The sequence below is a fragment of the Sorghum bicolor genome, chromosome 3, assembly GCF_000003195.3.
Source record: "Sorghum bicolor cultivar BTx623 chromosome 3, Sorghum_bicolor_NCBIv3, whole genome shotgun sequence".
Lineage (NCBI taxonomy): Eukaryota > Viridiplantae > Streptophyta > Magnoliopsida > Poales > Poaceae > Sorghum > Sorghum bicolor.
In genome coordinates, this window is record NC_012872.2 from 57,781,332 (window position 1) to 57,852,648 (window position 71,317).

General features: G+C 40.6%; 6 protein-coding genes, 1 long non-coding RNA gene and 1 pseudogene across 8 annotated transcripts in view; 4 read left to right on the plus strand and 4 right to left on the minus strand.

Annotated features, from left to right (window-relative positions):
- LOC110434027 overlaps positions 1 to 450 on the minus strand; it is a 2,797-nt gene extending 2,347 nt beyond the window's left edge. For both annotated transcript variants that reach the window (XR_002451473.1, XR_002451474.1), the window contains exon 1: positions 1 to 450. This exon is cut by the window's left edge and continues 6 nt beyond it. This is a non-coding gene — a long non-coding RNA (uncharacterized LOC110434027).
- LOC8058238 lies at positions 2,510 to 5,853 on the minus strand (annotated as a pseudogene).
- On the minus strand, positions 10,252 to 14,943 carry LOC8054956 (transcription factor GTE4). The gene is made up of 2 exons (XM_002458191.2): positions 14,162 to 14,943; positions 10,252 to 10,635 (listed from the first exon to the last, which is right to left on the minus strand). Exons 1-2 carry the CDS (start codon positions 14,834 to 14,836, stop codon positions 10,627 to 10,629), a joined length of 684 nt encoding a protein of 227 aa, XP_002458236.2. The 5' UTR covers positions 14,837 to 14,943; the 3' UTR covers positions 10,252 to 10,626.
- On the plus strand, positions 17,573 to 22,648 carry LOC8054957 (malate dehydrogenase, mitochondrial). The gene is made up of 8 exons (XM_002456006.2): positions 17,573 to 17,860; positions 18,846 to 19,232; positions 19,325 to 19,498; positions 20,086 to 20,254; positions 20,346 to 20,407; positions 20,962 to 21,086; positions 21,199 to 21,316; positions 22,256 to 22,648. The coding sequence occupies exons 1-8, from the start codon at positions 17,588 to 17,590 to the stop codon at positions 22,394 to 22,396; spliced, it is 1,449 nt and encodes a 482-aa protein (XP_002456051.2). The 5' UTR covers positions 17,573 to 17,587; the 3' UTR covers positions 22,397 to 22,648.
- On the plus strand, positions 23,787 to 36,350 carry LOC8058239 (GDSL esterase/lipase At1g28600). Its single transcript, XM_021455117.1, has 9 exons — positions 23,787 to 24,196; positions 24,301 to 24,522; positions 25,772 to 25,920; positions 26,001 to 26,277; positions 34,598 to 34,746; positions 34,840 to 35,116; positions 35,438 to 35,700; positions 35,851 to 35,933; positions 36,041 to 36,350. The coding sequence occupies exons 1-9, from the start codon at positions 23,926 to 23,928 to the stop codon at positions 36,126 to 36,128; spliced, it is 1,779 nt and encodes a 592-aa protein (XP_021310792.1). The 5' UTR covers positions 23,787 to 23,925; the 3' UTR covers positions 36,129 to 36,350.
- LOC8058241 (protein FAR1-RELATED SEQUENCE 5) lies at positions 54,386 to 56,304 on the minus strand. The gene is made up of 4 exons (XM_021456279.1): positions 56,110 to 56,304; positions 55,895 to 55,975; positions 54,503 to 55,794; positions 54,386 to 54,395 (listed from the first exon to the last, which is right to left on the minus strand). The coding sequence occupies exons 1-4, from the start codon at positions 56,302 to 56,304 to the stop codon at positions 54,386 to 54,388; spliced, it is 1,578 nt and encodes a 525-aa protein (XP_021311954.1).
- Positions 60,389 to 61,964, plus strand: LOC8054958 (sinapine esterase). The gene is made up of 3 exons (XM_002456009.2): positions 60,389 to 60,711; positions 60,828 to 61,466; positions 61,638 to 61,964. Exons 1-3 carry the CDS (start codon positions 60,483 to 60,485, stop codon positions 61,847 to 61,849), a joined length of 1,080 nt encoding a protein of 359 aa, XP_002456054.1. The 5' UTR covers positions 60,389 to 60,482; the 3' UTR covers positions 61,850 to 61,964.
- LOC8058242 (GDSL esterase/lipase At1g28600) lies at positions 67,440 to 68,995 on the plus strand. Its single transcript, XM_002456010.2, has 4 exons — positions 67,440 to 67,701; positions 67,809 to 68,021; positions 68,145 to 68,296; positions 68,435 to 68,995. Exons 1-4 carry the CDS (start codon positions 67,452 to 67,454, stop codon positions 68,915 to 68,917), a joined length of 1,098 nt encoding a protein of 365 aa, XP_002456055.1. The 5' UTR covers positions 67,440 to 67,451; the 3' UTR covers positions 68,918 to 68,995.

A 71,317-nucleotide genomic window follows, 5' to 3' on the forward strand; every position in this document is an offset into this window, starting at 1 on the left:
TCAGTCAAGAGGCCAATGACGCTAGAGAAGGATACGACGTTGTGCCACAGGAACCACGGCGAGGGGGAACCACGCTGCCGCCATGAGGAACTGCCCTGCTTTTTCATCCGCGACGAACCACGTCGCCGGCACAGAGGACGGCGACCGGAGGGAGGCACCGGGCACATGAAGGGCAGCGGCCGGAGGGAGTCCCGGTGGGGAAAGGAAGCAGGGCCGGGCGGCGCGTAGGGAGTCGCAGGCTAGCGGGAGCGCAGCGAGCGGTTGCACGGCACAGAGAGCCGGGCAGGGTCAAACGCGTGCCGAGGCAGGGCGACAAGCAGCCGGCGAAGGCGAGGTCGCAGGGGCGGCGGTTCCTTGGAGCGAGATGAACTGGGAGCTGGGCAAAGTGCGTGCGTGATGCCATGGTGGTTCTCCGGAGCGATTAGCGCGCAAGGGGCGGCGATTAGTGTGTGGTTGGTTTTTTTCGTCAGAACGTGCGGTTGTGGGGAGCTTACCGCGAGGGGGGGGGGCGATTAGCCACCGCTGACCATGACTTGTGAGTCTTTTTTAGTTGTAGAGATTGTAGAGATACCAAGGGGTTGTTTAGTTCCTAAAAATTTTTGTAAAATTTTTCAAGATTTTCCGTCACATTAAATCTTGTGTCACATATATGAAGCATTAAATATAGATAAAAAATAACTAATTGCACAGTTTGTCTGTAATTTACGAGATGAATCTTTTAAGACTAGTTAGTCCATGATTAGACAATAGTTATCAAATATAAATAAAAGCGCTATAATAGCTATTTTGCAAAATTTTCTGCAACTAACCATGGCCCAACTTCGTTGAGAGATTTTCTGGATTTTTTTTGGGAGAACCAAGAGGCAAGGATGTCTGGTGGAAAATATTTGTGTTGGCCGGAGTGGGCTAGAGCTTGTGGAAGACCAGGAACAATTGGGTCTTCTGTCTTCTCTAACATCTCCCTTAATATTGATTGATGGCGAGAATTGAGGACTTCCTCAACGCGATCGTTAAGAAACTCTAGGACGGATTGACAAGATGGACATCATGATCTTAATCCAACCGTGTGGGATAATAAGGCCATGTTTGGTTTGGGCTGTTTTTTTAACATATACCATTAAATGTTTGGACACATGTATGGAGTACTAAATATAGATTTTTTACAAAAATTTTTTTATGAAACTATTCAAAAAAAACACACAGCTAGAGAATAATTTACGAGACAATTTTTTAAGTCTAATTAGTTCATAATTAAATATTAATTATTATAATTATAAATATACTATAGTATCAGTTAAACTTTAGCACCTTCAACCAAATGCTCCGTAAAGTTGCAGGTTGACCCGCTATTTTTCAAGGCACTTTGTTTTGCTTTTTCTTTCTTTCCTTTTTTTTAGCTCTTGCATTAGTAATACTAGTGGTGGAGTGGGTAGTTTCTTATTATATGCATGGGTAGTGGTAGTGGGTAGTTTCTTACGGCCTCCATCAAAGATTTGACTCAGATAGAGAGAAAAATTTCTAGGAGTGAATAGGAAATAACATGCATCATATGATTAAATGGAAAGCCTTGAATTAACCAAAAGAGTTTGGAGGCCTGGATTTTAGTGATACCATAGCCATGAATAATGTTGTTTTACTTTGCAAATAGATCTATAGATTGGAAAATGGAGAGGACAGCTTGTGCATAAATATATTGAGGAGGAAATATCTAAGAGGGAAAGTAGGTTTTTGTCAAAGTAATAGCAAGGGTGGATCACAGTTTTGGCAGGGCTTACATTAGTTAGAGAGTGGTATGAAAGGGGTAAAGGCATTGTGGAGAGTGGTAGAGTGACAATATTTTATTTGGGAATTGTGAAGATGTCTGGTTAGAGGAATGTCCTTTAATGATAGCCTTTCAGCCACCAACAGTCATGGGCAGTTGGCTGGGGTCGGTACTAGACTTTACCTCGGTAGTTGTTGGAGCTAAGGGAGGGTACAGTGAGCTGGCCAACGAAACAGGCTTCATCAAGCCCAACCCATTGATGCTAGCATTGTACCTAGACGCCACACATGATCATGACGTATGTTAGAAAGGACCCGATGTTAGAGGAGTTCGCACCCTTGCTCGTCGGTAGTCGGATAGTCGCGTGGATGTCCCTTAAGTGCATGTTGTCACCTTTGGCACCCCCAACTACAAGATGAGGCCCCAGCGGTGGCGGGCCCCTAGCTAGAGGATGAGGATCCAACAGTGATCTCCTGTGAGCTGTGGACACCACCCGTGTGCTCCATTCAGTGGTGGACTCTCCGAAGACACAAACGGAGTATAGCTACCCGCCAGGCTTCGGACCCCCGTTGACCTCACAGGGGGTGCTGGCCCTCCCAGGTCACCACTGGTGGATACCCACCAGCCTATGGATAACGACGACTTCGCCAAACACCGTCTCGATAGCTTCATCAACATAGTGACACGTAAGATGGTAAGAGGGACTCTCTACTGATTCTTGAGTCTCCCAAGCAACCTCCTGCTAATCTAGTGTTGCCATGGCGGAGCAGGCGGTTGGCGGCTCAGAGCCTCTTCCGAGTACCTACTTCCAAACGAGAAGAGATGCTGATCATGCATCGTATGGGCTATACCAAGGGTCTTCTGGGCCAAGACCTGCTTGAACCATTCCACCGACGCCTTGGGTATCCTTGTCAGGTTGTTGTTGTAGTCAACGTAGTAGGTCCAAACCTCACGGCCGTGTACGAGTTCCACTCCCCTCCCAGTTATCGAGCAGTGATCATACGAAGTAGCCATGGACGTTGCAGCCTTCCTTCCTGCAGTGATTCGGGTCGAATAGACGTTGAGGGGCAAGAACAAAGTATTGCTGATGGACAGTGTTGGCTTTGGCTATTCTAGTCAGATGCATGGGCATGGAAGTGGAGCTTCACCTTATTGCATCTAGGAGGTTAGACGTCGTTGTGGTACTGTATCCGTTTATCATCCTGCAGATCATTCTCTAATCTCGAAAACGGATTGTTCGCATCATCCATGCCTGCCATTTAAACACCTCTTATGCTAGTGAATTTTTCGAGGGAGAAACTTTCAACAGCTATTAATACTAGAATCCCTTTTAGCCACTTACCGTTTTCAGTAATGATCACAGGTGGATTTCCATACTTTTCTTTGATTTGCTTCATCAGCTTGAACATGCCCCAGGGTACTGTGTGCAACCATCCTGAGACTGCCTGAAAGTTTATAGACACAGCTGTCAATCTAACATTTGATGACTAGAGGATGGAAACTAGAAGTAGAACAAGTTAGCTGAGGAAATTGTACCGTTTCTCCTATTTCTTTCCATGTCTATAAACTGTAGAGTGGAGACAAAGGAGAGTTCAGTAACTGAAAATAGGGGGAGGGGTGGAATGGGGGTAGACTCACTTGTTTAACAAGACTGACCAGTAGGTATGACTGCAGCATCAGTTTAAGCATCATTCACTACGGGTGTGTTTGGTTGGCAGCCCAGTGTGGCCATGGCTCACTTGGGCCAGTTTTTGGGTATTTGGTTGACTGTACTGGGCCTGTGGCCTAGCTAAACAGAGCCAGCCGTACGCCTGTAGCCTGGCCAGGATTGAACGACCAAATCGGTGGTTCGATCCTAGCCAGGCCAGGGCCAGCTCTTGGCTGAGTTTTCATCACCGCCTGCTATCCCCCCGGTGCTTCTCCTTCTTTCCATCGTCACCGTGCTTCTCCTCCTTTCCAGTAGCGGCAGACGAGCGAGGCGGCGTTGCGGTCCCATGCAGCGGTGAGGAACTCGAGCACGTTCTCCAGCACCTCCTTCTCCGGCGCCCAACCTCCTGCCCCCGCCGCCGTTGTTGGCGCCCCTTAGATCTAGCAAACGGGGACTCGCCGCGCGGCACACGGGGACTGGAGCCGCCCCTCAGATCTGCGTCCTCGTCAACGCTGCCTGGCGCCGGCGAGCGGAGGCCTCTACGGCTGCTGAGCGGAGGCCTCAACGCAGACGAGCAGCTGTGGCTCTGCCTCGCGGTGGCGGCTCTACCTCGCGGAGGCCTCTGTGGTTGCTAAAGGGGATGGGAGGAGGAGGACCGAGGCGGGGACGAGGAAGGGGAGGAGTAGGATAGGGAGCGGAACCGCGCCAAGATCGCTGGCCACTCGCGCGTCGTGAGTGGGGCGGCGCCATGCGGGTCGAGGGTGAGGGCGCGGTCGGCCTCGGCGACGGCGGCGCGGGTGAGCAGGCCGGGGGGCTCGGGCGTCGCGGCACGCGCGCTGGCGTGGAGCCGGGCGGCGCGGGCGAGGAGCCGGGGCGCTTGGGCGCCGCGGCACGCGCGCTGGCGAGGAGCCGGGCGGCGCGGGCGAGGAGCCGGGGCGGTGAAGGAGCCGGAGCGGGTTCTGCCCATAACTTGTTCGAGGCAATGTCTGAGAGAGACAGAGAGGGGTAAACTCACCAACATGAGAAAAAGGTGACAGTATGCAAAGCAAGTGAACCAACCAAACACAAACCCATCCTAGCCTGACTCAAATGCGCAAACAACCAAACAAACATATTTTGGCTTGCTAGAGACAGGCTTATGCTAGCCTGGTTTGGTTGGGCTAGCCAGGCTAATGTAGGAATCGAACCAAACACACCCTACAAGTTTCCTGATCCGCATTCTGTCGTTCCTACTTCCTAACATACAATGTGGTATAGTGGTTTATGCCCACAAAATCTAGTGAGCCTGATAATAACTTCGAAGCCTGACTTGAAAACTGAGGTAGCCTATCCACCCACATGTTTCTGCATGGAAGGAGGATAGTGGCCAAACATTAAGGGATCCAGGAACCTGTATTCACACTTGGAAAATTTCATAATTAATATTATGAGCAGTAGCTATGTATTGCAACTACAGAGGAACTGAACTGACGTAGCTATATCACAATTGTGGTAGATGTATCACCATCCAAGCTCAAAGTCCATTGCTCGTGCTCCTGCCTCCGTGTCCTCATCAACATCTGACAATGGTTCATACCACTTTGAATCAAGTGCAATGCCAATGAGACCTCCTTGTTCTTTCTGCAATGAATACATAAAACCATTTTATGTTTTTTTTTTACTTTTTGATACATCTCGTGGATGAGTTTATAATAAATTACCTTGAAATGCTGCTTATAAGTATGAAAAGCACCAGCATGCGCTAAGAGTATGTTGTGAGCTAGGTTCAGTTGACGATTTTCCCTCCCTACAGAATATATGAGACACCCAGGTGCCTCAATGCCAAGGTCATAGCCATCAATCGCAAAATTATGGGGCTCATTGAAAGTGATCCAGTGTTTCACTCTGTCTCCAAATTCCTTTTGAAGCAAGTACTGGCATAGTATGAAATCATCCCTGCATAATTTAGCTGTCAAACATCAATGAGACCACTTTCCCTCAATCTAGTTTTATGCTATATAGATAGTGTAAACGATGGTTTCCTAAAAAAGGAGGCGATATAATAGTTGCATACACGATTTGGGAGTTTAACCATCCACCATATCTGTCTTCTAATGCTTGCGTAAGGTCCCAGTGAAAGAGTGTTACATATAGTTGTATACCTGGCCCCACAAATATAGAGGAAACCAAATTAAAGAAAGGTAATCAGAAACTGACAGTTGGCAACAATTCAGATTTGAGGCACTGAAATTTAGAAGATGAAATACAACCTTTGTCTAATAGAGTATCTATGAGGCTGTTATAGTAATTCAATCCTTCTTCATTAGGTTCACCAGTTCCATCTAGCAAGAAAAATCATGAACTATGTAGTAAAAATATATATTTTACAAATATTTTTTTATTACATACTTGTAAAGATACGTGAGCATGAGATAGAGAACCGGTATGCATCCATGCCAATGTCCTTAATCAAGTCCACATCTTCCTGCTAGTCAAATGTTAGGCTTGTCGTTTCTGGATAGTTTCAGTGAACCAATATTCTTATTCAGATAAGTACGTCATAGAAGTTAAGCAAATTTGAGAAAATAGTAAAATATTGATGTCTGAAAATCTTATTGTTGACGCAAATGGCGATTCATATTAAGGAAAAGGAAAAAGCCTACGTAACACCCCAAACTATTAAGGGTGGACTACTTCACCCTCCGAACTATAAAACCGGGTATTCTACCCCCTAAACTTTCAAAACCGGTCAAATAACCCCCTAGAGTGGTTTTGGATGGTGGTTTTGTCTTTTTCTTTTTTATTTATTTCCGCTAAATCTTTGAAAATCATAATAAATTATAGAAAAATCATAAAATGAAAATTTCAATTTTTGTGGACTTCTGATGAGTAGATCTACACAGTGAATATATAATATGGTATATTTTAGTATAAAGTTTTTGTTGTAGCTTTAAATCTATATTTTTCTATAATTAAATTGAATAATTGATATATGCAGTTCCTATGATCCAATTATGGTGAAATTTTTATGGTGAGCTCATTATTGTATGCTTGAACTATGGTAAAAGTTTCGTACCTAGTGGATCATGTATAACTTAGTTATCAATTTATTTAGTTTTATTCTTGTTAAATCTATGCTTTATCTATAACTAAGTTATATGTGATCCAATGAGTATGAAATTTTTACCATAGTTCAAGCATATAATAATGAGCCCACCATAAAAATTTTACCACAATTGGACCACAGGAACTGCATATATGAATTATTCAAATTAATTATAGAAAAACATAGATTTAAAGGTACAGCAAAAATTTTGTACTAAAGTATACCATATTATATATTCACTGTGTAGATCCACTCGTCAGGAGTCCAACAAAATTAAAATTTTCATTTTATGATTTTTTTATGATTTATTATGATTTTTCAAAGTTTTAGCAAAAATAAATAAAAAAGAAAAAGACAAAACCACCCTCCAAAACCACTCGAGGGGGTTATTTGACCGGTTTTGAAAGTTCAGGGGGTAGAATATCCGGTTTAATAGTTCGGGGGGTTAAGTAGTCCACCCTAGATAGTTTGGGGGGTTATGTAGACTTTTTTCTTAAGGAAAACCTCTCTTCACTATCCTACTTTTGGAAGCAGCATGCCAGACTAGCAGGTTTTTTTTTGATTGGTTGGTTTGGTAACAAAAATGTCAAAGCACTAGAAAAAGGAGAAAACTACAAGAAGAAGATGAAGGTAGGATAGTTATATCAAATAATAAATAGAATGACTCTTACATACGTGAAAGGAGCAATAAAATGCACACGCCAAAGTTTTATGGCCTGCCATGGAAAATCAGAGCTGCTGGTAGCCTTGCTTCCATGCTCGGCGACAATAACCCATGACAATGTATCGTGTTTGTGCTCAGCCACGTCATGTGGGTTGGTTAGCCCCTCAGGTGCCCTATTTGGTATCTCGTCTGACTAACCTTCTTGTACATAAAATTTTGTCGTTTTGATTGAACGACAGAGCTCTTGCGTTTGCTTCAAAAAATTCAACTTTTTACAGATTAAAAATTGGCAGAGGATGGCCACACGAAAGGTAGGCAACTTTTCAAACAAATGCCAAGAATTCATATATGGAGGGCTTTCATGCTTTCAAAAACAAAAATTTCCAGCTTTAGTAGAACAATGAATGAATTAAATGAAACAGAAGATAACAAAGGCATATACATTGTTTAAAAAAAAAGATAAAGATAACAGAGGCATATATGAATTGTTGACAGTACCTTATACCGACAGTAGTGATCAACAACAACATCTGCATTGCTGAAATCTATCACCCGACCTGCAAAATAAATGCTAATTGAGTCACAATTCTGGACAGATTAGCATCTCATTACTGCACTTTTTGCAACAAAATCCTCATTATCTCACCAGCTCGTCTTGTGACAGTATCCCGTATTGTAGGTCCACGTTGACCCTCGTTGACAGCACCTTAATACTGATAACATATTGACCAGAATCAAACATCAAACTAAGAGCACATCGGTTGAAATCAAAGAGATCACACTGACACCTAGTAAGCTGAAGAAGCGGTGCCAAAGACAAAACCTTGAGGGAAGTCTGCTCTCTTTAGAGCTTCAGCACAAGCAGCGAAGCTGACAAGGACCAATGTCAGAACACCCATGGCGTAATCCTTCAGTTGGTTGCACTGACTAATAGATTTCTTATTCTAAGACTAAGTACAACACATGATATATATATAAATCTTGTTCAGTTGGTGAAGCATGGGAAGCAACTGAAAGGCTGAGCTAGTGAGCTTCACTTGTCTTGGAAGCCCTTTCAATGTACGTCTCTACTAAGTAACTCTTGTGGAGGCCATAGGGTGCAAAATCTCTATCACAGTGGGCAATTAATCAACAAGGGAAGGAAACTACCCCAACTCCGAAACCTATCAAAAAATGGTCCACATCTGAAGTGTAGCAAGCAAGTAGGGCTTTGCTTGGGCTCAACAATTTCAGACAGATTGAGGTTTGCCCAGCACTCCAGCATCCATGCCTTAAATTAAAAGCTACAGTTTGATAGGAAGAGGATTGCTAAGCATTGCTATGGTCATGAGGAACAGATAGCTACGATAATGAAAGTATCGCAATTATCCTGGAAAAAAAGCCACACCTTTCCTTATCCATTTAGTTTGGTAGCGCCACATAAAAATGAAACTTTGTGTCACGAATTCCACAGTGATCTCAACATGATATGTGTGGTGAATAGAAAAGGAGAAAGAGAAAATAAACACAAGATTCTTAACCATAATATAATAAGATACAATTTGTGTCGGTCATTTGCATAGTCACGCGCTAATGGTTTGTTTGCACGGCAGGACCATTCCTGATTCCCTAGATGGTAGTTAGATGACAGTCATAGGAGAGATTTTGGGATAGTGATCCTGACTGCAGCTTGGACTGGCCCAACTGCCCAGTGATGTATTTGAACGTGTTATCACAACTAGAAACACAACCTTTGTCAACAGGCAACAGGGAAGTATAATGGCCAACAGGTAATTGGGGATATGGTGAATGGCCAACGGTTAAGATGTTACCGATAGTTACAAGTTGACCCGTCGGTCTTTATATCAAAAAAAAGCAAACCCGATGGTTGGATGTTGAGCTGTCGGCCATTAGACTTGATGGCTGACTGGGAAAACTAATTCCCGATGGTCCTAGTAAGAGACATGGCAAATGGTTGTAATTCTTAATGGTTTCATGATTCTCGACTGTGTAATAGTGACACAACCGTTGGTTTTTGCATCAACTAGCTAAAGGTACAATCATTTTCCAACGATATAATATAACACATGGTAATTAGTTGGAAATCCAATACAGTGCAACAAATATTATTTGAATTGGTCTAGATATTTCGAGACACATTTTGTATTTTATGAAAAATCGTGGATTACTCAAAATTACTTGTTAATTAAGGTATTTGCGTTTCAAAATTAGACGATTCTCCACGCGTTGCTGCGGAAATGTGTTGCTTTTTAAGGAGGAATTATTTGAGTCATAGTTCTCACTACTTGATTTTGGCTTCTTATGCAACCAAGAACACATGTGAACCTAGTTTCTTATTTGGACCGTAAGATAGACTCATAGACCAAAATTACACATGGTCATAGACCAAGTTCTTAGTTCAGATAGTACATGTATGGTACTCTACGAAGGAAGAAGCAACTCCATCCACACCCACTCTCTGTTCCATGTCTTTGCCTGGATTTGTCTCTCACATGACAGCTGTTATTGTGTGTCGGCGTCTCGATTATGATTATATTCCTGTGGCTTTGGTGTTGTTCTTCCACATTGTGCAGCACCATGCACGATGCCACGCTGCTCGATCTACTCATGATGCCATCTCCCGCTGGCCTGTCATGTGGGCGACGTCTTTCTAGCTAGTCCATGCTGGTGTCCACCGTTCCCCTTCCTCGGCAGACTTGGACTACCTGCAGCGCCGCCGCTGCCATCGCCGAAGCTTTGCAACCCCATGCAATGTTAGCTCACAGGCCGACGGCACGGCGGCGCGTGATAGCTGATGCGAGACAACGCACTGCGCTGTACTTGCTTCTCCTATATATGCCACTAGAGTGGCTTTCAGACCCCCAGTTCCTATTTTTGTCTGCTCATTGGCATAACAATTGCTTTTCCACTCGAGTATAGCACTACTGACGTAGTAAATATGGAAAAGCAATTGTTGAACAAAGACGCTGATAATTCATTGGCACATCCGTGTGGCCTCACTGTATATATTTTTGTCTGCTTATACTTCCAAACCGAATATTATTACCTTTCCGCTCTATTCACCGACCAATCTAGGGAGCATAGACGCATAATTGACAAAGTAAAAACACCTCATAATAAATGAGAAAATTGTTTATCTACATTACAGATGCCATGGAATAGTTAGGGAAACCTTCTCATTCTTCCCTCTGATTCCAGAAGTATTTCAGGGCCAAATTACCCTTGATTTTCAACATATAACAACTAGCAAGGCACCTCCATCAATACCAAAAAAAATTGTTTTAACCAGGAAGGGTTAACCACCGAAATGGCAGATTTTAACCCCAATACAGGTAATATATGATAACTAGTCACTACATCAAGGTACCTTGACAAGGCTTGGAACAGAAAGCTGCTAGTACACAGGAGCCTATCCAGATAAAAACTTGAGTCAACTTTTGATGCAAGGCTCTCCAGTTTGGCATCATTCATGGATCCTGCAGTTAAAGAGGATAAACATTATGTTATAAAAGCTAAAACAAAATCTTTTGACAGTCTTGAAAAAGCATGTGCCCTATACAAATCGATGCATCGGAACATTAGAACATCTTCACCATCTGAAATTAAGACCGTAAAGTTGTTTTCTGGATTCACTTCCCCTTTTAATCAATATCAAGCAAATTCATTTAGACCTTAAAAGCCAAGATACTAATCAGATCTGGTCTCTCAGGTCATTCAGATAGCATGAACCTACAAGTTGGAGCAAGTAAATGGAGAAGATAATAATTTTGCCATATATACTCCAGTGCATTACAAAGATCCAAACATCAGTTGTACAGGGTGACTAAGGATGCAAGTGGGTATGCAATGGTGTTTTGTGATTTCAGCCAACTTAGTTCATTTCTCCCCCTAAATTAATTAGGTGCCATTGTCATTCTAGTTCATTTTATCATGTGAAACCTGCATCCCTAGTGGTGACATACATATTCACATCTGTTCCATCTAATAATAATGCCATTAACTACTATTAATTATCCTTTTTATTATGGTCACATAAATTCATTAGTCTTCAAAGCAAACATAACTAGAGTAATAAAGTAAGGCCATTCAGGGACAAGTTCTGAGCAGAAAATATAAATGATTTAGAGATTACATTCAAGCATAGTATTTTGATAACACAATGCCACAAAATGCTGAACAGAAAATATGAGAATTATACAGTACAGTCAAGCATAATATATTGCTTAGAGAAATTTGTAATACGTTAAGCGCTCCTTATGAATGTAACTATCTTGCCTTCAAAAAACTGCAATGTCCACATTCCAGATTTCTATAGAACATCTATATCGGAACAGTTGCTTAGAGAAATTTGTAATGCGTTAAGCGCTCCTTATGAATGTAACTATCTTGCCTTCAAAAAAGTGAAAAACTGCAATGTCCACATTCCAGATTTCTGTAGAACATCTATATCGGAACAGTTATTCCCAAAATGACATGAAATGTCACATCATTTGCTTAAAACTCCAGAACCACCATGTTGCAGTAGCCAATAACTATTGATTCATTGCATAAAAGCTATTTATTGCCTGCCATCATCCATCTACTATATGTGCACTATTAAAATCAAAAGAAACGAGAAATATGCTCTGCTATTGATACAACAAATTTAAAGTTCATTTAATTTAGTTGATTTAATTTTTAAATCGCAAACTGACAGTGTGTCACTTAAGCATTTTATTACTTACTGAAACTAACTAGTTGATACTTATTTCTATTTCTACCTTTATGTCATGATTCAAACGGTATTCTTGAGAAATGCCTAAGAAAACTGCAAGTTTGAGACATGACACATGAGACTGAATCTGTGCCTTGCTTTGTAACAAGCAGATTGTGTAAGTATAAAGTACCGCACACCCATGGACATAAAGACTCTTGCTTTATGTCTGTTTAACCTAAAACCAATTTATTCCTTCTTAATGCAGTGACAGGAAGTTCTCCTGCCTGTTCAGAATACGAAGTCCAGGAGAAAGGGTGAGGCATCAGATAATATGTCAGATGGATACTGCTAAAAGCCAATACAACTGAATCTGCGTGTTAAGAATATGAAGTCGATCGGAGAAAGGATGAGGCATCAGATAATATATCAGACGGATACTGCTAAAACAATACAACTGGGTCTGCAGACTAGATCAACAGTTGATGCTCCCTTAGGAAGTTATGAGTGAAGTTGGAGAAAGGGCTCAAATTGTGAGAGAACATTCAGCAAACGAGACTGATCCTCTGTATTTATCATTGACTGCTTAACAAAATAAAAGTTGATGATACGGTGTACATCCTTAGGAGGTGAAAAACATCTGGTGTTTAATTTGGCGGACCCTGATTATGGCTTCTTTAAAGATAAAACAGTAAGCAATGTGTTTCTAGGGATCAGTAAACATACTTAACCTCAAAATCTTGTAAAACATTTGGGGTGGGGGGTGGGGGGAGAAGAGAGGAAGGAAGTGGCATCCATTTGGTCAAAGAAAAAGGTTGAGAAAAAAGAAAGAAAATAGACACTTCAATAAGAGTTGTTATATAATGTATGATCCAGCACCCTCAATTTGGTAATTCTTATAAATATTAGTGCACAACTATTACGTGCTACATGCAAAAATAAGAACAGTACATGAACAGGGGTATACATGTATTAGCCAATCAATACAACAACAATTTGATACATGTAATGAACAGGCAAATCAACCAATTAAGATGGCTAATTTTGGCAAACTTACTAGGATAAAATCAGAAATAGGGGGAGAAATGTGAAGTTAGGGGGGGGGGGGTGTTCCTCGAACATGCAAGAGAGCAACGCATCTGTATTAAAGAGAGAAAGGAGGGGGGAAAGAAACCCCATACAAGGCAACCTACTTACCTCAAATAGGAGGTAAAAGAATGCTGCAAGAAAACCATTAATAAAAGAGTTTGACAACCATAAAAGGTTTACAATCACAGATCGAGCATAGAAGTAATATTATTCTATAGTTTATTAATGAGTCAGTATTCTTTTAGCACCTAATTGTGAAGGAATATTACACTAGCTGCACTCTTGCATGGCCATTTAGGCTATAGTTTATGCAACAATAAAAATGGCCATTTAGGCTAGTTCAAGCATCAAATCAGCCAGCCAACATGATGTGTTATGCTTCTTAACTACGGACACTCATTTCTCATACACTTTAGGAGGAAGTTCAAAGTTCATACAGTGTATGCTCACCGAAGCATGACACTGGACACTGATGAAAAAGAATATAGCGCAACTACATCAGAGCTTTTTATATTCACACCAAAAAAAACTACATCAGAGCTTTGGGTGACATTTAAGAATTCAACATGTTCTACAATATATATACCTCTAAAGAATTGTTGACTCCTGCCAAGTCACTTACATGGCTTGTTTAGATCAAGTTTTATCCAACATAACATATTAATGAAAACTGCATAAGGATTTTCCATTCCATATCTCACTCGACAAACAAGCATGGTTGGAGGAACAGAATAAAATAAAAAAAAAATCCATTTTTCCTGAGCGGTGGACAATAATCTACAATCCTAACGCTAGTTGCAGCAAGGGTGCCTGGATCCACAGATGGCAAAATTCTTGATCCCATCTCCAATTAATTTTCAATCTACAGATCGATGATCATGGACCACCAACCAGAATTCAATAGAGGAATTCCAGAAAGTACAACACAACACAATCCAAAAACCAAAACATTCAACTATGAACTATCAGTTCGGAACCATAATTCTTCACACTGGAGAATAGTCCTGTGTGTAGCTACATCATCGAAATGTGGCCAATCATCCATACAACACTATACCCTAGAATTATCACAGACAGCCATCATCGCTGACTCTCATTCAGAAAAGAATGCATTTGGGCAGAAGTTTGCTAAAGATTGCTGAACTATAAACGCAATGTCCAGTGAATGCTAAAGCACGAAATCAAAGAGTGAACTTGACCAGAATAGCCACAAGAATTACCTGCATCGGGGAGTCGGCGCCATGCTCTGGGTCTGGGACCAGCAGGTCAAGCTCATCCAGCGCCGCGGCATCCGCCTTGCCCGCCATCTTGCCCTTTTTCTTCCGCAGGCGCACATCCCGCTTCTCGGGGACCCGGGCCACCGGCAACCGCGGCAGCTTGTCGTCCGGCGGGAGCGGGTGCGGGAGCTCCGCTTCGATGGAAGCCCACCTGGCCTCGAATATCCCGGAGAGTTCGGCGGCGCTCTCGTAAACGGGGTCGCCCTCGTCGTTATATGACATGGCGTTCCGGAACGTGAGGCGGACGTCGTCCGCGAACGCGGTTGGGTAGACGTAGCGGCGGCGCTCAAGGCGGCGGAGCACGGTGCCGAGATCCATGGGGTCGGCGACGACGGTGTAGTAGTCGCGGAGGCCGAGGGCGCGCGCGTCTACAGGGGCGTCGAAAACCCACCCGTCGTCGTGCCGCAGTAGGTCGTCCAGGAGCGCACGGCAGCGTCCGAACGCGCGGCTGAGATCGTAGCAGCTGCCGGCGCCGCCTCCTGCCGCGCCGCCCCCAGGAGACGGAGCCGAAGCGGGAGCGGAAGCTGGAGCCGACGCCGCCGCCGCCGTCCGCGGCCGCGGCCGCGGGTACCTGGGCTCCGAGGCAAAGCCGGGCGGCGGGCGCTTTGGACGCGGCATCGGGAGGGGTTTGGGCGATTTCAAGTTTGGGCGAATACCACAGACGACTCTAACCCTACCGGAGCCCTCCGGGCCCGTTTTCTGTGGGTTGTGGTCGTCAGCCACTAGTCAACAAGAAATCTCCATTTTATGCCAACAAAATTGACCACAACTCTAAAGTCTAAACCCTACGGGAGCTCCTCCGGGCCCACGTTTTCTGTGGGTTGTGGGGGCCAGTCGGCAGCCACTAGTCAACACGAAATCCCCATTTTATTAAACCAAAATTGGCCAAAGGACATTGAAAATGAAAACGAAAACGATCTCTCTTTATTAGTAGACACTGAAAATAGTGATATTTGCTTTGTCCCATTTACTGGTGGACATTGGGAAAAAAAACAGTTCTGTAAGAAGCGATGAATCTTGTCGTGCTTGGAATTGCTAGGGTCTGGGCAATCGTCCGCAATGCTTCAAGTAGATGTTGGGTCTGGCTAATATGGTGACGAAAGATGGTGAAGAAAAAGGGAGACTTGCTATGTTTTGGCGGAGAGGTATTGATATGATGTTACGGTTTTTGTTTTCTAAAATATCACATTGACGTAGATGTCAAGGAGGAAAATGGAAGTGAATGTAGATTCATTGGAGTGTATGGGAAGGCCCACGTTGAGCACAAGGAGAGGACCTAGGAGATGATGCGTCTCTAATATCGTCCTAGCCAAAGCCATGGCTAATGGTAGGGGATTTCAACAAGATTTTGTTTTCACATAAGAAACAAGGTGGAAGTTAGAGAAATCAACAACACATGTCATGGCCAATTTGAAAGAGAAACACAATGGGATAGTGAACCAAAAGTGGGTTGATTTGTGCAAGCCCAATACATGTCATGGCTAATTTGAAAGAAAAACACAGTGGTACTGCGTGCTTCCAATATGTGAATATGCGATGATTTGGGCCTGCACAGATTTGGGCTAAGGAAAATGAAAGACCACACAGAAACTTGTCTGATAGTAGCGCTAAACAAACATCAATTTAGCGAAAAAACGTGCTATTAGCCGCTAGCGGAGAGATCTTGTAGCACCAAATATGGCATCGCTTAGCGCCTAACCTCCCCAAACGCTATAGCCCACTAAAGCTATCGGTAAATCCCGCTATTTAGAACATCTGTATTGCTATTTAGAACATACCGTATTGCTAGTCAAGAAATGCTTCAACGGAAAAAGAGCAGGAAAGGAAACATAGCAAAAGTAGGAAGCATTAGTATAAGGAGGAAGCAACCCGGCGTAGAGGTCGTTCTTGCTCTACCATTGCAGGCCTGTCCAGGTTGATCCTCTCATGGCTCTTGCTCGTCGGTTTTAGTGAAACGGAAGCCTTGGACAAATGCCAACAATTGCTTTTTTTTTCTTTATAAAAAGTTATTTAGCCTAGTGGTTATAAATGTCTCGTTAAGTTTTAGGTTGAACTCTTTACGGAAGCAAATATTAATTTAACAACATGGTTTGCATGCGTGCATTTATATGCACGTATGTTATAAGTGTATGCGTTGTGTTGAATAATTGTAAAAAGAATTGCTCGTTTTTGAGTGAAGCGAAGGCCTCGGATGGATGCCACGTTAACATTAAAAGTAACAGTGCTAGATTACGGAACATATACTCCTTTTCAATGGTATTTGACGGCACGATGAACTTTTGATGGTATTTTCTGAATCTCGCGTTCTTTTTCCTCCTTATTGCTTTTACTAGCAAATATGCCCGTGGGTTGCAACGGGAGAAATCAAATGAATGTTACATATCTATTTATATTTATCATTTTTATAAAATTTAAAATCTATAATTTATTTTATTGATAATCATGACATCTATGGTATTAGATAGTTAATATTTACAATAATATGTAGCTCGGAGACATATTTATTTCATAATAAAAATAGAAATTAGTCAAACCTTGTTTTACACTAATATTACATCTTAATATACCTTAGTATTATATTAAAATATGAGGAGTTTGTTGCTAGCTTTATTTTTTTATTTAGATTAGGATTTCTATAAAATATGATATATCAGTTAAATGTATGTAGATTATGAACACATGAGCTTATGAAGTGTTCATATGGCATAACAACACATCGTGCGAAGGTAGCGGAAGCATCCTTAAGCATAAATTTAGATAAATTAGTAAATCAGTGAGATATGCAGGAATGATGCTAAAACTTTTACCACAAATCAAGCATCACATTAAATAGGCTACCATAAAATGTTCATAATAATTGGAGTGATAACTACAACTTCAATTTTACACTAAAAAGCATAGGCAAACATCTCCAGCAAAAAATGTACTAAAAATTATGATATTTTTTGTTTACTGTATGGATCTATATATGTGGAGCTAAACAAATTTGTTTTGTAATTTTTAGATTTTTCTATAAACTACTACGCATTTATCACTTTTAAATCGATCAAATTTACACTAAAAAGCATAGACAAACATCTTCAATAAAAAATGTACTAAAATTTATAATATTTTTTTATTTACTTCATGATCTACATACGTGGAGTTGAACAAAATTTGTTTTATAATGAACAAAATTTGTTTTATAATTTTAAGATTTTTAACCCCAGGCATCCAAACACCGTGCTCGGCCCTAGGTGTCAGCGGCATATCACGTGACTCTCGCCCCCGTTCCTCCTCCTCCCTACACCCAAATCTGTGCACTTCGCAATCCAGCAGAGTCCACACGCTCCGCTGCAGGCGGCGGGGCCAGGCTCAGAAGCGAAGGGGATGGAGGACACAGTAGCGGAGAAGAAACCCCGGACCGCCGGCGATAGAGATGGAGACGGCTGCAATGGCGAGCCGTCCGGCACCGCAGAGAGCGGCGGCTTGGCGCCAGACTGGTGGAGAGGCTCCCCGAGGCGCTGCTGGTGGAGGTGCTGGCCGTCTCGACCTCGACGACGCTTGCTCCGCCGCTGCGTCCTGCCGCTCGCTCCACGCCGCCGCCAACGTCGCCCTCTCCGCCCTCGACCTGTCCATGAGCTTCACCCTCTCAAAAAAAAAGTAAACGGATAAACACTTTGCACCTAAACCTCTATACTTTTTTTTATTCTCAAAATGTTTTGATGTGTATAGAAGATTTTATATTAGGAACCATAGAAAAAATTTTATTTTTCTCTTCTACCCGTTTCTACACGGAGCCGGAGGTGGAGGCCGGGCTGGACCGAAATTTTCATGATTAAGTGTTAGGGACAAGAGGTATAATAAAAGTTCATTAGACCGGAAGTCCGGAACTCTTTTAGAAAATAAAAACAAATATACATCTATAACTCTTATAAAGTTAAACCCCACTAGATGAATTTTCTCTTCATGCAAGGTGTCCACATCATTCCCCACTAAGTGACCCACTAAATATTTTATCTCTTCATGCAATATGTCCACATCATTCTCCACTAAGTCCATGTCATTCCATATTAATTATAAAAAATAACAACGTCATCTATATCATGTGAAATACTTTAAATCTTTAATATATTCACATACAAGTCATGTACATACATTATTTGTTTCATCACCAATTAATTCCTCTATAATGTAATCAAATATTAGTTTTTGTTTTATTAGCTTAGCAATTTTTTATTAGATCTAATACAATAAAATACATGCAAGTCAAATTCATATGTATACATACATAATAGACTAAATACCGTATAGTAGTGCTATGTATATAATGATTTATTTTTAAGAAAATCCTGTAGCAACGCGCGGGGAATTCACTCGGTATCATAGACGAATGAATGATACATATATCTAAAAAGAGAAAATATGGATATACCATATACAAATGGATCATATACATATATAAAAAAGGCATATAAAATGTAGTCAGTGTTAGGCCCGTAACCCCAATACTATAATCCTTGTGAGCTACTATCCGCATAGTAAATTTATGTATTAAAACATCTTAGAATTTAGAATGAATTAGAACGAACGGACTAGTTTGCTCTGTTTAATCTTTTCTTCTGCCTTTTTTTTATATAAAATAAAGGTTTTGAAACCCAAGCAGCGACCCGAAATTCCTCTTCGATTCCATCCCATCCCATCCCATCCCACATCGAGTACTCCCCCAGTCCCCCTTTCGCCTTCGTCCTCCGATCCCAGATCTCAAGCCCCGCCGCAGAACCCAAGCCCCAACTCCACGATGAGGCCGTCGCTGCTGAGATCCACGTCCCAGCTCCTCCGCCGCCGGAGCTACTCCTCCGCATCCGGGCAGCCTGAGCGGAAGGTGGCCATCCTCGGCGCGGCGGGCGGCATCGGGCAGCCGCTGTCGCTGCTCATGAAGCTCAACCCACTCGTCTCGTCGCTCTCGCTCTACGATATTGCCGGCACCCCAGGTGTCGCGGCCGACGTCTCCCACATCAACTCCCCCGCCCTGGTTACTATCGCCCTCCTCGTCACGCGCTCTGCCACTCGATTCAGCGGGGTCTGTGTAGTACTGACAGAGCTTGTGTTTTGGGGTTTGCGCAGGTGAAGGGCTTCATGGGAGAGGAACAGCTTGGGGAAGCGCTAGAGGGCTCCGACGTGGTAATCATCCCGGCTGGCGTGCCGAGGAAGCCCGGCATGACCAGGGACGACCTCTTCAATATCAACGCTGGCATCGTTAAGAACCTCAGCGCCGCCATCGCCAAGTACTGCCCCAATGTAAGGTCCTTACGGTGGTTCCGTGTCTCGCTTGATTAATTGCTCTGGATCCCGCTGGTGCAGTCTCACTACAGATACCTCTACTGATTGTTCGAGATTTGGGCACTACATTCAGCTGTACAAATGGAAAAGTTGATCAGAATTCTTTATGGGATCTTGAGAGGATACTTTCCTTATTCCACTGTAGCATATATTAGCCTAAGATTGAGTGTTACCATCGTTTTGGTTATGCTATTATCCATTAAAATTGCCATTTTATCTATTTTTTTTAGTATTTTATTGTGCTATGGAACATTTTTGTGAAGGTTGTTCCAAGTTTTCATTTATGTACTCATCTATTTGTCTCAGCATTTGTTGTACCATGTGGTGGAACCATGTAGTTTCAAATATCTATTTTAAATCATTGAGTATTTTGTGCCTCCAGAATCATCTCTATTAATATAAGGTTACACAGTTTCTTCAGGAGAATAGTATTACCTATTTTCTATTATGGTGAATGATATGTTGACAATACTCTGCTAAGTTTCAGTGCAATTTTGACTCACGCTGTCACACATCTTATGGTGTCTTTTTTTCCCCCTATGTAGGCCCTTGTCAACATGATCAGCAACCCTGTGAATTCAACTGTACCAATTGCTGCTGAGGTTTTCAAGAAGGCTGGGACATATGATGAGAAGAAGTTGTTTGGCGTGACCACCCTTGATGTTGTTCGCGCCAAGACTTTCTATGCCGGGAAGGCTAATTTACCAGTAACCGGTAATAATTGAAGGTTTACTTAAAAGTTGTGGAAATAAAGAAGTATGGTTTTAACAATTTTCTCTCTCTATTCCTATGTTTCCCTCCACAGATGTGAATGTCCCTGTTGTTGGCGGTCATGCGGGTATCACCATCCTGCCATTGTTCTCACAAGTAATTGGCTTTGATACTTTTTCTTAAAATCAACCTTTTTCATGCCTTGTATATTATTAATCCTCAGTTAGAAATTATAAATGAGATCTGAAATGAGTAGCATGTTTTTTTCCGTCCATTATTCGGTAACATTTTATTATATCTTGTATGTCTATCATGCCAAGATAGAAAAAATATGTTCATTTACCTTAGTGAGAGTAACATCTAGGTTTATTATGCATTAAATGCAAATGTATTACTATCTCTTGCTGGAATTAATTGACGTTGCACAGCCAAACTCACTTGCTGTTAGCTATATCTGGCTGTCCGGATTCAGGAACATCAAATAACACTTAACATATGGAGTATATATTCATACTTTTAGTTGATAATATTAGAAGCTGTCATAACTTACTTGCCTTAGCATGAATAGGAATACAAATACAGCTTACCTCTGGCTAACTTTCTTTTGTCCATTGTGAACCATGGTATTCATGCCATGGCTAAACAGTGTGCTTTTATTTTTCAACTATAACTTTAAGAACCTGATTCTAGGAGGTTTTCCTTTGAAATAGGCCACCCCTGCAACCAACTCATTGTCTGATGAAGACATCAAGGCTCTCACCAAGAGGACACAGGATGGTGGGACTGAAGTTGTTGAGGCAAAGGCTGGGAAGGGCTCTGCAACCTTGTCCATGGCGTAAGTCAGAAAATGATGGAGAAAAACTATGCACTCTGCACATTTCTTACTACTGTCTAGCTAAATATTTATTTTTGCCTTTATACTAATCAATATTTTCATACCGTTGCAGGTATGCTGGCGCTGTTTTTGCAGATGCATGCTTGAAGGGTCTCAATGGAGTTCCGGATATCGTTGAGTGCTCTTTTGTTCAATCAACTGTAACAGAGCTTCCATTCTTTGCGTCCAAGGTACATGCATATTTACTTCCTTGTGGTTGCAGTTATGATACACTGTATCATCTCATCAATTATGTGCTGCATTGTGCCACCGTTTTCCTTAATGGCAGTTGGTTATCCTAGTTCATCTTTTACTTTTGCTTGGCTTGTTCAGTTCATCAGTTGCATGGTTGAATCCTAGTTTTTTGTTTGTTTACTAAAAGCAAACATTTAAGGATGAATTTGATCTAGCTAGGCATCTTTCCTAATTGAAGAAAGGTACATTTTTGAGGCAAAAATGCAATGCAGGTGTCCTTTAATTTTTACCTTTTTTTGAAATGAAATATGTTATTCCCTGTTTTATTTTTGATTGATCGTGTGGTTAAACCTTTTGACCTTTTGGTACATGGAGTGATATTTGTGGCCATAGTGGCCTTGGATATGTTTTCACACACTGGATGCACTTGCATGGAATGTACATTTGGTGTCTGGTGCTATGCGCTATGACAACATCACAAGTACCACATCTGATTTGTACCAAGTCTTCACCATAATGGCATTAATTTTCCTTTCGTGTTATAGCTATGTAGTGCACAAATTGTGCAAGCAACAACAGTTTTTGGAAATCTCTGGATCATTATATGCTTTCTCTGGTAAAAAATATGACTTGAAAAATCATATGTGTAGATTTATCTTGAATCATACTTTCATAATATCACAAATTTATTAGATTTTATAATGCCATGTGAGATGGTAAATCTTTGTAAAATGTACTGGTCAAAGTTAGTCACTACAGAGTACAGACTATGCCATGTTGTGAACAAGTATTCAAACCAGATAGTATTTTCCTTGTTGGTACTTGGTAGTGTACTTTTTGGGACTTTTACCTTGTAGTCACTGTGATATATTTGTGCTGTAGAAATCTTAAATTTGAGCCATAGATTCAAAACGTTGAGCCTTTTGATGTTACAGGTGAGGCTTGGGAAGAATGGAGTTGAGGAAGTGCTTGGGTTGGGCGAGCTGTCGGACTTTGAGAAAGAAGGGTTGGAGAAGCTCAAGAGCGAGCTCAAGTCTTCAATTGAGAAGGGTATCAAGTTTGCAAATGAGAACTAGACAAGGCCATTTTGCAGATTATAGCACCAATTGAGACCTGTAGTTACCGGATGTTCTGATTTCATTCTACCCTTTTCTGCCCCTTTTGTGAGGGAGTGGAAGGATCTAAGCTCTCGTACAATAAAAAACCTGGTGGCTTTTATTGCCAGGCAACATATAGCTTGCGACATAGAGATGTCAAGTTTTGAACTGAACCAGTTGTTTATGAGCTTTCTGCCTTTTAATCGACGGTGCTGTCTTGTGTGTGTATTAGCAATTTGGCATTGCAATTTGCAAGCTGCGACCAGCGATGAATAAAAAAATTCTACTCAATGGGTAGGGCTGGACTATTTACTCTACGGCTCGAGCGGGCTCAAGTTTTAGCGCAGATATGCAGCAGCAGCTCAAAGCCATCAGATAACCATGGAGGGAAAAGTCCATGAAAGCCGAAGGGGGTGTTCCCGCCCATTTGACCATTTCTATCTGTTTTCATCTCGCCAAACCTGCTCTCTAATCGCTACTGTATCAGACTACCTCCGTGGAAATTGGAATAAGGTTGAGAGCAAGCCGCAGCTCCTAAACCATAGGCCCTTCTATCATCGAATGGTGAGTACCTTTGTTTTTCTTTTCTTTCTTTTCCTCTTTTTTCTTAGGCCCTGTTTAGTTCCCCATCCAAAAATATTTCATCCATCCCATCGAATCTTTAGACACATGCATAGAACATTAAATATAGATAAAAAAATAAACTAATTACACAGTTTAGTTGAGAATCACGAGACGAATCTTTTAATCCTAGTTACTCCATGATTAGCTTTAAGTGCTACAGTAACCCACATATGCTAATGACAGATTAATTATGCTTAATAAATTTGTCTTGCAGTTTCCTGACGAGCTATGTAATTTGTTTTTTTATTAGTTTCTAAAAACCTCTCCCGACATTCTTCCGACACATTCGATATGACACCTAAATTTTTTTTTTCCCCAATCTAAACAGGCCCTTACAAAATTAGCTTCGGTTGCTATCAGCGTGGGATTGCTTTTCTTTTCTTTATTTATTTTTCCTTAGAAAATTAGCTTCTGTTGCTATCAGTGGGATTGGTCCCTATAGGCCTTGTCTTGTTTAGTTCCCAAAAAATTTTGTCAAAACTTCTAGATTCTCCTCACATCGAATCTTGCGACACATGCATGAAGTATTAAATATAAATAAAAACAAAAACTAATTACATAGTTTGCTTATAAATTGCGAGACAAATTTTTTAAGCCTAATTACTCTATAATTAGACAATATTTGTCAAATAAAAATAAAAGTGCTTCAGTAACTAAAATCTCAAAATTTTGCCAACCAAACAAGGCCTAAATTATTTTTGAAGAAACTGACACGTAGAAATTGATCTAGCAGTCGATCAGGCCTATCAATCGCCAAGTCCAACGCTGATGCTGCCTCTCGCATGCCTATATTGGTCTGGTGACGCTGAGGCCTCGTTCCCCAATAAGACTTGCTCGGCCTCTTCGACGTCGACGGCGTGTCCGTCTCCCCGAGCTCATTCGTCATGCCTTCCTCATTCCCCGCGAGAGGAGGACGAGGGCTCCTCCTGCCGGCGGCGGTTGTGGTGCTAGTACTATTGGATGCAGTGGCGCCAGCGGCGGGTTGCTATCCGCGCGTGTTCAGCTTCGGGGACTCGCTGGCGGACACCGGCAACTGCCTCTTCGTCTACGGCAACAACTCTGGCCAGGCCGGGCTCCGGCCACCCTACGGCGAGACCTTCTTCCACCGCGCCACCGGGCGCGCCTCCAATGGACGCCTCGTCGTCGACTTCATCGGTACGCAAGCTACCTACACTACGGAACAGAGCTAGGACTAGGAGGAGTAGTAAGTAGTATGGACCGACTGTTCTGAGATTTGGGATTCCTTCACGTGGTCGCAGCGGACGCGCTGGGCCTCCCGTTCGTGCGGCCGTATCTGAGCGGAGGGAGCGCGGAGGACTTCGCGTGCGGGGCCAACTTCGCCGTGGGCGGCGCCACGGCGCTCAGCCCGGAAGAAATCCGCGCAAGGGGTTTCGACAACATGGGCAATCAAGTGGGGCTCGACATGGAGATGGAGTGGTTTCGCGACCTGCTCCACCTTCTCTGCCCCGGCAACCTCGCTGGTACGTATGTCCTGCTTCACCTCCTCGATCGTCTTCTCCGGCTCCATGCTTCCCCCAATTGACGGGATCGCACGCCCAAGCAAAGCCTTGCCGCTCGCTTTGCCGGCGCAATGGAGCCGCTTGTGAGATAAAAATACTGTTCCGTGGCTGAAATGTAGTGCTAATAAGTTGGGGCGAATCCAAAACGCTTGCTTTCACGGCTGACCGCACCGAGGCAGCCGACAAATGGATCCAAACACGTTGACGTTTCCAGCTTCTTGGCTTCTTGCCCAGCTAGGCAAGGCGAGCGCAGGCAAGGGATCCAGGCAAATCGTACTGGTAGCCTGGTAGGTGAGGAAAGTACTACTAGCAAGTTGGAGTAGAAAGCAATTTCTAGAAGATACAGTGCAAGTGAAGTGCAGGGAGTTCAGAGATGGAAGCTCTGAAAGATGTTGTGTGGTGCACACTGCACTGATGTTTGGAACAAGGGTGGGACCATGGGAGTCTAGACACATGTGGAAGTTCATCTTCACTATATATGAAAAACATTAAAATTCTGCTTCCAAACCGAATCTGTCATTTTCCATTTATGTTTTGTAGTTATATATATGTCCCCTACTATTATATTAAATATATGCTTGGCAGAGCTCCTGCCAGCTCTATCAAAACAAAAATAATATAAAAAAAATCAATGATTGATAGTATCAGCTCAATCAATACAAAATAAAATAAAATAAAATAAATCAATGATTGATAGTGTGAGAATTGTTGAATGAGCTGGTAAATCTCTACAAGCACCGTCATGCTACAAGACCAGAAATCAACTGTATGCATTTACTTGTGAACTGTATGCATTCATCCCACCTTGCTAAGGGAACAAGCACTGGTGCTCAGGACTCCAGTAAGGTTGATGCTTTGACTGAGCTGATTAATATTAAATTTTAATAATATGGGGTTTGGGGCTTGAGCCTGAAAAACAGGAACTTTCCCCTATATAAAAACGGGAACAGAGAATACGGTCAGGAAAACCCTTCTCCTGCTTATCCTTTTTCCCCCCTGTTTCCATATTTTATTGAAAGTACAGTAAACGACCAGTAAATATGATAAATGGTGTCGGTCGGTATAGGATTTCTCCATCCTGTTTTATCCCCGGCTCCAACTGCTATGGAATGCCTTAGTTTTATCAAAATGTGGAATGCAGTAACTTCATCACCTTCTTTTGTATAATGTAATCTCTGTATGCTGATTCGGAATCATGTTTGTTGCACAGGTTGCTCAGATATGATGAACCAATCTCTCTTCTTGGTTGGAGAAATCGGGGGTAATGACTACAACTTTCCTCTTCTTTCTGGAGTTCCCTTGGAGAAAATTCGCACCATGACTCCGAGTGTTGTTGCGAAAATTTCTTCTACGATCAGCGTGAGCATTAGTTCTGTTGTAGGTGTTGTAGCTGATAACAATATATATAGATAGTAATTTATAATGAGCTGAGTTTGCAGGAATTGATTCAGCTAGGAGCCAAGACTCTTATGGTTCCAGGAAACCTCCCTATTGGATGTGTCCCAGACTATCTGATGATATTCAAGAGTGATAAGGAAGAGGATTATGAACCACAGACAGGTTGTCTTAGGTGGATGAACGAGTTCTCACAGTACCACAACAAGCTTCTCGTGGAGGAGCTTAAGAAGCTTCGCAAGCTCCATCCTGGAGTAACCATCATCTATGCGGATTACTATGGAGCTGCTATGGAGATTTTCCTTTCCCCTGAACAATATGGTAGGCTCAGATATTTCCTTTATTTTCTACTATGAAATTTAATCTCTACTTATCTGAAGATTGTTTGACAGACTACAATTCATGCCATCAAACTTTCAGAAACTATTTATTTAGGAAACCAAGGCTCATAAGGTTAAGTAGGTCTTTGGTTGCTGTTAGTCACCATGCTTTACTTGTATTTTAGATTCATTTTTGCTGTTGGTTTACTTCAATTTTGAGCAATGCGTTTGATGCATTTAGCTGACCAGCAAATGGGAGTTCGTTTGATTATGTTTCTTGTGGCGTCCTAATACCAAGTAGTAGCAAATTACATATTAGTAAGCACACAATTAGCATTGTATAACATCATGCAGAACTGGCAGTTTAGACCACTTAGCATTATTCTTTCCTTCCTTTTTATTGGATGTTCCTATTGACACAGTAGTATAAATGTATTCTATGAATAGTATAGAGTAAATTCCACCACCGGTCCCTAAACTTGTGCTGTCGTGTCATCCCGGTCCCTAAACTCACAAATCGATTGTTTAGGTCCTCAAACTTGTTCATCTGTGTCATCTCGGTCCCTAAACTTGTTCAATTGTGTCATCCCGGTCCCTAAACTTTGAAATCATCCGTTTAGATCCTCAAAGTTGTTCAGTTGTGTCATCTCGGTCCCTAAGCTTGGTTTTGAATCTCATCTGAGTCAAAACAAAGCGATCTAACAACTCTATATCAAAAAATAATTCATAACTTTTTCATATGAACTCAAATGAAGACAAATTTTATACCAAAGTTATAGTCCTCAGCACAATCTACAACTTTGTAGTTGAAAAGTTTTTTATTTGAAGTCGTTTAGTGTTATAAAATTTAATTTTAAATTTTAAATTTTAAAATCTATAAACTTATAAAAAATATTTTGGGAACCTAAACGATTTTAATTTAAAAACTTTTCAACTGCAAAGTTGTAGATCATGTTGCTGCCTACAATTTTGATATAAAGTTTATCTTCATTTGAGTTCATATGAAAAAGTTATGAATTATTTTTCAATATAGAGTTTTTAAATTCGTCCTGTTTTGACCCAGATAAGACTTAAAAACAAGAGTAAAGTCCACTACCGGTCCCTAAACTTGTGCTGTCGTGTCATCCCGGTCCCTAAACTCACAAATCGATTGTTTAGGTCCTCAAACTTGTTCATCTGTGTCATCTCGGTCCCTAAACTTGTTCAATTGTATCATCCCGGTCCCTAAACTTAGAAATCATCCGTTTAGATCCTTAAAGTTGTTCAGTTGTGTCATCTCGGTCCCTAAGCTTGGTTTTGAATCTCATCTGCTAACAACTCTATATAAAAAAATAATTCATAACTTTTTCATATGAACTCAAATGAAGACAAATTTTATACCAAAGTTATAGTCCTCAGCACAATCTACAACTTCGTAGTTGAAAAGTTTTTTATTTGAAGTCGTTTAGTGTTATAAAATTTAATTTTAAATTTTAAATTTTAAAATCTATAAACTTATAAAAAATATTTTGGGAACCTAAACGATTTTAATTTAAAATCTTTTCAACTGCAAAGTTGTAGATCATGTTGCTGCCTACAATTTTGATATAAAGTTTATCTTCATTTGAGTTCATATGAAAAAGTTATGAATTATTTTTCAATATAGAATTTTTAGATTCGTCCTGTTTTGACCCAGATAAGACTTAAAAAACAAGTTTAGGGACCGGGATGACACAACTGAACAAGTTTGAGGATCTATATGAGAGATTTTTAAGTTTAGGGACCAGGATGACACAACCGAACAAGTTTAGGTACCTAAATGGTCATTTTGCGAGTTTAAGGACCGGGATGATACATCCGAACAAGTTTAGGGACCGCTGATGGACTTTACTCTAAAAACAAGTTTAGGGACCGGGATGACACAGCTGAACAAGTTTGATGATCTATATGAGAGATTTTTAAGTTTAGAGACCAGGATGACACAACCGAACAAGTTTAGGTACCTAAACGGTCATTTTGCGAGTTTAAAGACCGGGATGACACATCCGAACAAGTTTAGGGACCGCTGATGGACTTTACTCAATAGTATAAAAGAAAAACTCTTCTCGGCGATATAGTTAATGTTGCCATAACTGTTTTTTTATGTGTGCCATAACTGTTGTTCAGGGATCGAACATCCCCTAGTGGCTTGCTGTGGTGGAGAAGGACCCTATGGTGTGTCCCCAACTATAACATGTGGATTCGGAGAATATAAACTGTGCGATAACCCAGAAAAGTATGGATCATGGGATGGCTTCCATCCATCAGAATCTGCATACAGGGCCATTGCTACGGGCCTGCTACTAGGTTCCTACACAAGGCCGTCAATTGCTTCCACCACCACTTCATGTCCACAGCTTATGGAGCTCGGCTCTTCTGCTGAATACAAACCCCTCTACGACCTGTAATCATTTTGTACTCCATGACCCACTTCTATAAGTTCCATTTTGATATCAACAAGCGATACTTTGTAACTTTGAACTAATAACTTCTGAACCTAGCTACTCTATGTTTGTTAGAGTGCACGGTTAGATCTAGATTCTATTCAATCCACTAACCAAGAATATAGAAGTATAAACAATAAGAAGAAAATACGCAAGTGAGAATAATACTAAGGTATAATGTTTTTTTAACGAGTTCAGTTATTTGCCTATATCCCCGGGGCATTGGTTACATTACGGCTCTCCTTCTAGTAAAACAATCACTACCGGAATCCGACTCTTTGCCGAGTGTCTAATGGTTTGCCGAGTGTTTTTTTCGGGCATTCGGCAAAGAGCTTCTTTGCCGAGTGCTAAAGAAAAAACGCTCGGAAAAAAAAACACTCGGCAAAGAAAATTTTAAATCAAAATTTGAAGCCCTAAACAAATTCAAATCAAAAAGTTTTGAACTATAAAGTTGTATAACTTCTCAAGATCTATAATCTTTATTTTGGCCATTTCTTCATTTGGCACAATAAAAATAAGTTTGTTCATAAATTTTATCTCTCTCTTATAGTTCCTAGAACTACAAGAGAGATATATAAGATTTGTAAAAAATATTAGAATTACCGTGTCAGATGAGCAAATGATCAAACAACCAAAATAAACTTTATAGATTTTGACAAGTTATGAAATTTTATAGTTGACAATTTTTTCATTTGAGTTTACCTTATCATTTAAAATTGAGTCTTTATTTGAAAATTTTTAATTTTGATTTTCTGAAATTACCTCAGATGAAAAAACTGACTAAATAAACTTTGTAGGTCTCGAGAAGTTATGAAACTTTGTAGTTGATAACTTTTTCATTTGAAATCTTGTTGTCATGCAAAAACTATGTTTAAATTTGTCAAATTTGAAATTCAAATTTTGTAAACGACCTCGGATGGAGAAACTTTCTAAATAAAAATTATAGATCTCAAAAAGTTATGAAACTTTGTAGTTGACAACTTTTTTATTTGAAATCGATTAGAGGCTCAGATAATCAATTTACATGTGATTTAGTATGATATATGAAGAACCAAAACGTAATATAGTCACATGTGATGGTGTAGTGCAGTGGTGAAGGAGGGAGCTGTGCGCCCTGAAGGGCGTGGGTTCGAATCTTGGTTCCATTGATTTCGCAGAAAAAGCTAAAAATAAGGTGGAGGAGGGTGCAACTAGCGGGTGCTACTGCTAGGCTGATGGCAGCCCTTCCCCTAAGAAATACAATTTTTTTCTATTTTTTAGCTTTTTTTATTTTTTTCTTTGCCGAGTGTTGGCACTCGGCAAAGCAGAAAAAGCTAAAAATAAGGTGGAGGAGGGTGCAGCTAGCGGGTGCTACTGCTAGGCTGATGGCAGCCCTTCCCCAAAAAATACAATTTTTTTTCTATTTTTTAGCTTTTTTTTATTTTTTTCTTTGCCGAGTGTTGGCACTCGGCAAAGCCTTTGCCGAGTGCCCGATAAAAAACACTTGGCAAAGACCCCTTTGCCGACCAGAATTTTGCCGTGTGCTCTTTGCCGAGTGCCACACTCGGCAAAGGCTTTGCCGAGTGTATTTGGGCCTTTGCCGAATGTTTTTGACACTCGGCAATTTTTTTTATTTTTTTCTTTGCCGAGTGTTGGCACTCGGCAAAGCCTTTGCCGAGTGCCCGATAAAAAACACTCGGCAAAGACCCCTTTGCCGACCAGAATTTTGTCGTGTGCTCTTTGCCGAGTGTGGCACTCGGCAAAGGCTTTGCCGAGTGTATTTGGGCCTTTGCCGAATGTTTTTGACACTCGGCAAAGCGTCTGTCTCCTGTAGTGAATAACTACACCAGTATCTAGTTGCCCATGGCTTCATCGCCGCTCAAACCAATCGTCGAGTCATCTCTTGGTTACGTGAACTTCTAGACCCCTTAGGTAAATGATTTTGGTGGTTAATGACAATCTTGCATGTGTGACTAATATGTGTGCTTGAAGAAGTAGGTTTCATGGGTGATGGTCTGATGGGTCACAATTGGCGAAGGTGAAGAAGTCCTCAATAGTTGATGTAGAAGCTATTCCAGGACAAACTGACATGTGTGGCCAACGTATGATTTGGTGAATCAAGTGTAACGTTAGGGACAATGCATGAAGGTGAAGACTCTGCCTCGTTCTCTTGAGCTTATAGCCGAATTACTCAGCCATTCAGCAGTGTTTTTCTCTCACAACAAATCAGCCAATAGTGATTTTTGCCATGACTTATCAGCCAAACGAACAAAAATTATATCAAGTACTCAAGAGGACTTTTTACCATGAGCTTATAGCCGAATTTGCCAGCTATTTCCAAGAGTTGATGATAAGACGATCAAGTACTCAAGAGGACTCAAGACATCTATTCCAAGAAGCATTGTCTCCTAAACAATTCTTCTACCAAGCATTGTCTCCTAAACAATTTTTCTACCAAGGATTACAACAACTACTAGAGCACTTAATTTACTCGAGGCAAGCTAAACAACTAATCAAGCTACACAATGCAAGCAACCGCTCGAATTACACAACTCGTCTAGAATAGCTAAATAAGCAATTACACAAGCACAAATTTATCAAGGTAAATTCAAATATAGAGAAGTCAGTGGCGAAGCTAGAGCAAATTAGAGGGGGGTGCACTTACCTTGTGGGTGCATAAAGATGGATTGTAGGGGGTGCATATATGGTGAAATTTTAACCAAATCCACTGTTTTTGAATGTTTTGGGGGGGTGCATTTGCACCCCCTAGGAGCAACACAGTTCCGCCCCTGAGTCAAACCAACGAGGATAAGAGGCATAATGATTTACCCTAAGGTTCTGTTGCTTGCTAGCAACTTACGGCTGCATTTTGGAGCCTTTCAAGCTCTCAAGATTGGCCCCAACATAGGCGCCTGTGCATAAACTGGCTAGTCAACAAGGCTCAAGAAAATCCACTAGTGTTTGCTCTTGCAATCTCCGCGATGATGAGCACTAAGCCTCTCACAATCAATCGACCGGGGCACCTGCAGAATCACCAAGTGGTGCTCAATGACCTCAATCAACTCCAAGTTGTCTAGGTAGTGACAACCACTAAAAGTAACAAGAAAAGTGCAGCCACCACGCTTCTCTAGCCCCACAAGATGCTATCAAGAGCAATGCACTAGATCACTCCTTAATCTCCAAATGCAATCTCAAACAAGCCTTAGTGAGTGAGTGTGTTCTTTAGCTCAAAGTGTATGCAAGTATCAGCAAAGGGTGCTAAAGTATATTATCTCAAAGAGAAGACTTATATATTATTAGTAGGAGAGTACTTTTATAACGAATCAAGTAGTGTTAATCTTATGTTGTCACTTATGTAATCTAATTAAGAAGTTTTTTTGAATTAATTTAATTTAATTAAGATATTAATTGTGAAAGTTTAAAGATGCTTAACTGAATACAAATTGGGCCCTGTTTGGTTCCACCAACTAAATTTTAGTTAGCTAAAATTATTTTAGCTACTCTTGGGTGACTAATGGAACTAAACTATTTTAGCCCCTTTTAGTCAATGTGTTTGGAACTTTAGCTACTAAAGTGACTAAAGTTTAGCTAGCTAAAATTTAGTTGGTAGAACCAAAAAGACCCCTAATGTATTTATTACAAAACCGGAGCAAGTACACATGCATCGTCGGTGCTTTGCTGCGGACTGGGGACTAGCCAAAGCCCGAGAGGAAGCAAAGCTGAACGGCAGAACCTGAAAGACTCAAGGTCCATGTGTGCGGTGTTGGAGATCCACCGGCTCAGGTAAGCTGCTGCACCAAAGGTCTTGTGTGCAAAAAAAATAACGCATTTTACGTGCACCCCAACTCGTACATAAGATGAAGTATTAAATTGATCATTTTAATGCTGCCTAGAACTGTGCAGGGCCATCCATTTCAAATGAGCAGAGCACGCACGGCACGGCACGGCAGAGACACAGATCCACCCCCACTGACTAGCGGGCCACACATCAATGCAGGCCCACAAGGCCGTTACTAGAGTTGGGTCTTGTTTAGTTTTTTTTTTTAAATAGACACTATATTATTTTCGTTTGTATAAATTATAGATAAACTGTACAATTAGTTATTATTTTTATTTATATTTAATGTTTAATATATGTGTCGCGAGATTCGATGAGACGAAGAATCTAAAATATTTTGCAATTTTTTCAAACTAAATAAGGCCTTGTGGCCACGTGTCCATCCGTTTGTTTGCACTCACGACGTTTATAAAAGCAGAGGAGAGTCAGCCATCCTGCCTGCCCCAAATCAGACTCGTTGAATTCCTCAGTTTCTTCTACGGCCGCCTCGAGCAGCTCGTGCCGTTGCCGACGTGATAGCCGGGGAAAGAGGCCATGGCGTCCTCTGCCCCCGGCAGAGGAGGAAGGCAGCTGATCCTACCGGCGGCGGCTGTGGCGCTGATGGTAATAGTTGGGGCGGAGCCGGCGGCGGCGTGCTACCCGCGCGTGTTCAGCTTCGGGGATTCGCTGACCGATACCGGAAACTTCAGATTCTACTACGGCAACAACTCCGGCGAGCCCGCGCTCCGGCCACCCTACGGCGAGACCTTCTTCCGCCGCGCCACGGGGCGCTTCTCCAACGGCCGCCTCGTCCTCGACTTCATCGGTAAACTACATACATACGCCCATCACTCGGATCCTTCGTTCAAATTATCCTGCGTGGTGGTGGTACCGGTAGTAGTACTGGTTTGAGATTCGGCGTGCGACTGCAGCGGACACGATGGGGCTCCCGTTCGTGCGGCCGTATCTGAGCGGTCGGCGCGCGGAGGACTTCGCGTGCGGTGCCAACTTCGCCGTCGGCGGGGCCACGGCGCTCGGCCCGGACTTCTTCCGCTCCAGGGGTTTCGACATCGGCGACGGACGGGTGCACCTAGGCTTGCAGATGAAGTGGTTTCACGATCTGCTTGAGCTCCTCTGCCGCAGCGGCCGCTCCGGTATGGTTGTTCCCTTTTACCTCCTCTGAGTCCATCTTCTCTGCCTTCGACCTCACCTTTGCAATTCCACTGCTATTTGGGGAGAGAAGAAATTTCTAGTGGTATAAGGTGGGGAGGAAAGTAGCAAAGGATTTTAAAAAAAAGTTCGATAAATAAGGTGTGGTGTACAGTGTTTGGCGATGGAACCGGAAAGGTGCGCGTGCGATGCAAAGGTGTTGATAGGGAATGTTTGAATTGTCGAAAGTTATCCTTCCAAATATAAAGAGAAGAAATAGACGAGTGAATGGTGATATAGGCAAAATAATTCATCATTGATGGTAGCAGCAACAAATTGGAGATTATGGATGGTATCAGTCCAATGCTAACCGGACGTCCATATCAGTCATTGTCCAAAACCTGAACTGAAACTTCAGTCCATATCATCAGAAGACGTGACTCAACATTCTTCTGCTTCAGTTTTTCTTTTGGCGCCTCAAATTACCATAACACTGTTCCCTGAAGGTAACTCATGGTTAGAAATGGGACATTTTGTTACATAAACTAATTTTGTCTCTGGAGGCATTGGGCTGCAACACAACCAGCAAGAAACTGCTTCTTATTTTGTTTGGAATACAGTCACAATCATCAATTGCAAAATTACTGTCAAATAGCGGAATGCCCTTCAACCAAATGCATTTACATTCACTCGACATAGCTTGCTGTGCACAAGCAATGCACTGCTCTGCTAAGGGATCTATTAGCCTATTACTATGATAAATCTGACTTTTAACACGATAAAAAAAATCAATATAACAGTAACTTGCTGGGACTATCAATGCTTAACTACTACTACAAATGCTGTAATTCTGTCAGTTCTGCCAGCCTTTTTTATATTTTACATGCTAATTCTGAACTCTGTTTATTGAACAGGTTGCTCAGACATGATAAGTCAATCCCTCTTCATCGTTGGAGAAATTGGGGGCAATGACTACAACCTACCTCTTCTCTCCAGAGTGCCGATTGAAAAGATTCGCTCATTCACACCAAGTGTCGTTGCCAAAATTTCTTCAACAATCACCGTGAGCATCTGTGTCACGTCACCTATTGTTGCTGCTGAGTGCTGACGTAGTAAGTAGTATATAAATAGTAATGTAATTGATTGGAGTTTGCAGGAATTGATTGGGCTAGGAGCCAAGAATCTGGTAGTTCCTGGGAACCTCCCAATTGGGTGTGTCCCAAAATATCTGTTGATATTCAAGAGTGACGACAAAGAAGATTATGAGCCAGAGACAGGTTGCCTCAGGTGGATGAACGAATTTTCAGAGTACCACAACAAGCTTCTCTTGGAGGAGCTGGAGAAGCTGCGCAAGCTTAATCCTGGTGTGACTATTATCTATGCTGACTATTATGGAGCTGCAATGGAAATTTTCCATTCCCCTGAACGATTTGGTGAGTTAAGATATTTGCCTTTACTTGTTACTAGTATTAAATATGAGGAACAGCTTTGCTTTGTATACAGGCTGGAATGGGATGCAACCCCCCTCCCCCCCCCCCCCCCCCCCCCGGATTCATTTAGCTTTAAAATACGGACTGAACACCCAATCTAGAAAAAAACATCATTTAGCTTTAGCATCCTCTTCTACTTTTCTTTGATATCTGCATTGCTATCATTGCCATCATGGTGCAAATACATTATGTGCAGTACCAATAAACATAACATAAATTCTGTTCCTAATATACATAGCGTGCATTGCCATCACTGTGGTTTAGGTATCGAGGAACCTTTGGTGGCTTGCTGCGGTGGAGAAGGACCCTATGGTGTGTCCCTTTCTACAGCCTGTGGATATGGAGACTACAAGGTGTGTGATAATCCAGACAAGTATGGCTCGTGGGATGGTTTCCATCCATCGGAAGCTGCATACAAAGGCATTGCAATGGGCCTTTTGCGAGGGACATACACACAACCATCTATTGCTTCCACCACCAGTTCCTGTCCACAGCTCACTGAGCTCGGCTCTTCTGTTGAATACAAGGTCCTCTACGATTTATAGTTTTGCAGCTACATTTAGTTGTTAGTGTTAATTTTATAAAAACACACGTGGTTAGAGATTAATCTATTTTTTTTTGGATGCGTACAGTATGGTTAAAGATGTAATGATTTGGACATTTTTGCCTGATTACAGAGCCGCGGTACTGTACTGCACTTCTCGGCAGTGGCCCACGTGATTGGTTGGGTTTTGTTTTACCTTCTCTTTTTCAGTTACAGGTTTTATTCGTCATTATTTACGGTTTCTCTGTAGTTTCAATGCTCTATTATTCCTTTAGTTGTATATGCAGGTTTAGTTTCTAACTTCTGAGCATCCTATTAAAAAGGGGTGCTTTTACCATCCATAGAAGGTATACCAAGAGGAACTACAGAATTATACTTGGGGGTCCCCAAACTCTTCGTACCTCCCAATGACTTCAAAATGGCCGATTAAAAGGAGAGGATACCAAATCTTTGATCATCTTGGCTGGTACAGCGGAGATGCTATCTACTCCATTTCCATTTCTTGTAAATGCAACCATCAGTTCTTCCGATTAACGTGATGCCGAGCTGAACTTCTGCATTATTAGGAAGTAAACAGCTTTGTCAGTGACGGAGCCAGAAAGTTTTAGAAGCCCGGGCGATTTTTATTGTGCATACATATTTATTTAGAAATATATAATATTTTTCTATAATACAAAGAAGGGCGGTGGCTCCACCGGTGGCTTTGTAGTATTTTAGGCCAGTCTCAGTGGAGAGTTTCATAGCGTTGTTTCCAAGGTTGCCATGTCATATGAAATAAAATGAAACTTGGATGAAACACCCACTCTCAATGGAGAGTTTCATTTCATAGTTTCATAGACATTTAATTTCAAGACTCATAGAGAGTTGGTAATCGTGCCAAGAGAGTTTCATCTAGATAAAACCTATTTCTTCTCTCTTCTTAAATACGCTATCATGTCATCCAAAATACCTATGTGACAGCCTATTTTATGTGAATGAAACTCAGATGAAACTCCCACTGAGATTGGCCTTAGAGTCATCTTGCTGTGCTTGTCTTTCCCTTGCCAACTCGCGCAATGAGCAATTTCTATTCACGATTACGATCCTCTCGCAGATCTAATGGTGGGAGATCAAGAAGTCATATTTATAGGCCACTCTGAATTGGCGATCACACATTAACTTGGGCCCGTTTGGATGAGTTTTAGATTCATAAAAACTACTTTTTGCTTCTAGTTTCTAAAATCTAGTTTTTGAACAAAAAATAGTAGGGGTGTTTGAATCCCTCAGTTTTCAAAATTTGGCTTCATTTATTACTCATAGGGTCGTAAGAAACTGGTAAAAGTTGTGTATCAACAGTTTCTTAGTTTTTAAGAATCTGACAAAATGACACAAAAAACTGGATAAAAACTAGTCTGATTGGATCCACCCAATTTCTAAATGCTAGATTCTTAAAAACTGAAGGGATCCAAACAGGACCTTAACTAAACCTGCAGTGGAGGGGGCTTTCCTGTATGTTCCGTTTGCTCATGTGATGGTACTACATAATGATGCAACTATCACCAAATTACAAACAAAGCGAAGAACAGATACAAGGATGGAGAAACTTATATTCAATTTTTTATTGATGGGCTAGAATAACATCAAATCCTAGCTCAATACCTAAAAGAGGCAGAAAAATCAAGGCAGTAATTAAAAAAGATCGGAAACGATGTGGAGCGGGCGTCTGGCGCTCCCGCAACCGTCCGGACGCGCCGTATGTGGGCTTTGAGGCCGTTTCGGGCCGGTTTCGGAGCGCGGGCGGCCCACTTCATTCGCGTCTTCATTCCTGGACGGTTTCCGCACTCCCATTCATCCGACACGCCCCATTCCGACAACCGCGGTCGCGAGCGCATCCACCGCATCGCGCGCGGCGCCTCCACCGCGCCTGCCTCCGCCGCGCCTCCCGTCTGCAGCGCGTCGCCGGCCGTGGGCGCGCGGCTGGCCTCGAGTGCGCGGCTAGCCTCCACCTCGGCGCGACCGCGCCGCGCAGCGCCTCCACCGCGCCATCCGCCCACCGTGCCGATACACCGCGACGCTCGTCTCCACCGCGCCGGCCGTGTTCACCACGGCGCTCGTCTCCACCGCGCCTCCAACCCACCACCGTGAGGAATCGCATTCGCGCGGCCCGCTCTTCACAAAGATTGCGACGGTTACTCGTCTCCTCCAACCCTAGCAGCGCAGGTAACACTCAGTGCTCCTTCTAATCACTTGCTGAAGCTAGATGTAGGCGAAAGTGTGCCATGGCTCCCCTTGCTGCGGGAGAAATTGGGGAGAAATTAGAGCTACTACTCACGCTTGACTGCATGTATGCATGTCTCATATTGTTGCAATTCTTTCTGAGTTAGCTATATTCACTCCTAGGTATGCATGTCATGTACAAATTATTACCGGAACTATTATAGATTTTTTGTTTTTTGTTTTTGTTGAGACCTTCACATATTTGATTGACTTTTGTATTAGTTATGAGATATTTTTCATGTAGTTAAATTGTGCTGACATTACATAGCGCTTGAATTAGTTGTTGTTCATGATTATGATGAAATTGGCCCCCTCTTCATCCTAATCCTACCTCCGCCACTGCTTATAATCCATACCTGTTATGTATTTCTCCTTGTCATCGGCTTCTCATCGGTAACTGTTGTTTGTTTTTTTTAGGGATGCATACCAGATCAGGCCTAAATGCTTCATCCGGCAGAGTTGATTCGCCTAGCAGCAGCGATGATGAGGCAGATGCTGGGCGGGGACGTGGTCGCCACCGTCAGGCAGTGAGGAAGATTTCCAACACCAGGGCCCGAGCGGCTGTTGCAGTGAGCAGGGCTCGAACGACTGTTGTAGTGGGCAGAGGCAAGGGCAACACCGCCAAGAAGGCAGGTCAAGCATCTTCGAGCAATCCACGATCGAACCTCTCTGTGAAAAAATCTCCAATGAAGAATGTCAACAAGCAGCAAGGTATGATTATTGTGTAATGTTTGGATTTGTGATCATTCGCCCATGCTCTTTATAATTTCTAGATCTGTCACAATAATCAACTTTTGAACATGTTTCAAATTAACCAGTATTTCTTTGTTTCACCATGACATTACCAGTGTTTCATACCTTTTTGTACATATATATTTTGCAACAATCAACAACATGGCATCTATATATTGACATGTTTCATTTTTTTTACAATTTACAATGTGATTTGTACAGAGCATGTATGTTGTCCACCTGTGTGTTTGATACATGTATCACCTTGTGTGTATTTTTTAAAGTGTTACAAACTATATACCCCAATTTTTGGATTTAGTTTTAATATGTTATTTTCTCTATCTTTTTTACACAGCAATTAATGTTCCCAAAACCAAAAGCAGTGGCGATGCCTTCAAAACCAGATTTTCGTTGCACAGGATCCGTGACTGCAAGTTCAATCAGGAACAAATAGGTTGGATAAATGAGGCTGGTTTAGGTGCTTTACTTAGCATGTCTGACTTTTCCGTGCCTGTGAATCTTGTTGCATGGATCATGAAGCACATTGACCCTGATTTGAGAGAGTTTAGGCGCAAAGATAAAGTTATCGTATTTGACAAGCAGCTTATTTGCAACATTCTTGGTGTGCCAAGTGGAGATGAGCCTGTTAAGCTTACTTGCAATGCGGATGAATATGAAGCATTCCTGAAGATTCGTGAGCCTTTTATGGATGGAGTGCGAGGAAAATTGTCGCAATGCATTGATGTGTTGAAAACAGCTAATGACAAGACCACTTTTTTGAGGGCATTCATGTTGCTTGCCTTGGGGTCTGTACTCTGCCCAGGCACAGACAATGCCATCACCCCACGGTACTTGCACAACTTAAAGGATGTCTCTCTAATCAGATCATTTGATTGGGCTGGGCACATTCTTGATAATTTGATGAATGAAGTCCGAAAGTACCAAACCTTTTCAAAACAAGATGAACGTGCTACTGAATGTCCTTACCTTGGCTCTTGCCTTGTGGTTTTTGAGGTATGTTGATTATCCCTTCTATGTTGTACCCATCTGTATTTCCATTGCAATGACTTTGCTGATCTGTTTCAATGGTACTACCTTATATGTTGCATTAGCTATCTATACATGTTTGATTACATAAGTTTCCATATACTGCAGCCGCGATTTCCTAATGTTGGGCCTTCATGATTTTTTGTACCATTTGTAATGTAGATTGCATACATGGACTGTCTTGACATACCTGCTGACCGGGCTACTCACAAAATCAACTATTCTGTCCCACGCATTTGCCATGTCACCAAGAAAGACTTTGAATTCATTTCAAATGTTGACAGGAGTAGGGTTCAGCTTAATGCATATGGGCAGCAACCTGTGAGTTTGATGTTTTTTTCCATCTTCATTCATCTTTAGTCATTCCTTTTAGCCATTGCATTATTTATTTCTTTGTTATAATATATCTTCATTCATTGTTAGTTCCGAAAGAAAAGCCCCTATCCTATCCCAGTTCCCATGACTGGTTACACTCCGTCTCCATTGTCTGGACAAGATGAAGATCCAGTGCAGCCAAGCCTTAATGACTGGATGGATTCCCAAGACACTTCCTCCCGCCATCTAGATGGTACACATGCGGTTTCCATTGAGGTGATTTTGTTAAAACCAACTTGTAAATTCCAGACATGTTGCACAATGTGCATTCATATGTTTCACTGTACTTTTCCCAATGTTTCATTCTCTCCACTTCATATATTGCATTATTTATTGCAGTCTCTTCCTGAAGAATACCAAGTTCTATTGGCGGAGCATAATTCTTTGTTGGAGAAAGATTTTGATGAGCTTGCAAATACAATGAAAGAGCAAGGAAAGGCGATTATGGCAAAGCGTGGTGCTGAGTTGGCTTCTAAATTTATTCATTTGAACAAACGTTTGAATGATGTTGCTTATATGTCAAATAAGATGAGCCACCTGAAGAAACCTACCAATGACAATGTCAACATGCATCCTCCACCAGATCCAACAGGTTCAGCTGCTGTGTCACCCAAAAAACCATCTAACCCATTAGAGAGTACAACACATGCAAGTACTTCTAGTGCACCAATCGCACCGGAGGATAGTACAAAAGGTCCATTTCCTTCCCCTCCACCAATTGCACCAGATGTGAGTACTAAAGGTCCAGTTCCTTCATCTCCACCAATCCCACCAGCAGATAGCACTAAATATGCAGTTCCTTCCCCTCCACTGATCTTACCAGATGAGAGTACTAAAGGTCCAATTCCTTTCCCTCTAGCAATCCCACCAAAGGATATCACAAAAGATCCAGTTCCTTGCAAGCCATCAAGCCCTTCATATATAGATCCGTATATAGATGATATCCCTTCATTTGACCTATTCCAACCTGATGACCCAGAGTACAAAGATGTCTGTGGAGAAAGATCAGGAAGCCCTACGCCTACCGGTAAACACTCCTAATTTGTACATGTGTTCAAATGTGGCTTCTTTTTCCCTTTTTTCTATACCCATTGCAATAACTTTCCTAATCTGTTTCATTTGTACCATCTCATGTGTTGCATTATATCTGTCTACATGTTTCAGTAGTTATATTTTCTAAATACTGCAGCCTTGATTTCATATTGTTTCATTAGTACTGGCTTATGTGTTGCAACAACCATTCATATATGTTTCAGTGATACTGCCAAATGTGTTGCAGTATATCTGTCTATATGTTTTAGTAGTTATATTATTTTCTAAATACTGCAGTCTTGATTTCATATTGTTTCATTAGTACTGGCTTATGTGTTGCAGCAATCATTCATATAGGTTTCACTGGTAGTACCACATGTGTTGCAGTACATATATTTTCTAAATACTGCAGCCTTGATTTCATATTGTTTCATTAGTACTGGATTATTTGTTGCAACAATCATTCATATAGGTTTCACTGGTACTACCACATGTGTTGCACTATCTATCTACATATGTTTTAGTACACTTGTTTCCATATACTTTATCCCATATTTTTTGTCCAGCATACACAACCATTGATGCTTCCAAAGACAATCAACCAGGCTCAAGCACAATTGATAAAAGGAATAGAAAGAAGAGGAAAAGGATTGATGTTGGGCTTGGGCCGAAGCAAACAAGACCGAAGAGTGATGATGCTGATATCAAAGAAATTTGGAACAACTTTTTGGCTAAAAGAGCCTTCGATCAGGGATTCAAGTTAGAGGGTGAATGCCAACCGTGAGTTTACCCACTCCCCACTCCTCCTATCTTTGATCAGGGATACAACTTTGAATTGTCCTACACTTTGTGCACTGTTTTAATGTGCTACCCATATTTTGTTGCACCAGGCTTGTTTACTTCTTGTGAATGTAGTATGCATGTGTTGAAACTAGCTATTTTTTTGTTTCTATACTTCATTCATACTTGTTGAAACAAGCTTCTTTTGGTGTAGCACTTCGCTCATCTTTCTTGTAGTAAGTTTTGATTATATCTCCTTTCCTTTTTCTACAAGGCCACCTTTCATTGAGATTGATCACTTTCACGTTACGTACGATGAGTTCTATGATTCCTTCAAGGCAAGGGGATTGGTTGGTAACAATGTAATGGCTTTGTGGAGTTATGAGTTCAATCTTGACCAGCTTCAAATGCTTAAAGAGAATAAAACAAGAGATATTAAATTTGCTTTCCCCCAGTTGGCCACGGTAATGATACAATACCTGTGACTTTCTATTTCTAAATGAATTCCTCGAACTCATCTTTTATTTAGCTTTTTTCATTTCTTATTTTTCCAACCTTTTTTTTTGTGTGTGTGCTGCACAGTCATTCTTGAGTGTGGATCCAGCTTCTTTCAGTAATGATGGGACTCTCAAGAAAATTTACACCAAGATAAATGAAACATGGACTATCGCCAAGATGGATCTGGTACGTGAGGTGTATATACATTGTTTCGTTCCAATGAGAAAGGCCATCAACGAAGCAAGATACACTCATTTCAAATGTTTCCATACATGTTGCACAATGTGCATTCATATGTTGCACTGTACTTTTCCCAATGTTTCATTCTCTCCACTTTATATATTGCATTGTCATTTGCTGCATGTGTCAATGACTGAAAGGTGTATGCAGATGTTCTTTCTGATAATTTTTCAAGACCACTGGGTGCTTCTTTGTGTTAGTATGTTCATGAAGCAAATTGCCTTCTTTGACTCTCTAAGCGCCTCTAAGGAGAGCTCATGTTTGAAGTGTGCCCAGAACTTGGTAAGTGGATCGGTGGATTCCTTGCTGTTCATTCTGCTTTTGTTAAAATAGATCTCGATTTCATGTTGCATCATTCATTCTTTAGATGTTGAAGTAGCTCTTGATTCTGGGTTGCATTTTGTATTCCTGAATTGTTTCATTTATTTTCAGATTCAGAATTTTGCAGCCACCGCACTGAAACATGGGGTACTCAGAACTGATGTGTCTCATTTTGAGTGGATCTACCCCGAGGGATATCCTAAACAAAAGAATGTGTATGTTGCACTTTTAGCATGTCCTTCCTAGTCATCATTGCCTAATGATTTGTATGTTCACATGTTTTATTTTCCTTTTTCTTTAAAAGGTATGACTGCGGGATATTTACAATGGTTTATATGGATGCATGGGATGGCAAGAAGATTGTGGATCCATCACTTGTGAAAGTATGTGTTTTGATTCTAAAATATTCTTATTTTTATAACTCTTATTTTTTGTCTCTAAATATGCTTGCTCAGTCTTGCTTTGCTTTCTTTTTTTCATTATGTCTCTGCCTAGGATTCGGTGCTAGACTTCAGGAAGCATGCTGCTGCACTACTCCTTGGATCAGAACACAATGTGGTTAAGCTAGATGAATTTGTGAAGAAGTACAATGCCAGGAAGACCTGATGAAGTTGACGCTATGTAGATAGGAGGTGTTAGGAGAGCGATGTGCCATGAAACATCATATTTCTTGTAATATGGAGTTGATTCATGATACGCTACGTTATCTATCGGTCCATGCTTGTTAATGTTTGTTCAGTGTTGCCGTAATTTGAGATGTAACAGAAGTTGATAACTGTTTCCTTGGAGAATTACAGATGTAACAGTGTTGAACCATTGCTGTTTCACTAGAGTAATTCAGATGTAACAATAGTGCTACTATGCTGTTGCAATAGAAGATTACAGATGTAACAGTGTTGAACCATTGCTGTTTCACTAGAGTAATTCAGATGTAACAATAGTGCTACCATGTTGTTGCAATAGAAGATTACATATGTAACAGTGTTCAACCATTGCTGTTTCACTAGAGTAATTCAGATGTAACAATAGTGCTACCATGCTGTTGCAATAGAATATTACATATGTAACAGTGTTCAACCATTTCTGTTTCACTAGAGTAATTCAGATGTAACAATAGTGCTACCATGCTATTGCAATAGAAGATTACATATGTAACAGTGTTCAACCTTTCGAATGTACACAGTATATACAACTGTTTCATTAGGATATCTTCATATGTAACAGTAATGAAACTTTGCTGTTTCAGTAGAGCAACTCAGATGTAACATTAGTACTGCCCATTTGAAATGAGTGCCCTTGCTTCGTTGATGGCCTTTCTCATTGGAACGAAACAATGTATATACACCTCACGTACCAGATCCATCTTGGCGATAGTCCATGTTTCATTTATCTTGGTGTAAATTTTCTTGAGAGTCCCATCATTACTGAAAGAAGCTGGATCCACACTCAAGAATGACTGTGCAACACACACACACAAAAAAAGGTTGGAAAAATAAGAAATGAAAAAAGCTAAATAAAAGATGAGTTCGAGGAATTCATTTAGAAATAGAAAGTCACAAGTATTGTATCATTACCGTGGCCAACTGGGGGAAAGCAAATTTAATATCTCTTGTTTTATTCTCTTTAAGCATTTGAAGCTGGTCAAGATTGAACTCATAACTCCACAAAGCCATTACATTGTTACCAACCAATCCCCTTGCCTTGAAGGAATCATAGAACTCATCGTACGTAATGTGAAAGTGATCAATCTCAATGAAAGGTGGCCTTGTAGAAAAAGGAAAGGAGATATAATCAAAACTTACTACAAGAAAGATGAGCGAAGTGCTACACCAAAAGAAGCTTCAGTTCGTATATAAAACTAAATTGGTTTATAATTTATAAATCAATGTGTGCCTCATATATACACTTATTTTTGTTCAAGGAATATAAATCTACAGCTTTAACTCTGTGTCCCTTAGGTGCATTGCTGCCGATAAGAACTTGCACGTCTCCACACCGTGGCCTTCTTCGTGGCATACCAAGCACACCGACTCTTTGGCTTTGTCTTTCTTAGCCTTGGACTTGTTCTTCTTTATTGCTTTTTCTTTCACTTGTTGTACAATGGTCTTCTTACGGTCAACCTTGTTCCTAGGCCTCCCTTGTGGATCTTTTGCTGGAGGGTTCTTGAACTTTGTTTGTTTCACCCCTCTCTCCACCTCCTTTGCACCCTCAACTACATTTGGGGGATCATTTTGTCTTGAAATCAATGCTTTCGTGGTTTCCTTCACCTTTTCCCTCAAATGATCGATCCCTTGTGAACCCACTGTTGACGGTCCTTAAGTATCAAATTTAATTATCAAATAAATAAAGAAAAGGATCCAAATGAAATCAAGATCTAGACTTAGGGTTTTATCTGACAGAATTCCAAGAGTTTTGGTGTTTGTCTATTTCTGCAGGGGGTTATCAGGAAATATGGAAGAAAGGCCCACATGTCAGGATTACGTAAAGATATTAACGTGCTGCGCAATTATCTTACATCTAGAAGACTCCAGAAGCCACGAGACCGAAGCGGAGGCGAAACGGGGCCAGAGGCAGGGCGCCCGCCCTGTCCTACTGGGCGCCCGCCCCCTGTCCAAGTCCAATCAGGACTCTGCTTTGCGGGAAGTCTCCACCGACCTAAAGGATGAATCTAAACCATACAATCTATGTCGGTTTGATCCAAGGGCCCATATTCACTTGAAGGGACTATAAAACCAGACCCCCTGGCCCCTGGAGGAGAGAGCCTCTCAACCCTAATTCATTGTTCCATCAAGGGAGAAGAAGCCTCTGATCGAGATTAGAGCCACCACATCAATTAGATATCTAGATTAGCATAGCTACATAGGATTAGAACTAGAAGGAGTCAATCTTTGATTGGTTTCCGGATCTGTCAAGAGGATTCTTGGTAATTCTCTAATTGTGTTTCTAATTGCTTTCTAATTATCTTTGTTCTTCAATATTATGAATATGACTTTGTTCTACTTTAATATATTGCTTATGACTTTGCTCTACTTGCTTATATTCAAGATTATATTGTTCTTAGTTTATCATAGTTATGTACTTGGCTTAGTTAGATACGATCTATATACATGCTTAGGATCGTATAGCGTTTATCCATCGGATCCATGGGTAAATGATAGATATTGTGTAGGTGTGGTGCTTATACCGTATTTATCTGCGATTGTACCCAATATGCCAGATCGTGGGGTGGTTCATGATAGTGACAGCTTCATTGATTCTTATATAGTCCCCCTCTCGTGTATTGGGCTGGCAGAGCAACATTATTACACGGGAGTGATTGCTATGTTTCTCATATTCCTTGCTAATATCACTATGCATGGGCATAGTCTTGTCTTGCAATGATTGCTAAGTATGCTTGCACTAACTATGATAATGCTAGACTATATAGTTAAGAATAACTTAGGGAATATTCTTGTAGTTCGTTCTAATACCATGCTAATGACTTTCTAGAGTATCTAATTGAGGTGCTTATCATATTTATTATGTGGCTAGATCAGATTAGTTATCCTTGTCACTATTATTATTTCATATATCTTTTATGTGACACTTATCCCTGTATGATGAGTTAGATATAATGTTCTCAATTATACATGCAATGATAGATGCTCAATCTCATATTCTATTCTGTAATCATTAGTGATGATTTCTAATCCCTTCCCAGTGGTAAAAATATAAATAACGATACCTGAAATACTTCCCGGTTAAAATGCTGCATCGGTATTAATCTGTGCGCTTGCAGATCCCATTCATTATTTATTTAGAAGAGCAATTGCATATTTTAGTACCGCGTCTCTTATATCATGCTGGGGATGACAACTTGGCTTAAGTGGTGTAAGGGATAGGTTTGGCATTTTTGGCACCGTTACTAGATTTAGAGAACTTAGTCTACTTTTAGTAATGATGTTAAGAATACCCAACAAGCATTTTTGGCGCCGTTGCCGGGGAAGGTTGATTACCAATCAGGAATAGAATAAAAGATTTAGAGTAATCATTCGCATCACTAATATGATTGAGCTTATCTATTCTCTCATACAGTTTTACCTCGATATTTTTCTATTTTATCTTATGCAGGGGAATGTATGAATAGAAGACATCTTCCAGGAAATTTTGTTGACGATCCCGAAGCATTATTCAAGAAGACAAGAGCCAAGCTAAAGAAATCATCAACACTTCACGAAGAAGCTTCATCCAATCAAGAAGATCACCGGAACTTGTCTTCAGAGTTCGAAGCCATGGCGAACAAATCAATCCGCGAGTTCTCAGCTCCCACTACGGACAACATCCGCACTGGACCTGCTGCAGAGATCGATGGCAACTTTGAGCTCAAGCCTGAACTTATCAACATGGTGCAATCCAACCAGTTCTGTGGGAAGGCACACGAAGATGCTAGTGCTCATTTACAACACTTCCTGGAGATTTGCAACACATTCACCATAGCAGGAGTTTCCAAAGACGCTATACTACTTCGCCTCTTCCCATTCTCACTGTTAGGAAGAGCGAAGCAGTGGTTCTACGCTACAAAGGAGAAGAATACTACATGGGCACTCTGCTCAACAAACTTCCTGGCTAAGTTCTTTCCCATGGGCAAGACCAATGCTCTTCGTGGGAAGATTACAAGTTTTCAGCAACAAAATGATGAATCTGTTCCAGAAGCATGGGAGCGCTTTCAAGACTACATCCTAGAATGTCCCCATCATGGAATGGAGAGTTGGCTATTGATGCAGACATTCTATCATGGGCTCAGCAACAGTGCCCGAGAGACCATGGATGCTGCAGCTGGATGAGCATTCTTATCACTTACTATACCACAAGCCACAGCTCTTGTGGAGAAGATGGCGTCCAATCAAAGCTGGAATGAAGAGAGGACCCAGACACGCAAGAGAGGTGGAGGTATGCATCAGCTGAAAGAGGTAGACATGCTGTTTGCAAAGCTAGACCTGCTCATGAAGAAGCTCGATAATAGAGCTGGAGACAAGAAAGAAGTTATGCACATCTATGACTCTCACATGACTTGTGAGGAGTGTGGAGACACTGGACACTCAGGCAACCACTGCCCTGAGATACTTGAGGATGTGAACTACATCAACAACAACAACAACTACTACAACCGTCCTCAACAAAATCAAGGTTGGAATCAACAGAGGCCTAACTACTCAGGTAATTATCAAGGTAACAATTCTTACAACAATAATAATTTTCCACCTTTGAGAGAGTTAGTGTCTAATCAAGGAAAGCTAATGGATAATCTATCTAAGAAATTGGCATCTAATGATAAAATACTAGAAAATATAAATAATAGAATGGATAATTTCTCTACTGCCATCAAGAATCAAATTAGCTTTAATAAAATGATTGAATCTCAGTTAAATCAAATAGCTGCTGCTGTTCCTACTACTAACCCCGGTATACCATCACAACCGGAAGGATTAGAATCTGCAAATCTTGTAGACACGTTTGATGCAGGTAATTGGAGTAACCCCGTCACTGAATTTTCTACTGACCGTCTGCCGGTCAAGAGAGGCGATCCAGGACGCCCCGTCATCCCGATCTCCATCGGCATGGTGGACTTCCCAGAAGCACTCTGTGACTTTGGCTCTAGCGTCAACATTATACCCAGGGTACTCTATGAAAAATTCTTTACATATCCTTTATTAGAGACAACCATGTGTTTGCAGTTTGCAGATCAGACGATAACTTTTCCAAAAGGAATAGTGAGGAACCTTTGTGTCCGAGTTGGTACCTTGTATGCACCAGCAGACTTCGTAGTGGTAGAGACCGGAAATGATGAGAGAGCACCTATCATGTTAGGGAGGCCATTCTTGAACACCACGGGAGCTATCATCTACGCCAGTGCTGCCAAGATCAGTTTCTATGTCAAAGGGAAGAAGGAAACATTTTTCTTCAAGAACAAGACTACACAAATTCCAAATCAATCCAGACGTGAATCAAGGAAGAGGACCAACAGGAGGAACAGGAACAAGCAAGTGTGGACCGAGTCAGCTAAGATGGTCACTGAAGTCCATGGAGGCCAAGATCACCGACTGAAGTCATCGTTTTTGACTAAGAAGGACGACCAAGGAATGCCAAGCATCTACTGCTCCATAAATGGATACAACTTCTACAAGACGATTTGCGACACCGGATCAGGCGTCAACATAATGGCCGCAGTCACCTATCGGCTCTTGTTCGGGACCATGCCACTAAGACCAACATACATTCAGCTCCAGATGGCAGATCAGACATTTCGAGAAGTTCAAGGAATAGTATCTGATGTCCCAGTTAAAATAGACGATCACTTTGTCTACACAGACTTTCAAGTTGTTGACATCGGAGAAGACGAGTATGATCCACCCATCATCCTTGGAAGGCCGTTCCTCAGCACCGTTAAAGCAATTATCTACATTGGAACCGGAGAAATCCATATGCACTTCCCCTCAGAGAAGGTACGCCGTTATTTTACTGACCCTAACTATATCGTTGAAGAATCTAAGCAGGTCAGAAAGAGACGCAACCGCAACCAGAGGAGGCAGATCATCAAGGACGGATGGGCAGACTATGAAGGAGAAGTTGTAAGGTCAGAAGACGTAGAGTTTAAACAGAATTATCCAGAGGAGATTGAAGCACCGAGTCAGGTATGGAAAATGAAGATAACTATACAAGAAGAGGAGGCGCTGCCGGAAGTACCGACTACGCCACCCAACGAACCTCAGGACGATTAAGAAATTGAAGAGTCCCGTTCGGAGGACTTAAAAACACCGAACGCCTTGCCAAGAGGTAAACTTGGTAGTTATCCTTTCTTTCAGTTACTTAAAATAGTTTATTTAGTTAAACATGTTCATACTATCCTAAAAAGAAAATAAAAATATGAAAAACAGTAAGCCCCATGTGAGTATACGAGTGGCATAAAACCCATACGTACATTCACTGTGGTGGCATAAAAATAAAATAAATATTTTTCTGCTTTATAAAATAAAAATATAAAAACAGGGAGTAATAATTATTAAGGAGTCTCAAGATGATGAAGGCTATATATTTATGCTAACACTTAATTAGTTCCACAAGCTTTGTTGTCTATTTGAGCTCCACAGAATTTAAGAAGACTAGCAGACGGAGGACATTCTAATCGCTGTCAGAATGCTGCTGACTTTCAACTACACCTCTGCCACCTGCTAGCTACATCAAGAGAAATTACGTCAAAATTCAGCTTGGGGGAGAGCACCCCCATTTATCTCGATAAGTATTTCTATCTATCTTTATACTTATATTATTTTAGAATATTAAAATACACATAAACTATGGGAAAACCAAATAAAGATTTTATGCTTATATATATATGTCTTTTGCTTAGTGTGTTTAATAAATAAATAAAGTGGCTATGCTAATCTGTATCTAAATAAAACTTAAGCATGGATATGATGAAAAGTTGCTCTGCCTAATTTGCAAATTTTAAGTTCTCTCTAAAGTTTAGACAAAACAGTTATAATTTAAAGCTTGCTCTAGACCTAAACTTGTGGGATGAAAACTTGATCTGAAGTCTAAGTTGTTAACGGATACGATATGGGAAGGTTGAGCTGCTGTTTATCTGTTCCTAGAGATGCTAGAATTCTGGAGAATTTTATCTTTGAAAATCTTTAAAATGTTGCATGATGAGAGCTTAAATTTCTACCACAGCCATATATACATGCTTGCTAGACTTTGAGCCACACATTTATTATTTACTGCTTATGAGCATTGAGTGTGGTCAAGCTGTGTAGACCCTTAGGAGCTTGTCATGTGGTTAAATCAAGATTTCACTTGCACGTTCACTCATATATGCTACTTCTATTCCGGAAGTACCATCCACATATATCCAACCATTCCATCTCCAGAATCACCCAAAAATATTCTACTCCTAATCCGGGAGAGAATAACCAAAAATATTTTCTGTTTTCCCTTGTGAAATAAATGCTCAAGTTATCTTGTTACTACCACTTGCTATATTATCTCAAGAGATGAGTGCTCTAAAAAAAAGAAGAGAAAATAATACGAGGAAATAAAAAGGAGCAAGTGCTCGGAACCTCAAAAGAAAAGAAAAAGTGAGACGAGAGGTAAAAATGGACAAGTGTCCGACAGTATAATTAGGGGTGCAAGATACCCACGTGAGAGAAAAGAAAAAGAAGAGCATCTCATTCTCCTCATAAAGTTTCAAAAGCAAGGAAGGTATGTATCCCCTCAAAAGAGCAAAGTAGAATTAGACTTCCACCACCATTGTTTTCACCATTATTATCACCATCATCACCATATACCATTCATTCGCCACACATGCACATCTTGATTAAACTTATTGACTTGTTACTTTGGATCCATGGTTTGACTATGCAATAAATGTCTTGTAAGTATGTATATTTTATCTCCCACCTATGAGCTCTAGATATTAAAGCCTTATTAGAGTAGGGTGAGAGAGAAGGCAATATCACTATGCCTCATACCACAAATACCACATATCTTGAGAGAAGGCATATACCATCAATGCCTTGGTAAGGATCCAGAAATACCACAAAAGAGAGACCTGAGAGAATCATACAAGGAATATCTGAGTTTTATTTGAAAATCTGCAAAAATCCCAGAGCTATAGCTGATCAAGAATAAGAGACATGGCACTTTGCTAGACTGTTCTATCTTTTAACCACTCAAGACAGAAGTGACAGTTACAAGTCCCATGGTGGAGGTAAAGTAAGTAAGTTTTAAGTCTTGACAGTTTACTCTAACTCAGAGATGAGATCTTATTTAAAAGCATGTGTACCGCCAATTTTTTTAAAAAATATATTGCAACAACTTCTGATCCATAGCTGAGTCTATCCTTGCTCAGGGACGAGCAAGAGGTAAGCTTGGGGGAGTTTGTTGACGGTCCTTAAGTATCAAATTTAATTATCAAATAAATAAAGAAAAGGATCCAAATGAAATCAAGATCTAGACTTAGGGTTTTATCTGACAGAATTCCACGAGTTTTGGTGTTTGTCTATTTCTGCAGGGGGTTATCAGGAAATATGGAAGAAAGGCCCACATGTCAGGATTACGTAAAGATATTAACGTGCTGCGCAATTATCTTACATCTAGAAGACTCCAGAAGCCACGAGACCGAAGCGGAGGCGAAACGGGGCCAGAGGCAGGGCGCCCGCCCTGTCCTACTGGGCGCCCGCCCCCTGTCCAAGTCCAATCAGGACTCTGCTTTGCGGGAAGTCTCCACCGACCTAAAGGATGAATCTAAACCATACAATCTATGTCGGTTTGATCCAAGGGCCCATATTTACTTGAAGGGACTATAAAACCAGACCCCCTGGCCCCTGGAGGAGAGAGCCTCTCAACCCTAATTCATTGTTCCATCAAAGAAGAAGAAGCCTCTGATCGAGATTAGAGCCACCACATCAATTAGATATCTAGATTAGCATAGCTACGTAGGATTAGAACTAGAAGGAGTCAATCTTCGATTGGTTTCCGGATCTGTCAAGAGGATTCTTGGTAATTCTCTAATTGTGTTTCTAATTGCTTTCTAATTATCTTTGTTCTTCAATATTATGAATATGACTTTGTTCTACTTCAATATATTGCTTATGACTTTGCTCTACTTGCTTATATCCAAGATTATATTGTTCTTAGTTTATCATAGTTATGTACTTGGCTTAGTTAGATACGATCTATATACATGCTTAGGATCGTATAGCGTTTATCCATCGGATCCATGGGTAAATGATAGATATTGTGTAGGCGTGGTGCTTATACCATATTTATCTGCGATTGTACCCAATATGCCAGATCGTGGGGTGGTTCGTGATAGTGACAGCTTCATTGATTCTTATATAGTCCCCCTCTCGTGTATTGGGCTGGCAGAGCAACATTATTACAGGGGAGTGATTGCTATGTTTCTCATATTCCTTGCTAATATCACTATGCATGGGCGTAGTCTTGTCTTGCAATGATTGCTAAGTATGCTTGCACTAACTATGATAATGCTAGACTATATAGTTAAGAATAACTTAGGGAATATTCTTGTAGTTCGTTCTAATACCATGCTAATGACTTTCTAGAGTATCTAATTGAGGTGCTTATCATATTTATTATGTGGCTAGATCAGATTAGTTATCCTTGTCACTATTATTATTTCATATATCTTTTATGTGACACTTATCCCTGTATGATGAGTTAGATATAATGTTCTCAATTATACATGCAATGATAGATGCTCAATCTCATATTCTATTCTGTAATCATTAGTGATGATTTCTAATCCCTTCCCAGTGGTAAAAATATAAATAACGATACCTGAATACTTCCCGGTTAAAATACTGCATCGGTATTAATCTGTGCGCTTGCAGATCCCATTCATTATTTATTTAGAAGAGCAATTGCATATTTCAATACCGCGTCTCTTATATCATGCTGGGGATGACAACTTGGCTTAAGTGGTGTAAGGGATAGGTTTGGCATTTTTGGCACCGTTACTAGATTTAGAGAACTTAGTCTACTTTTAGTAATGATGTTAAGAATACCCAACACCCACCATGTACTCTTCTGGACCCACACAAGCATTAGCAGCCAGCTGTGTCATTTTCCTACATAATGCATTGTACCTTAGCTTATTTGTCGCTGGAACACCAAACACTGGTTCAGGACCTGACAAATGTTGAGGAACTTTCAGCGTAGCTTCTTCAGACCACCTGTGCAGCAGATACTTCTGCGGTACATGTTGCACATCAAGTGTAGTAAAGACTTTCAGGATGTGAGGACATAGGAGACCATCTTGGTCAAACATGTTGCAAGAGCAAGTGTATGTTTCAGACCCCTGATTCGCAGCAACATTGTATGTTTTCAATGTCACCTCACCTTCCTTGTATACTCGTTTCAACACCTACAACATAAGTACAAAATAGGGGTACCATCAATTTACAAAGTCACCCAGAATTATTGTTTCAATGGACTCTAGATTCTGTTTCACTAGTAATGAATAACATGTTTCAGTATTTTTGTAAAACAGAACATCTATGTATGCTGCAACAGAAATGTGCAGTCTGTATGTACACCTTACCTGCACTGTCATTTGGCTTCCCTCTTTAGCAATCGAATCTATAGTTAATGCCGTGGAATCACGCAACAACTCTTGAAACTTGAAGAAAATACTTCTAGTGTAGAACTTAGATACTTGCTTCTCAATTTGAGACCTCCCCCACAGCGGTGGATTTGTCGTTTCACCTTTTGCTGCTTCTCGATACTCCTTCTCAATCCTTGTTTCCATTATGTACTCATATTGGGTAAGGAACTGCAACACTGAGTCCTGTGGGTGCACCATTGTCTTGAATAATGCATTCATACTCTCAGATCTTCCTGTTGTGCTTGTGAAGGGAAAGAAGCATTTATTGAAATATGCAGGTGCCCACATAGACTTGGTTGAAGACATGTTCTGAAAATGATCATTGCTATGCATATCATACTTCACCCCTATGTTATGCCACAACGTCTCAAACTCCTCTGGAGACTCGGTGAAGTTGATGCAATAGTCAAACTCATCTGCAAATTCTGGGTTGTTTCTAATTAACCAACCAAACTTCTCACAAGCTTTGCTGACCACATGAAACTTGCAGCACCTATGTGTTGTATAAGGGAATACCTGTGCTATTGCAGCTTTCATGGCCCTATCCTGGTCAGTCATGATGTTGGTTGGTGCTATTCCACCCATTGCATCCTTGAGCGTTTGAAGCACCCACACAAATGTTTCAGTAGTCTCATCCGGAAGCAGAGCACAACCTAGTAGGATGCTTTGGGCATGATTGTTGATCCCAACAATTGGTGCAAAGGGCATGTTGTACCGGTTAGTGCAGAACGTCGTGTCAAAGAATATGCAATCCCTGAAGCACTTGTACAACTCCCTTGATCTGCCATCAACCCAAAACAACCCCCTTACAGCATTCTCAGCATCTAGCTTGATAGCATAGAAGAAGCTAGGGCTCTCGGCTTGCAACTTCTGAAAATACTCTAGGACAGCATCCATGTCTCTGTACCGTAGTCCTGCCCTCAAGTGTGTCCTCATATTGGAGACATCCTTACTGTTGAAGGTTAGGTTTCCCACGCCTCCATGGAAGTCTCCTAGCACTGCCATGATTTGCATGGTGGATATGTTTCGATGGTGCAGTGTCTTCAATAGCTCATAATCTGCCCATGATATTCGTTTGTGCGACCGCAGCTGCATTACCCTGCCCTTTATCTTCACCAAAGGGTGTGTATGCTCTACTTGAAACACCACAACCCTCCACCTTCCGTTACGTAGACCCACAACCATATGTGCCTTACAATCTGCCTTCTTTAACGTGCTTCGTTTCCTTGTTGCAGTGGTCATTACCGCTGTTGCACTCTTCTTCTTGGATGTAGTTGCTGCCGATGATGATGCATTACTCGATGCACTTTCTTCCTTTTCACCAGGTGTAATCCTTGCATGCAAACATTCAAACTCCTTCCTTATCAATTGTTTAGTCACACGACTACTTCTTGATGAGCCTATCCTGATACTGAATCCCATCTTGAATGCATAAGCGTTGTACACCCTCCTTGCTTCATCTATTGTATCAAACTCCATCCCTTCAAATGGAACAATTGGTTGGGAGCTAACAACGTCCTGTTCTTCTTCATACACCAACTCGTCATCAGTTATCTCCACATCAACACCCTCAAACGGCTGAACTGCTGCCCCGTTAGAAAGACTCTGATCAAGAATAGGGTCAATGGAACCCTATGTTACAAATACATTGTCAGATTACACACGCAGTCAACAACAGCTAATTATTTTGAAGGAAATAAACAATTTTAGTTAGAGTTTTCCAAAAACATACTTCTGAAACATAGGCAGCCCTGTTAGTGCTTGAAGTTGCAACAATCTGGTGATGTCCACTAACAGAATCGTCATCAACCTCCTGCACGTTTCAAAGTGTCATCATAGAACACACAGCAGAACACACAGACAACCAAAATTCTTGTTGCAGTGGACTCTGGTAAATATTTGAGTACTATTGTAACACAAGTTTCAGTAGCAAAACAGAGGAATTACATGCTGATTGGGTTGATTTGAATTCGTCACCACCATCTCCTTGCCCCTGGTGATTGCAACAGGCACTCCGTCCCTTGATCCCCGGTTTGGGCCCTCCTTGCGCCCGTCTACCCATAGATCTGTCTCACGGCCCTCAACAATCGCCGGGGGACGGCAGCCCGTGGGGATCTCGGCGTTGGCCAGCAGATGAGACATGAAGCGGTCGAAGGCGACGGGGGAACGGGTTTGCCGGTGCCAGCGCGGGGAGGACCTCTGCGGAGGGGAACACGGAGGAGGGGAACGGCGGGAGGATGGGCGGCGTGGCGAGACGGGCGGCGCGGCGGGATGGCTTCGCGGGGCCACGCGGACGGCGGCGCGGCGGGATGGCTGCGCGGGGCTCCGCGGACGGCGGCGCGGCGGGATGGTTGCGCGAGGCCGCACGCGAGCGCGCCGCGAGTCGGGCCGCACGCGAGTCCGGATTGGTTGGGTCTCTGTCCGTTGGTCGGGTGTTAGGTGCGTCCGGACACACACCTACGAGCCGGACGTCCGGGCGCTAGGTGGACGATTCAAAGTAAAAAAAGACCGTAACTTGTGGTTCACCTTCTGGATTACGCCTCACATCCTCTATTCTACTTTGCGTTGTTTCTTTTCTAAGTGTTTTTGGGCAAGATTTTTTTAATCACATTAGAGACTAAGACAGTTGACATTTACACCCTACTCCTACGAGAACATCCGAAAGACTAAGAGAATCACTACATGTGTTGACGCCAGCATACAACGTTGTTAAATTCTTAAATAATCCAAAAAAGTATGAGACCTATGTTAAGTCAAGGACTTAAATAGGAGTAGACATGTTCCATCATAAGAAACTCAATCAACTGTCTGCCTCTATGTATTATCATTGTAGCTTTCGTTGCTTAGTCCTCCCGTGAATCACGAAATATATAACCTGCGCTCTGAGAAATATGATCAACATGCATATTTTGTTTATGACTTTAAGCTCTCAGCTAACAAATTTTAATAATGCTAATTAGGGTATGCACGCTTTTATGTAGATATACACAAATTGTTTAGAGACCATCGGAAACTTTCATCTACATTTTGAAACATTTTATTGGTATAAAGGAGATATATAGCATTCAAGTCTGACATTTGAAAACTTGAAACATTTAATTCAACACTTACTATTGTATACAAATAATCATGAGTTCGTCATTTAGGATTTGTTCTTTTATGCAATGTATTGAGAGTTTCCAACATTGCAAATAAACAGGAAAAATAAGAAAACAAATTTATGTGGCTAGTGTGGATGCACTTTTCTCTTGCCACTAGCACTGGTTACAGTTTCGCCAGGTCCTTTTTTTCCCACCCGAGTCCAGACTTCAAGGCTATAAGCTCGAGTGATACGGTTTATTTAAAGGGTAATATATATATATATATATATATATATATATATATATATATATATATATATTAACCTTCGAGTTGTACGACACTTTGATTTTCACCCAGAACAATAAAAGTGGATAGTGAATATATTCCAAACATCAAAACCGGACAAATTTAGTCCTTTAATTGGTTTCAAATGCACGTTTCTATTATTCTAAAAACAATAAAAAAAATATGGTTTGGTATTTGTAAATTCATAATCAATTTATTGTGAATTAGAAAAATATGAAACTAGTTATATTATTCTTATAAAAATGTTATATATTCGTTGGTGCTCTAGTAAGAATTATTTAGATCTTATTTGTTTTAGATAAATAATGAGTATCGCTACAAGCAATAAAACAATCGAAGCAGAAATAAATCAGTTTTAAATAACTATGCATGTGTGTGTTCATTAACTATTTTAGAAATCAAACTATTTTTTATTATTTTTAAACATAGAAAACCACCTATAAAACTAGTCGATCGATGGATCAAATTTGTCAAGTTTCAACTGTTAGAGTGAGTTCATTACTTGATTTCACAATTGATGGTTCAAGATCTAACTGACATGTAATTTAGAGGTTGAAAGATATAATTTACTCTTGTTTAAAAGCTATTCTATTCGTCCATAAAAAATGCAATTCTCAAATGATTTAAAGTTTGATCAAAGTTATATAAAAAACTAACAATTATGATAAAAAATAAGTACTATTTAATTAATTGTGAAATACATTCTTATAGTAATGTTAGTTTTGAAATATAAATGTTTATATACCTATTTCATGTATATTGGATTTTTTATTTATTTTCTATTTTGTTTGGTAAATTTAGAGCGTTATAATCTAGATTTATATGATCAATACGGTAGTTTTAGCCCATGAGACTAAGGAAGATTATTTCTTAAAACTTTACTTGGCAAAAAAAATTATTAGTACCTTTTCCAACATTGATAAGTCATTACCATTTTTAAAATAAATTTTAGCTTGAATCTAGGTATTCTTTTTCTTTACATTCATTTGGAGACCAAACTTTTAACGTCTTATAGTTCTTATTAGCTTTTTGCCTTAGCAATTGTGTTTTCCATGGATTATGTATTTTGGTATTTTTCCTTCCAACTCATATAGAAATCAAATTGTTATTTTATTAATTCATTTATTATCTAGGATTTATTGTATATTAATTATATTAACTATCAATAAGCATGGAACCGCTAGATCAATAAAAACTAAAATATTGTACGTTTTCTATTTCTCTGATTAATCTCATAATTATATTAGGCATGGACTTTTTTTATTTTGAGGTTCATTTCTTTTATAATTAATCTCATAATTATATGAGGCATGGTCACATGGACTCTTTTATAATCTAAGTCATTGTAAATACATAATTTCTCCTAATGAATTTCTTAAGCCTACTATCAGTAGTCTTGAGAGAACCACCAGTGTAAAAACAAGATTTCTACTGGCAATTCTCTTAATTCTACTATAGTAGAAATGTATTTGCACTAGTGGTTTTATTAACTTGGTGCGAGTACAAATAATTTGAACTCATTTTTTGAGTTTTTAAAATGATCTCGGATAAAAAAATGATCTAAATAAAATCTGTAGTACTCAAAAGGATCTACAAACTTATAGTTGATTACTTTTTATTTGAAATAATTTAGGGTCCCAAAATGATCTACAAACCTTGGATGGAAAATGATCTAAACTAAAGTTATAGTATTCAAAGACATCTAAAACTTTTCAGTTAAACCTTTTCATTTGAAATGATTTAGGGTTTCAAATGTGTATTACAATATTTACTAAAGTGAATATAAAAAAAATGTATGCGGTAGTCATCACAATCAACTTTGAGGTGTAGTGGTTAGGAAAGAAACGTGCGAAGTCTAAGATTGTGAGCTCAATTCTAGCAACCTCACGTGTGTGAAAAAAAATCACGATGCCTAAGGTTAGCGATTTGAAAAGACGCTAGTACAAAACAAAAAAAAATACCGCTACTAGATTCTTTTTTTATTGGTGCTCCATATAATTCATAGAATTTCTTCTTAATAGGAAATGAAAAAAGAACACTCATAAATCATGAGTATGCATTTATTGGACGGGCAAATCCCTTTTGTTAATAAGCAATAGTTATTTTGGGTATTCAAAAGTGTATTTGGGGTTAGTATGTAAGGCAACATATCAAACAATCCCCCATATACGGGTGACGGTTAATTAGATCCATTGCTTTCAGGTATATATTTATCTTTACTATATATATGCAGGCACATTCATTTTTTTGGTAAGACCATAATTCACAAGAAATGTTAGTATTAACTATTACTAAAGATATACCCCCAAATGCCAATGGTAGTCAAGTCTCTTTTTATAAGATAAGACGTATATATTAGGATTCGGGGATATCCTTACAAGCACACTTTTACCACCAGTTCATACACATAATCAATTGTTACTTCGAAATCAGTCTGTACTAAGATAAACTCCTACGTGGAATGTAGAATCTATTGATATTACTTTGATGTATACTAATAACTATGCACATGATTTGAGCAATTGTTGTTCCAAAGTTACGGAGTTTGACCTTTTTCATCATCAAATCATAATACGTACGCCATGTATTTTGAATGAAAGATGGAGTATTATTAGGCATCATGTCTAGAAGTACGTAAGGCAACAGTTCAAAAAATAAACCTCGAAATGGGAAGCTAATATCTTGAGAATATATCTACAGACCCATATACAGATTTTTGTCGCTGGGTGATTTATTTCATCCCTTAATTATACCATCGGCGATCCTCGATCATCACGTACAGCTCCTAGTATAAATTGCTGGTAGGAGCTCACATCTGGAACACAGCAAAGAATCACAACCTAGAAACTCATCTACTTTCGCCGCGCCCCCTCCTGCCTAGACTGCACCATTGTCTGTAATTGTTAGTGTTCATCAAGAATCAAGAAGAAGAGATGAGGGGTGCCATCCTCCTCGTTTCCGTTGTCCTCCTGCTCAACTCCCCGGTGGGTTTGTGCGGCTGCTTCAAGCGCATCTTCAGCTTCGGCGACTCCATCATTGACACCGGCAACTTCGCGAGCACAGTCTCTTCGACCCCGATAAAGGAGCTCCCATATGGCATGACCTACTTCAACCGCCCCACCGGCCGTGTCTCCGACGGCCGTGTCATAATCGATTTCTACGGTGAGTATGCATCCGTACGTCCATTACGCATGAACCTAGCTTACATTGTTGCATTGGCTGCATGTGCATTGTTGATCTCGCTGAATGTGCATTCATGTGTCGTCTCACTGTCTCAGCGCAAGCGCTCGGTCTGCCGCTGGTCCCGCCGAGCATACCGGAGGAGGGAACTTCGCCGTTCCCCACCGGCGCCAACTTCGCCGTGTTTGCAGCCACAGGGCTGTCGCCGGACTACTACAAGACCAACTACAACTTCACCATGCCGTCGGCATCCCACCTGGACCTGCAGCTCCAGTCCTTCAAGACGGTGCTCGCGCGGATCGCACCGGGAGACGCCACGAAGAGCGTCCTCGGCGAGTCCCTGGTGGTGCTGGGCGAGATCGGCGGCAACGACTACAACTTCTGGTTCTTCTCGCGCAACTCCCGCGACACGCCGAGCCAGTACATGCCGGAGGTGGTCGGCCACATCGGCGCCGCCGTCCAGGAGGTGATCAACCTCGGCGCCAAGACGGTGCTCGTCCCGGGGAACTTCCCCATCGGCTGCGTGCCGCAGTACCTGGCCATGTTCCAGAGCACGACCAGCTCGGACTACGACCAGTACGGCTGCCTCGTCTGGTTCAACGAATTCTCCAAGAAGCACAACCAGCTGCTGCAGCAGGAGGTCGCCCGGCTCCGGTCGCAGAACCCCGGCGTTCAGATCATCTTCGCGGACTACTTCGGCGCCGCCTTGCAGTTCGTCCAGAACCCCCAGAACTACGGTAAGTCAGTTAGCTAGTCATCTCGATGATATGAAACTACAAATTTTTACTAGTAATAATCATGCATAATGTCCTGCATGCGCCAGAGAGAGAGAGAGCTAATAATACGTTGTGTGAATCTGCTTTTTCTCTCTTTTTTTGTCTTCGATTTGCATGGGGGCGTGATGACAGGTATCGATGATCCTTTGGTCGCGTGCTGCGGCGGCGACGGCCGGTACCACACGAGCAAAGGGTGCGACAAGGATGCCAAGGTCTGGGGCAACCCGGGCGCGTTCGCGAGCTGGGACGGCATCCACATGACGGACAAGGCGTACAGTATCATCGCCGATGGGGTGATAAATGGCCCGTTCGCGGACACACCGTTGCTCAAGATCAACTGCTAAGCTATTCTCTTATAGCTTCTCGATCTCTTTTATTTGAGGAAAAACCATACTCAAGTAGCTCCCGATAGGATTGGTTAGAATCTATTCGGAATCAATTACGTCCTATATATGTGTATGCTCCTCTATATCTTGTCAATAAAATGGTTCAGTCCCGACCCTTTAACATTTTGTTTAGAGTGTTAACGAGGTGGCCAGCAAACATGAATAATTAATTTCTATGGAGCCTATTCAGCACCATGTGTCTAAAACATTTCAATAATTCATATACTCCCTCCGTTCTAGAATGACAAGTGTATTGTATACATGAAAAAAATCTTTATAAACTTTGACCAACAAACTATTTTAATTATATACAATTTATAACATATATAAAACATGAACCGATGGATAAATTTGCATTCAAATTGTCTCTTGAGATGATATTGATATTCTAGCAAATGGTAGCATAATACACAAGAGAAATTAAGAGTCGAAATCTAGTTTGTATGAAATTTCTCTGATCAAAATATATGGAGGGACTACACTCAATGTGGTCAGATGGTGTAACATTTGACCTATATAATTTGGTTTGTCAGTTGTTCCTAGCGCAATTATGCAAGACAATTATGAATTATCCCTGCCGGAACTAGTCAAGTGATATATGATCAAGGAACAACTCATCGAGTTCGTCTTTGAACAAGTTAACTATATATGAAAATTGTCAGTTCCATAACTGTTCGAGCCAACCGATTGTGAATTCATCTTTGAACAAGTTATATGATTGAGGGACAACTGCCCTTTTGTGATAATCAGCTTATGAGAATTCTTTTTTTGTTATTATTCTAGCAAATACAAGAATACATTAACTAATGTATTAATTGATCTTAGAAATTCACATCACACTATAAATAAAAATACATTGTTCACACACTGACACACATATGTATATATAGCTCGCAAGAGTAGTGCACCAGGCCAAATCTTGTTCCTCGGATGATTGTGGATATGAAATAAGATGCTGTGCCCATATATGGAGTAGCTATAAAGAGACGTGTGTGTGTGTGTGTGTGTGTGTGTGTGTGTGTGTGTGTGAATGTTATGTGTATGTGTGTATACACAAGGTTAGGGGGTATGAAGTTTTTTTGGATTTCGATTGTGGCCTATAATTTGGATTTAACTTGAGAGGCCATTAAAATGTGGCTTTGGTGAACTTAATTTTAGAATTATCTCTCCACCTGATTGTTGGCACAAACCATACCTGGCGGTGATGCTCTAGGAAACGGTCTTTGTCTGTGTTAACAAAGTGACCGCGCTACCCAGAATTAAAACTGACTTTTAGCATCCACCCATTCATTTAACTACTCTGAAGAGAGTTTACAAACCAATTGTATGATAGTGGTAGGCCATTTTAGTTTTGTCTTAATAAGCCAGATTTCTTTAAGAAAATATATTAATAACCGTGAAATATATCTTGATAGTGTATTTATTTGGTATTGTAGATATTGGTGCTGTTATCTCAGCGTTTTTACAGCCACAGCTGCTGCTGGATGTGGCCCCTCTCAACATTTCGCTGTGAAATTATGGTATATAATTGTGCTAGTTGCTGGCTTGCAGCCAGCCATAGCATCTTATAACACCAGCCGGACTGTATCACTAAGGCTTGATCAAAGTTAAAGGAGTTTGATTTAGGATGAAACTAAACATAGGCTATTCCAAACTTTTAGATTAAGGGCTTGACAATAAGGTTAACCTCTTGACTGATTCTCCTAATCAATCGGGGCCTACGGTCATTAGGTGCACTCGTGTGGACCCTCTGGCAAACGGGGGATAACTTGGTGGGCCTTTGAGAAAATCCCTAACGTCATAGCGATGAGCCAAGAGAGATAAGTCTTGTGGTCAGGTCGCCTTCGCTTAGGAGCTCTAGGGCTCGGCCAAGGCGTAGGGAGTTCCCGATGCCCTGGCCAAGCAAGAGCCCCCGCGGTCACCCCGATCTTGGCTCGGGTTGAGCGCTCACCCTAGGCAATGCTAGAAGCAACCCGAAAATCTATCAGGTGCCTAGAGAATGACAGGCACAGAACAATGGAAGTACCAAGCCAACATTCTGTTCCTCAGCCACAACGTGTTGTCGGCCACTCCCTCAATACATAGCGTCACCTCTAGGACGTGACACGTTAGGACAAGGAGCTCCCCAAATCTACGTAGTGGGGGTCTAGGGCCCGCTTGGTAGCCTCTGCAATTGGAAAAAGCCTAGCATGCTAAGGAAACCACAAGAAGGCACACCTAGGGAAGACACAACAACAGTAGTCTGCACCTGGTGATCAACACCAGACAACAATAGTGGCGTCAAAGGGTGGTTGTGATTTTGTTGACCCCTGACTACAAGATAAAGAAGGACCGACGATATCAAGAAGAAAAATTGAATCATACGACAAGAAAACCTAGGAGGAAACATCCGATTATTATTCCCATCACCTCCTCGATATATAAAGGAAGACATGGACTCCTATATAAAGGATCGAACCACGAGACATTTGACCAAAACCCTAGATTAGAATAGCACTCCCCCCTACATTTTACTCTCTAGTCCTCCATTGTAAGGACTCTCAGTATTCCTAACATGAAGAGTACAACTGCTGGATGTAGGGTTTAGACACCTAAACCAAGATAAACCTCTTGTATTTTGAGTTCTTAAGTCATCGGAGTTACACACATCAGCCTAAGTTGAACTACCCGATTACTACAGCAGTTATGAACCCGTGACACCTACTTTTGGTTATATACATGATTCTTGTGATGTGCTCTAGATGGGAGGTCCTTCAAACAATATACACTATAGAGCTTGGGATTGTATCAAGAATTACCAATAATGTTATAATCGACGAATGGTTAACAAACCAAAAGCAATGGCACTGACAATTTACTTTAAGTTATATTAATAATCAACAATGGTAAATATCATAAGTTATTATTTTAAATAAATTTATACATTTTAACTAAAATATTATGTCATATCAATATTACTAGTTTATTTAGACACTATATGTTTTACAAAACGATGCTACCACATATATAATTTTGTGATATAACAAATTCAACATGTTGAGTGCCTCAGTGCATGTTAAAACGACTATTTATGTCGGTGTAAGAACCAAGAGGGTTTAACCTATGACCTATAATATTCTTAATAATAAAAATTATTTTTTAAAAAAATATAATATGTTCGAGTTTTAACTTAACATGTGGATAAAAAATTTGCAACAACTAGATTAAAAAGTTGAAAACTAAACTATAGATTCATGGTGTCATATGAAGGCATGAAACAAGTGCTTCAATATTGTATGCTTAGAATTCAACTAAATTCATAACTAGTGGTCCCTAGTGGAGTCTCCATGCTAATCCAGGAAGATACAATAAATTAAGATTAAGCGGTAGGCATCAACAAGCATGTTGCAATAAATAAAAAACTATTTCTTTTTTCTTTATTTATAACAAACACTCTAGAATGTTTTAGTTTATGTTCCTACCTATTGTCTGGATATACGAAGAGAAATCTGAGAATACTATGAAATATTTACTCATGGGTGGGGCAAGCTTTTCTATTCTAGTTCATGGTTTCTCTTGGCTATATGGTTCATCTCGGGGAGATCGAGCTTCAAGAAATTGTGAAGGGTTTTATCAATACACAAATGTATAACTCCCTAGGAATTTCAATTGCTCTCCATGTTAATCCTCACAAGGACAATTAGAAAAAAAAATCGTAAAAAGTCCCACAAAAATTTAAAAACTAAATATATCTTTTTTTAGGCTCCAATCACCCCTAATAATAATAATAACCATTTCATCTATTCTATATTATAAATAATTACCTACCTCTATGATTATCTAAATCAGCATAAGATAACCCATGAATCTATATTAAAATATCCACATATGCCATTGAGAAACATGATACAAAGTAAACTCAAATTTCCATCTAGTTACCCGCCTGTTATTATGATAGATAATATATTTAACATCTTTAATTTGCATCTGAATTAATATTTCAAACCTAAATATCTCTAATCAACATCTTTTGCTAAAAAATATCTAAATAACCACAATATAATAAAGTATACATAAGTTTCTACATTAACCCACTTCTATTAGTATTTGGTTAAAGTAAATATGTATTGTTCCATCATGCAACACCAATTATACATGCATGGATAAGAGAAAAATATATGTCTTATGTTTCAACAATGTTGAAAAATATTTTCTTAACAACTCATATACTAATGATACTAACAATTTATTTAAAAATACTAATAACCATTATGTTTAATTTTATATGATTTATTACTAATGATATATTTATAAATTTAACTAAAATGTTTGACATATCCATATTGATAGTATAACCACTGTTGCATATATAATTATTTGGTAAGAAAATCCAAACTTCACGAGAAGTGGAGGAAGTGTAGACTAGGAGTGGTTATATCTTCATGGCCTTTAAGGTTCATTTGAAATAAATATTCATTAATTCATTGTAAAGCCTAAATATTAATATCTCCTTGATATTAGTTTTGCTACCCATCCTAGATCTTTCTTCAAGCTCTACCACTAATCTTAAAAAATACAGTGCAAGTTTTAAGTGACTATTTATGCGATCGTAGCCACTTAAGAGTGTAGCCAACTAACTAAAGTCCTTATTTTTAAAAAGTAAAAAAAGAGTGTTAATAAATAATATTATAAGAACAAAGATTTCAACTTAATTAACCTAAGCATAAAAAATCTAGCAATCAATAAGACTAATATTTGAAAATCAAATTTTAGATTAGTGACATCACATATATAGGCTGCAACAAGCTAAGAGCCACCATAGTTTAAGCTAAGGTTTTAAATCATATTATATTGAAGATGAACTATGGATATGAATGAAAAAAAGCATATTGATATGTTTGTCTACTTATAATTTAATATAAGTAATTTTTATTGGTTAGATGTATTAAATAATGACTGATGCTTAGGTCTTCTAATCTAAGCTTTTAGCCTATGTGAGAGCACGGATTGATAGACTAGCGTGAAGGTTAATATGGAGTAATAGTAAGATATTACATGTTCAAAATCTATCCATACCATATCCCACTACAAAAAAAAAGGATGTTATAGCATATCTTGTTAATCTTTCAGAATTAAGTCTTCTCCTTCAATTCTACTAGTGGTCATTCTTCTTTGGATTCCTCCAAATCCTTTATCATTTTCTTTAATTTCTTAACAAAGGATTTACAATCATTTAATTGTAGAGAGAGACTCAACTAGATATAACTACTCCTCCATCTCAAAATAAATGCACATCTCACTTACAAATATAGAAAATACTATCACATTTATATCTTTGAATAAGTTTATTATGAAAGTACAATCCATGTCCAATCTAATGATACTTATCGTTCATCATAAATATTAATGCATTTTTGTAGAAATTAGATCAAAATTTAGAAGATTTGACTACTTAGAAGAAGCAACATTTATTTTGGGATATACAATCTGTCATATTGTCACTGCTCAAGACTTCTATAGAAAGGTAGTCCAACGAAGCCATCCGGAGAACCCTGCAGAAGAGCGAGAGTACTGTTCAGAGATGATGGGTTTCAGCTGCCAACACCGTTCCATCTCCCTGCACATCTTCCTCATCTCTGTTGTCCTCCTGCTCAACGCTCCGGCGGGTCGTTGCGGCAGCTACAAGCGCATCTTCAGCTTCGGGGACTCCCTCATCGACACCGGCAACTACGCGCGTAGCGGCCCGATAATGGAGTACCCATATGGCATGACCTACTTCCACCACCCCACCGGTCGCATCAGCGACGGCCGCGTCGTCATCGATTTCTACGGTGAGTGTACTGCAACGAGACTGTGCATATATACATGATGAACACACTGCCAATTCGTGTTAATTAACCCTCACCCACTGACCTACCATCATGCATTATTCTTTCAGCTCAAGCGTTCCAGCTGCCACTGATACCACCAAATCTGCCGCAGAAGGACACAGGCCTGTTCCCGACTGGCGCTAACTTCGCTGTGTCTGGCTCTATGGCAATGCCCCCGGAGTACTTTCGTAGGTGGAACCACGATGTAAGCTGGGCCTGTTGCCTGGGCGTGCAGATGGGATGGTTCAAAGAAATGATGCAACGAATTGCTCCCTGGGATGGTAAGTACGCGTTCTTGCTAGGAGTATAATCCTATTGTCCTGTACGATGCGTCCATGCATACATGCGTTCAATCATGTGCCTAATCGATTGATTTCCCATTCGCACACAAATCATTCCGCTAGACGCCAAGAGGCAGATCCTGAGCGAGTCTCTCATCGTGCTGGGCGAGATCGGCGGCAACGACTACAACTTTTGGTTCGCCGCCCGTAGGCCTCGCGAGCAAGCCAACCAGTTCATCCCAGACATCGTCGCGACCATTGGCTCTACTGCCAGGGTGTGCTGCTGCCTGTTACGCTTGTATTGTACTTCGTCCCGTCGTCGTCGTCGTCGTCGTCGAGTGCGCATTTGTTTTTCTAGTCATTTTAACAGAAGCTTGCATTGGCATTGCAATTGCATGCATGCATTTTTGCAGGAGCTCATCGGTATGGGCGCGAAGGCGATCATGATCCCGAACAACTTCCCCATCGGGTGCGTGCCGGCATACCTGAGCGGGTACAAGAGCAACAACCGCGCGGACTACGACGAGCACGGGTGCCTCCGGTGGTTCAACGACTTCTCCCAGAGGCATAACCAGGCGCTGCGCGGCGAGGTCGGCCGGCTTAGGGCGCAGCACCCCAACGTGAAGCTCATCTACGCCGACTACTATGGTGCCGCCATGGAGTTCATCAAGGACCCGCACAAATTTGGCATCGGTGACCCCATGGCGGCGTGCTGCGGTGGCGACGACCAGCCGTACCACGTCAGCAGACCGTGTAACAGAATGGCCAAGCTCTGGGGCAACCCGAGCAGCTTCGCCAGCTGGGACGGCATGCACATGACGGAGAAGGCGTACGATGTCATCTCCCATGGAGTGCTCAACGGGCCGTTCGCCGACCCACCATTGCTTTGGTGTTAACGGTGAAATAGGATTATTGTTGGTTTGTTGTCTCACAAGAGAGCTTAAAGCACCTCCAAGAGTGTTTTTTAAAAACTTACCCTCTAAATCATTATTAGAGAGTCATTTGAATAAAAATAGCAGAGATTAAAATAAAAGATGTTGGAGTGTTTTTACCAAAACCTCTACTCTTATCAATTAGAAAGAATAAAAAAAATTCTTAGAGTTGGTCTTAGAGCATCTCTTCACCAGATATTTCCTATCCAAGCTCCTATAATTAAAAAAAACATTTTAGAAGATACAAATCTCATATCTCATATCTTGTATACATGTATTCCCTCCACCCAAAACAAGTGTCTCTAAGATATTTGTGCCGATCAAATTTTCTTAAATTTGACTAACTAGGTTTGTAGAAAATATTAGTAACATCTGTTCTTCAAATAAGTTTATTATGAAATAGATTCAATAATCCATCTAATGATACTAATTCAGTACTATAAATATGCATATTTATTTATATATCTGGTCAAACTTAGGCCTTGTTTAGTTCACCCCAAAAACCAAAAATATTTTAAGATTCCTTGCCACATCGAATCTTGCGGCACATGCATGGAGCATTAAATATAATTAAAAACAAAAACTAACTACACATTTTGTCTGTAAATCGCGAGATGAATCTTTTGAGCCTAGTTAGTCCATAATTGGACAATATTTGCCACAAACAAACGAAAGTGATACAGTGTCCGAAAACTTTTCATTTTGCCAACTAAACAAGGCCTTAAAATATTTCACTTCTCGAGAAGCGAGAACGACACTTATTTAAGAATGGAGGGAATAATTTTTAAGAGATCTCGTTACAAGAAGCACCCTTTCTCCTAAATAAAGAAGACAAACCTCCTCTCCTTCACCCCTAAGGAAATACTCCCTCTGTCCTATAATATAATTTATTTTAGAAATTTAAGACAAATCAAGAGAGAACATAAAAGACATATGTACCCTCATTTTATTTTCTAATCAAACGCTATCATCAATGTGACGAATGGTGATTGGTTGATAAATAAAAATATTTAATGTATAATTGGTTTTTATCCTCTAGAATGCATTGCATTTGACAACAAATTTTGAATGCTGGAATGCTCTTATTACAGGACGGAGGGGGTATAGGAGATAAGTTTTAGGTAATCTGCTAGTGCTTCCTTATAGCTAAATTGATTTCAATTACTATCCTGAAACAATTTAAGAAGATGCAAGATATCGTAGAGATGCTCTTAGGCCATTTTCAGTAGAAATTTCATGATACTTCAACACATCCATATTTTAGAAACAGTGTAGAAGAGTTTCATCTCCATGAAACTCTTTATGCTCTCATAAAACTCTTATCATCTCTCTCTTCATTAATACGGTGCCCTAGCATACTTGATGTCTACAAAACTATGATGAAACACTATTGAGACTGGCCTTAGTCGTCTTTAGATTTGTTAGACATTTGACATTAAAGAAATTAAAAATTAGTGATTTTTATTTCTCATAGTGTAGAGGCTGCATTTTGCTTGGTGCAATTTCTTCGGGAGAAAAAAAACATGTTTACACCTTTGCTGACCCACGATTGCTAAGGAGCTGTTAGTTTTGGTGTAACGGTGAAAGAGGATTGGTTCTTTGTCTCACACTAAGAGATTTTTTACACCCCTCTTCTATATCATCATTCAGCAAATCATTTTAATAAAAGCCACTTTTTATACCTTTCCATCTTCCAATAATTGGTCTATATCATGTACACACTCTAGAAGCATCCCTCCAACTATCTTTGCCTAGCAAAATATTCAGAATAGAGAAAGATATTGGAGATATAATTAAAGAAGCTATTGGAGAGTATTGTTTTCACCAAAATCTCTATTTCTATCAATTAGAAAAAGATTTAAAGATATTCTTAGAGTTGCTTTTAGAGCACCCACCAAATATCTTATCTAAGCTTCTTATACTAAAGATTCTCATATCTTATATCCTATCCCTATAATTTTTAAGGGGTCTCCTAAAAGAAGCATCCTTTCTCCTAAATAAATAAGACTCATCTATCCATCCCTAAAAAAATATAAGAGACAAGTTTTAGGTAATATGCTAGTGTTCTCTTATAGCTAAATTGATTTTAGGTACCATCATCCTAAATAATTTATAGAAGATGTAATATAAGAGATCTACTAGAGATGCTCTTAGTCATCTTTAGATTTTTTAGGCGTTTGTATACTAGGAGAATACCCCATGCGTTGCTATGGGAATACAGTGGATTACATGGCATGATGACATGGACAAACAAAATACTTATGTATCTTGCTGGCGTGGACATTATAATTGTATGGCTAGTGGATTTTAGTTGTGTGTGATAGTGCATTGCTTAGTTAGACAACTTGCATGTTGAGAGAAATA

Coding starts and splice junctions, on each gene's coding strand:
- LOC8054958 (XM_002456009.2), top strand. CDS start 60,483: ATGAGGGGTGCCATCCTCCTCGTTTCCGTTGTCCTCCTGCTCAACTCC. Junction 60,712..60,827: donor TGTCATAATCGATTTCTACG/GTGAGTATGCAT, acceptor TCACTGTCTCAG/CGCAAGCGCTCGGTCTGCCG. Junction 61,467..61,637: donor CCAGAACCCCCAGAACTACG/GTAAGTCAGTTA, acceptor GCGTGATGACAG/GTATCGATGATCCTTTGGTC.
- LOC8054956 (XM_002458191.2), bottom strand. CDS start 14,836: ATGCCGCGTCCAAAGCGCCCGCCGCCCGGCTTTGCCTCGGAGCCCAGG.
- LOC8058241 (XM_021456279.1), bottom strand. CDS start 56,304: ATGTCTCATCTGCTGGCCAACGCCGAGATCCCCACGGGCTGCCGTCCC. Junction 55,976..56,109: donor CAAATCAACCCAATCAGCAT/GTAATTCCTCTG, acceptor TGAAACGTGCAG/GAGGTTGATGACGATTCTGT. Junction 55,795..55,894: donor GGGCTGCCTATGTTTCAGAA/GTATGTTTTTGG, acceptor TTTGTAACATAG/GGTTCCATTGACCCTATTCT.
- LOC8054957 (XM_002456006.2), top strand. CDS start 17,588: ATGGAGGACACAGTAGCGGAGAAGAAACCCCGGACCGCCGGCGATAGA. Junction 19,233..19,324: donor ACATCAACTCCCCCGCCCTG/GTTACTATCGCC, acceptor GGGTTTGCGCAG/GTGAAGGGCTTCATGGGAGA. Junction 20,255..20,345: donor GGCTAATTTACCAGTAACCG/GTAATAATTGAA, acceptor TTCCCTCCACAG/ATGTGAATGTCCCTGTTGTT.
- LOC8058242 (XM_002456010.2), top strand. CDS start 67,452: ATGATGGGTTTCAGCTGCCAACACCGTTCCATCTCCCTGCACATCTTC. Junction 68,022..68,144: donor ACGAATTGCTCCCTGGGATG/GTAAGTACGCGT, acceptor TCATTCCGCTAG/ACGCCAAGAGGCAGATCCTG. Junction 68,297..68,434: donor CCATTGGCTCTACTGCCAGG/GTGTGCTGCTGC, acceptor GCATTTTTGCAG/GAGCTCATCGGTATGGGCGC.
- LOC8058239 (XM_021455117.1), top strand. CDS start 23,926: ATGCCTTCCTCATTCCCCGCGAGAGGAGGACGAGGGCTCCTCCTGCCG. Junction 34,747..34,839: donor AAATTTCTTCAACAATCACC/GTGAGCATCTGT, acceptor TGGAGTTTGCAG/GAATTGATTGGGCTAGGAGC. Junction 35,701..35,850: donor GCTCTTCTGTTGAATACAAG/GTCCTCTACGAT, acceptor GCCTGATTACAG/AGCCGCGGTACTGTACTGCA.